We start from the raw sequence: 72,089 nt of genomic DNA on the forward strand, positions 1-72,089 counted from the left end.
GGCGGACTACAACTTCAATTTGTTATGAAATCAGAGAAAACGTGGCATATTTTCCACCATCAATGAAAACCAGACAACTCGTTACAGGGCCACACAGCGAAAGCGCTGCTGCTGCTGCCACAGGAGCTTTTACCATATAAATGAAGTGATCTCAAAGGCCTTTTTTTTTTTTTTTTTTTTTTCCTTTTTTTTCTTTAAGGTGCAATAATGAGCTGTGATCCGGCTTTAAAGAAACACATCCTCTTCCCTTGTGTTACACTCCGTTTAGCTTGGAACAAAAAGTGGCGTTTCGCCGAAAGCTGTGACGGATGCATTGTATAACACGGACTGATTGGGAGAGAGGCCATTTGTTTGTTTAAAAGTACTTGTCCCGAAAAAGGCAAGCGAGGTCTAAATGGGATTTAGCCGGGAAGCCGATGACTGGGAATTCTCTGTTGTATACATATCCATCTCCAGTGTGCTCGGTGGACACGGAGAGCCTTTCCCTCCCTCCCGGGCTGGCATGTCTCTGCACGTTAGCCATGACCCAAAAGGTTTACCTTGTTTCTAATTTCCTCTGTTTATCATATTTCTTTTGTATCAAAGCCTCCGCGTTTCACGAGACCACCGTGGAAGCGGCAATCAAACGTGGACAACGAGACAAAATACTGAGCTTTTACAGACAAAACCTCATGGGGTGTATGAGTGTGAGCATGTGAGCATGTGTGTGTGTGTGTTCATGTGTGTGTGTGTGTGTGTGTGTGTGTGTGTGTGTGTGTGTGTGTGTGTGTGTGTGTGTGTGTGTGTGTGTGTGTGTGTGTGAGAAAGGGATTCCACAATGTGAAGTGCTGACATCTGCTGCAGGAACTTGCAGGGCTGGAATGTGATACTCTCCTTTACACAAAGGGCCTCGGCCCTTGCAGCAGGCACATGAAGACCTCTGTATGCCCCCCCCCCGCCCCACACACACACACACACACACCCGGCCGCCTCCACAGGGGCAACACAAGTATGAAATGACTGTATCACTGCCCCATGCCTTCGTTCCTCAGCCATTAACTTTGATTAAAACCACAAAAACCTCCCTTCGTACCTTGATACTGCAGAGATGGCCGCTCCGCGCTCTCTTTGAGGTGGTGGTTTGGGAGCTATGTAGGACTGGGGGTAAATTGCTGCAGCATTGCATCATACGTCTGGCTCAATGGGTTCAATATGTCTCCAGCTCGCCTTTTGATTGTTGTGTCTGTGCTGCAACGGTCTCACCATACAGCAGGGGGATACACTGCCGGATTTCGCCGACAATAGGATGGGAGGAACCACATGAAACGCAGCTGATGAGGTACAACGCTGCGCCGGAGAGAAAGGAAATTGGGAACAGGAGGGAGTATTGTTCCGAGCGGCGTCTTCGCTTTGATATGACAAATTGAGAAGCCCTGAAACATTTCCTTCCACAGAAACATTCAGGCAGAGCACGAAACAGTGTTAAAAAGTTTTGTTTGGGTAGACTTTTATCTTTCGTGTCTCTGTGGGGCAAATGAATCAATGTTTTCACAGAGTCGTTCCGCAGTTGAAATGAGCTTCCTTTGGCATTTTTCTTATAAGTTATAAGTTTCAGTTTGAATCCTGATGTGAATTTATGGACTATATAACTGCAGATGTAACTGAGCCTCAAACAGTAGTCCAATAATTAGTATGCAAAGAGAAATTGACAAGCACTAATATAATGGAAGCTGGGGTGCACTTAGTAGCCAGTTAAAATTGGTGCATTTATTTATTTTTTTCCCCCTGAAATAGTTTAATGATGCAGAATAATGCTGCAACATTAAAACTTTCTTCTGATGTTAAAGCTCATTTTTCAATTGTGGAGGAAACAGCGTGCAAAGTTATTACAATCTGAGCTCAGATTTACAAACTGTTCCTGGTAACTACTGGAAACATGTGAAACTGTTTGCAACAATAGTGGAACAAAGAAGAAGAAGAAGAAGAAAAAAAAAAAAGGGAAGTGGTGAAAGTGGGTGAAACACCTCATTCGACCAGGCAGCAGCGGAATAGTTAACATCCCGGGGAGTTTCCTCGGCTGGGAAGTTGTACTTTATGTATAGCACCTGTTGTGCTGTCAGTTGCCAGTCTCCCAAAAAACCCAACCCCGGCCGCGCAGCGATATTTTATCTCAGTCTCCCGAGTTATGACTCCAGACCGCGCCAGACAACAGAACTCGTCTCGGTGTTGCGAATGGTTCCTGGGTACACACTGTATCAAGTTGCCGGACTCTCTCGCTTGTGTCTGTGTGTGAGCTTTTGCTGTAATGCGAACAGATCTGCGGGGGATTTATCAGACGGAGTAAAGAACGCACCGTGGACGCGCGCTTTAGCCAAAATGCATCTGTGCGTCTCTAATGACCTCGTTCCGTAGATGATATGCGTGCAAGAGAACGATTTAACAACTAATGCCAGGATTATAATTGCTCAAAAACCAAACTTTGTTCAACTCAGTCTCCAACTTTCCGCAGAACCAACAGGTGCGCACTTGCATTGCGCAGCAGCGGCAGGTTTGGAAGCTCTGGAGAGGATTTTGTTCTTGAGTCATCGAGTTAAAAATTTTCACTTTTCTACACAGAGGACTGATGATTAAGATTATGTGGATTTTACTCTGCGTGTATCCTCTCCAAATGTGTCCAAAGCAGCACTGGTGTCCCGTAAACGACGCGTGCGTGTGGTGATACCAAACCATCCCGTCTACAGCGCTTTGTGATCGCCAACTACCACTCATCCAAATGATCCTTCCATTCTTATTCCTCCTTGCATCGCTTCTCCAACAAAATGGGTCGGAGGCTGAATCAAGTCACGTCAGCAAGTTTCACCTTCCAAGTGTAAAGGAGCAAAACGGTGAGTTTTTAAATGCGTTTCTGTTTTCATTCGGCAAACTTATTTAATTGGACATAAACTTGAGAATTTCTCACTCTCTCACGCACGCACGCACGCACGCACGCGCACACACACACACACACACACACACACACACACATCACAAAAATGCTCAGTCTTACTGAGCTGAAAGCCATTCTTAAAAAAAAAAAAAAAAAAAAAAAAAAAAAATATTGCATGTGGAGTTGGAATGAATGGGGGCATTTCATATAGTTCAAACGGAGTTATCCCGGATAGGAAGTGCAACATTACCTTTAAAGTGTACCCGTGTATGTTTAAGAGGGGAAACCCTCCTGAAATTCCACGTCCCGTGGGAGAAGTTTTCCTTGTGATCATAAAAAGGCTCCATTCATTCAGCAGGAGTCGCTCCGGGCGATGTAATTTGCTTACCCTCTGAACTGACTGCACTGAACTGCACTAATTCATAAAATCCAGTTTGTTTTTCTCAGTGTTTAATGTTACGTCCAAACTGATGTTGATGGTATATCTATCTTCAGTTGGATAATTAAATAATCACCCTGCCGTGATTTGTGCCATTATGAGCTAACAGTCAAGTTCTTTGTTGTTGTATACAGTGTGTGTTGCAGGGAGCACAGAAACATCTTTCTAATCTTAACAAAATCATTAAGATTGTGCATGTTTGTTTTTTTTCTCTGAGCATGCAGGGATTTTGTTTATGCACTGATTCATCGTTCACAGTCATTAAACTTACTTAGAGAGATCATTCTCTGCAATATTACGTTTTTATAGCCTTTTTGTGAATGCAGAACACTGCTAAGAACAGCGAATCCTGAGCCTGGACTCACTGACAGCAGAAATGTAGGCCACAAGGACAGTTTTGCCAAAAGTAGCCCATCCTTAATTGGCAGCTGACCAATCCAGTGCTCAAAGGGCCTCTAAGATAGGAGTCATAAAATGGGAGTTTTTGAATATGAATATGCTCACTGAAAGTACGAAATAATTTGTGCATGCTGTAAAGGGAATCCACTTGTTAAGATTTGTTTTTATTTTATTATTTATGGCTGATAAATCCTTTACTAATACTTTATAAATAAGCTATAAGAAGCCATGACAGTTGCTTGATCTTGTTGCTCTATAATTCACACCTCAGATAAACTATTGAACCACTTACTGGATCCCTGGATGAGTCCTCCCGGTGAGCAGCGAGTGCTGCGCAGGACGGGTTTTCCAAAAAGTAGTCCTTATTAATGGTTTATAACTTATCTCTAAGGCATTAGTTAAGGATACTTATTTCATCTGCAGTAAACAGTGAAATGTTCAGAGAGTTTTTTTTTTTTATACACCAACATGGAGACACAAGATATCTCACATTTCAAAGTACCAACATGGCAGCACCCTGCAGATGTTTGCACTGGTCAAATCTCATTCATTACTCACTCTTCTGTAGCCGGTGAGTTCGTCTGGCCTTGTGTGAGGACATGCAGCGCTGACTTCACTACAGTAACAGTCAGGGCTGAGGAAATCAGAGCCTCCCGCCGGGACCTCCAGGTTTAATCAGGACGGCTGAGAAAGGAAAACAACGGGGAGGAGGAGGGAGGAAGGGAGGGAGGGAGGGCAGGGAAGAGGGAGCGGGAGAGGAGAGAAGGGGGGGGGGGATGTTAAACTGTCAAAGAACTCTTTAAAACTGCGGTCACACGTTGGCTGAGGGCAAAGCTGGGCCGGAGCGTCTGCAACCTTTGACTGGAGCCTCCTAGTGCTCACTGCGCTGCCGTGCTTGATTGCTGATGCTCCGCGGAGACAATTTGATATCGATCTGATGGAGGGGGAAGAGGGGGGGGGGGGGCAGACCCTGTCTGGCATGTTTAGTAGTAGTTGCCTGGAGAGTTACAGTCCCCGGTCATATTGAACTTGGCAAGCGGCTGCCGGTGGCTCCATACGATATCAGAGGCGACCATCTCCCATTGAGAGCCAGAGCTGTGCAGAGTAACCATCTGTCACGACAAATGATTTTAGACTAAACTCTCAAGAAGAAATGGGCATGAACTCTGAAATCTAAATTGTGTGTGTTGTGGTCATAAATATTGCAAACATTTCCGTTCTCCGCCACTGAGAATTAGGTTGCAGTGTTGCACATGTTATTCTCATGTGTTCGCCACATGGCTATAAGATTTCATGCTTTTTGAGAGAAAAAAAAAAAGTAAAAATGAGATCGTCAGTCGTGCAACAAAAATGTTGTGTTGAGTTTTGGATGTGAAATATGGTTGAAGGAAAACGTGTCCAGCCTGACCACAACCACAGCCTCTGGTCATGTCTAAACATTATTCTTTTGTTGTGCTGAAAAATCTTTTTTTTTTTTGTTATGACGCATGACGTTTGTGCTTATTCTCTCATTGTGAGTGGTTAAAGAACAAACAGTCTTAATTTACACAACTATTTCTCCCTAAAACTCCCCCAATTTATTTTAAACAACTCATTTGCATTATTTTGCATTTTATCAACAAAATGCATCTGTAAAACGTTTATTGTCAAAATGTATCATTTGTTTTCCTTGCCTCTACAGCTGATTTTGGTTTTGTTTAGGGAACTCAAAGTACCTGGTTTGGTCTGGGTTAAATATGAAAAAAGTCAATGCTGAGCGAAACACAATATTTTCAATAATATTCAACCAAAAACAACAATCTTTCCAGCCTTAAGACACACTGTAACACCATGTGTTATGCAGGATAAAGACCACAGACTCCAATGTTAAAGTCCTCAGCTTTGTAGGTCTATCTTTCCGGACTGGAACAAATAATGGCAGTGAATGCAATCCAGGCAGCATTCTTCTTCCTCCTCAGGCGATTGGAAAAGGAAATCAGCAGCCATGTTATATTTATAAAGATATTTTATGAGAGACAGCACTGTGATTTGTTACAAAACCACACGTTTCATGGTCCATTGTTCACTTTATAGTGGCAAAGTTCGATCAGTGTTGTTCTCCCACTTACACAAATAGATTTGTATCTAAAGTCACACTTCTCCCTGCCTTAAGCCTATTCCCGAATAGCCTATACACGCTAGTTTACTCGTGCCGTGATGGCCTTTTAGTGTTTTTGAAGTAATGTATTTTGGCAAATGCTGGCCGAGTTGTTGGCACTGCACATCCGGCTGAAGGCGCATCTCCGCTTCCCGATCACACGTCATCTCCGGGGGTGCCTCGTCAAATCCCCCCCCCCCCCCCCCCCCCTTCGAGTTAAGTGCTTTGTCTACTCTTTCCCGTAGAAGGCTATGTTCGTATCCTGTCCCGGCCCACCCGTGCGCACAAACCCACATCTCATCAGAAAAATCCCGCGGCAGATATTTGTAGGAGATGCGGATTACCTGTGATATTCCACATACCCCCTCCTCACCCCACCCACCCCCCTCACCCCCCCCGAGCACCACTGGAAGGAAGGTATGCGCCGCACTAGACCTGCCAATGATCACAGAGGCTGCTGTTCCGCTAAAGATTATGAGATTAGGTGGGGGTGGGGTGGGCGGTGGGCGCGGGAGGGGGGATCGGGGGGGGGGGGGGTAGGACTGAGGTTATAGGGGTCATAGGCCTTTGGGGAACATGTGCCGTGTACCACGTATACATACATGGAGGACAGAGGTGCATTGTGCATTCATTAGATTCTGATGTAGACAAATAAGATGTTTGCGGTGGGGATTTAAAAGCAGGAAAGAGAGTGGGTGGCCCTGCTGGGAATCACGACCGTTCCAGGTGTAACGCGAACTACATCACCCATCCATTCATTCAGAGCTAGCAAAGAAGTATTATTAATGGCACACTTGCAGGCAACAAAGTGGGAGGAGTTATTTTGGTCCGGGGTCGCACAGTCGTTCTGTTACTCAAAGGTACAATCCTGTACACATAAAAACTTGTAAATTACAACTCCGAGGAAGCATTTTGATAAGAAATATCTGATCGTAGAGCTTAAAATGATGCCAACTGTGAGCTGAAGTCAATTATTCTACTTTACAGAAACCAGGAAATGCATTTAGCGGTTTAAACTATATGCTGACGATGACATTTTTCTATTATAAAATCATCCCGTTTCACTTGTTTGATGCTTTTTTGCTAAAGTTGTTTGACACCAATATTTCCTTACAAATTCAGGCACTATCATGTCACTGTGTATCATAATGTTCAGTAGCCTATACTCGTGTAAAGTTAAGAAGCGTCATAATGTTGTTGTTTTTTTTCACTTCTCGGCCAACTGTTACCAAATCTGTCCTGAAAAGACCAAACATAGTGATTTATATAGGTCCAAGCCTCTTCGCCGGGCAGCTACAAATGTGGCCAGCTGGCATTCACATTTCCACAATGTTATTTTAAGTGGTTTCCATAGTGCTCGACTCTGTGTTTTAATTTGAAATTACGATACGGCTCTTAAACTGGTGAAACAAAACTAGCCGGGCTGTGGAATCTCCATTCATTCTTTAATACGGGTCAGATGTTTCCTGAGCCCGCTTCCCTGGGAAAGCTTGTTTCCACTTAGAAGAGCCCGTACTTTGATAGATATGCTTGAATGAATGAATGCAGCACTATGCAGTTAATCATTGTAGTGGGCAGCGCAATAGCGGACGGTATGCTCGGCTGAATTAAAACCATCAAAGAAAATGGATGGCTCGAATGTTCAATGAACTCGGCGGGAAGCGAAGAGGGCAACGAATTACACTGAGTAGATCACTGCTGTCGGATGAGCCCCACATACACTGTATAAAGAGAGGTTTATTGTCTCGGTAAGAGGCTACTGAAGATTTTGTCTTCTTGCTCCTGTTCATTTATGAATGTATCTAAATACAACAGTTCCCGTGGAAACACTTAGCGTAAGCGAGAAAAAGAAAATCCCCAAAGTCTGCACTCTTGTGATTTTTCCACGATAGTAGTAGAAAACGACCGAATACAGGCAGGTCTGTGTCTGCTGGCGGGGAGGAGATTTTCCCCTCAACATCTCACTCCAGAGAAGAGGGGACCCCTGGATAAAAGTGTCTGTGTTTTCCCTGTCAGCACTATTTGAACGTGGAGCGCTGTATTTGGCAAGCAAAGCATGCCACCGCCTGCCTGCTGTTTGTCATTTCGGGCAGCCAGCGCACTGTCTCTCCCACCACCTCACCAAGCCAAAAGGAGTTTTCGAGGGATCTGGGTCACAGGTTGAAGCTCTGCTGAGGGGAGGAACAAAAAAAAAAAAACTCTCCACAGACACCCGCTCTGTCGGGGCCTAGGCTGAATTTTGTTTGTCACGTTTTTTTTTTTGTTGTTGTTGCTTGCAGACAATGTTTTAGCCAGCAAGGGTCTAACGAAGACCAAAACAAGTAATAGGTTGGTCTCCAAAAAAAGAGTGGATGGGCATGACACTTTGAATTTGCAATAACAGATGTGGCCACTTAACAGCTATAAACCAAACAGTGAGGTAATAATTCATTGCCTTATAAAGTGGATTTAACAAGTGTTTCGTCAAGCAGTTTACACATCCAGCTGGAGCATTTGCTTCTTTTTTTTTAAGTTGTATTTCTGAGAATTGGATAATATTTGGTTTCTCTTTAGCCCAGTTTTGGTCTCTACCAACCCCCTGAGGAAATAAATCGATCTCTTTAGCTGTAGATAATGTTTCATGGCCCTTGTTTGTCTAGTTGCTGAGGAGGGACAACGAGTTTATCTGAGTTAAAGTCTTAAAGTTCTGACACGTAAAACTAAAATTGCTGAAAACAAGCTGTAAGATGCTAATCAGCTAATTTTCTTTGGGTGCATCCCTACGAATAACCAATTTTAGGTTAGACACAAATTTGCCAATTGTTAATATGTAGTAAAAGAATTAATAGGTCAACTTTGCAGTGATACTAAAACCAAAATATTATATATAAATAACATTCTTTCGGGTAGACTTGAAAAGTGTAAAACAGTTGGCAGCGATTGATTAATGGGACTCCAATGGCAACAAGTATCGAACAAGTGCAAAGTATCAAACTGTCCAAAAACCTTAACGACTCATGCAGCTTAATCTACCTCTCTATTGTCCATCTTTATGATCAGAGCAATTGGGAAAATACTGATTTCAATTTCAATGATAACAAATCACAAAACGATAACCGTAAACATGAGCTATACCTGACTTATTGTGAAAATTAATTGGTACACTGTCAAGAAAACAAGATTCACAACAGAAATTTGTTGCTCTGTTTTGGGCTCCACCGACCGCTAGTAAAATATCAACATTAACTTCCCATAATAAGTAACCTAGTAAAATAGCGAGCCTACAATTACATAGAATCCAGTATTAGCAACTCATCCATTGCCTCGGATAGTTAGTACAATGTCTACGTCGGTTAGCATATAATAACTCAATTGGCAAATTACATATCAACAATCACAAATCACTTGTAATAATAGGGTGGCAGATATAATGTCCCAATAATGATATTTGGATAGTAAATAAAAGAAATATTTGCTCAGGCTGCGTCCAAAAAAGAACCACTCCTTACACTCACAGGAGGTCTCGCTCGTTCATACGCCCTTAATAAAATAAAGAGGGTTACATGCAGTGATTCAATTCCTGTGTGTAAAAACTTGTGTGTGACACGCAGGTAAAATTTACTTTTTCTTCCTCCTCAAAATGTTCACTCAATAGTTTACGCAAATAGCAAGCAATAAACTAAGACTTCTGACACTTCATTAACCTCATCACCTCACATCATCACGGACAGCTGCAGGTCAGTGATATGTGTCAGATAAAATGCTGTGAGACTATGACAGCAAGCGTTACCACAGCAACAGCATTTCCGGGCTGAAACCGAGCCGGTGGCAGAACATGGAAATTTCCTTGTACATTAAAAGAACATAACCACGGTTTTATTCATGGGAAGGAAACAGATTCAGTTATGAAGTGAGAAAGTTTGAATTCAAAGTAAAAGTCTGGTTAAGAATACCCCCCCCCCCCCCCCCCCCCAAAAAAAAAAAAAAAAAAAAAGTATCTGGAAATGTTATCTTGGTAGCTACTACAGAGGTGCCCTGAAGCCAGGCATTTAACCTGTAACAACTGAGTGGCGAGTATCAGAGATTCAGTCGGTGCACTTGTTGCTCCCAGGTGTGTCTGAAACGGTCTGAATGGAAATCGGAGGGCTGGTGTTGGCAACACTTCCATGCTCAGCAAACACTGCCTGGATAAATAATGTCTGTAAATAGTATCTCTGGTGTGGCACTGTGTTTTTCCTCTTTCAATTTCTTATCGTCCGGAGTGGTTTTATTGTCCTGCTGCCCTCCAATAACAGCCCCACTTTCTGAAATATTACCAGTTGGCAGATAAGGACCGTGACAGGGTTTCACCACCATCTTGGCACAATGTCATTTCAAATGTTTGGGATTTGTCAATGTTTCATTGTAAATGCTTGTTCTGAAAGACGCAATTTATTTGACAGCGTTAAAAAAAAGAAAAGAAGATGAATCACCAAGCAAAATAAATACAGGCAACGTTTCTATCGTGTTTTCTTTTTTTCTTATCAGTGGAATTGAAATTAGTCGAACCAAAAAGCTGCTCGCTTCCTTAGCTGAAGGGCTCGGTGAATGTTATCAGCTGCTTTTGGCACAATGACCGCAAGTAGCTACGGCACGGCTCACTGGCACCGAAGACGGCAGCTCCACATGAAGCGGGCCGCATCAAACAAAGCAATAGGAAAATTAGCAATTATGAGTCAAGTGCACGTCTGCGTGACACACCCAGAGCAGGAAAAAAAAGCACAGTATATACATGTTTAAACTAAGAAACTACTGAGATGCTAACACTGATTCTGACAGACTGAGGGAAGTGTCTGGCTACTGCGTGAAGGGTGGAGCAATAACTGTCAAAAGTCAAAATTACTTGTCAGTGCAAATACCTGTCCTTCACTGCGAGTTAGCATCTTCTTCTTAGCTCCCTTTGTTTGTTCTCACCTGGTTGATTTTTTTTTTTTTTTTTTTTTTTTACTTTCTGCTCACATCGAAATATTATGGGTCAAAAACATGTCTGCAAAGCAAAGTGAGCTACGCTTCTTTTTTTTTTTTTTTTTGCAGCTTTGAGAGGCTGAAGGACTTCAGAGGTCATGAAAGTTAGTTCAAAACACAAAAAGGTGAGACGTTTCCATTCGAAAACAGTACGTTTAGACAGCGGAGTCACCCTCACCGACCGGCCTGTCCTAAAAAAAAAAAAAAAAACGAATGCTGCATCTTATATTTTAATGGTTTTATTAACTTAAAAAGCCTTCATTAACGGGTGCATTTGAGTTAAACTGTGGTAATTAAGAGTGCATTTTACAGAGAAAACCGAACATGCCCGGGCAAGCGAATGCACTTATCTCAGCTTAAAAACAGCTCGGAAAGATCGTTTGATCAACTGCAAACGCTGACAAGAGTCGGTCATAAAACAGATTCTCTCTAAAACAGGACCCTCCATTCACAAATAATTTGGATCGAGTTGAGGCTGTGAGGGTCTGAAACCTCGCCAATATGGCACTGTTTTTACATAGACTTCACTTGTCCTGTGAGTATTGTTTTTTTTTCCTTCGGGCAACCTGGATTCCAGCTGGACCAAAAGAATCTTGGCAGCGAGATGAGTTGACCTTGGTTACTGTCTCTGGTCGGCCCCTCTGCATAACTTGGCAGATGTCATCACCTCCTATCAGAGAGGTATTTCAAAGTTTCCTGTAATAACTCTCCTCTTTCATTCACTGGGCTTCGTGGGCATCACCTTGCAGTTGACCGACAGGCATCTTTATCCAGAGCAAGCGCCGAGGAATCTCGCAGCTGTGTCTTTCATGATAGAATAAGACTTTCTCCGTAACAAATCACAGCGGAATAGTCGTCTATCTATCCGGAATACTGGGCGGGTACTAAAGAACACAGATCAAGAACTAAAGTTGATCGACAACAGCTAGATACTGTTAATGAACCAGTACTTAATGATCTACCTTCTTTAGACTCTACTTTTCTGAATCACCACCGATTATGTCTACATCTTCTGTTGGTTTAGGCTGTCTCAGTTACTTCTGTCTCTTTATGCAATCTTACACCGACTTGATGATGCTGTGGGGGTCTGTCGTAGGACTCCTTGTTCTTGACGTAGTTCTTCATAGCTTTGTTCAGACTGCCAGTCCAAATCCATTTTTTGTCAAAGTTTGGAGAGGAAAATAACGACATGAAATACAGTGCAAACCCATTTGGAAGTGGTTTAAAATGCAATTCCAATCGGGTTTGTACAGATGCGTCTTGGTCCGGATGCTCTGGTGGCTCAGATCTGACTTTTTTTTTTTTGCGTCACTGGCAACACGGATCACGATGGCGAAGTCACTTTTAGCGCTCTCAGAGAATGTCGATTTTGGCGGTGTGGAGGCCAACGACAATCGACGGTGATGTCTGAACACGCCGCATCTCATCTGCTCACTTGCAAATAACAGTGCGGACAGTCTGCCCTAAAGATCTGATCTGTAAAAACAAATCTGATTTGCCTGCGTTGTGAACGAAGCCCATGTCTCTGGCTGTACGTGTGGGTTCATTGTCCCAAAATATCTATTGATTAAACTGATTCGTGATTAGGTTTGATTAAACTTACGAATTCCACACTGAAAATAGTGAATCCACACTGTAAATAGTGAATCCACACTGCCCGATAGCCAGAACCACACTGTTTCAAAGGTCACAGTACGCGGACCCATCACTGTGGCACAAACAAACTAAGCTGGTTTCCCCTTTAGCACGTCTCCCTCCCTCTTCATTATCATTTGAAGGGTTCATCATGTGTGAAACTGAGCTACCGGGTTCATCTGATGCAGCCGAGATATTTCATGGTTGTCAAGCACCATCATTAAGCGTGCTAATTTTAGAAAGCAGAAATGAGAGTTACCGATGTGTGAACAGCCTCATACAGTTCGGGATGCACATTGGACAGCACGGCGCAGAATCGATAGTTTCAGCAGTTAATATGAGAATAAAGAAGATCTGTAGAAGAGCTGCTGCATTTACTGACTTGACCATATTCAAAAGGCTGTGGTTGCAGCATTTATTGAGATAGACTAAATGCCACTTGAAATGGGCCGAGATAAGCCTATAAAAATCCTAATCAATAAAACAAATTTAAAAGCCCTTCCTGTATTCTGTACAGTTATTAGATGAACTTGCAGTGAACTGCTGGGCTGTGCTCAATCTGACGTGATCACGGTAAAGATTTGCAATGTGGTAAAGACAACGACTTGTTTGTCAGGTCAAACGTTGGCACGTTTTTCACTGCCTGTACTGTCAAATGTTGCAGATTGCTGGTGAATTAATTACAAGTAAATAGAAGTAACTTAAAAAGCTCACCTGCACCTTTTCAGTTACCCTACATTATATTTATGGTAACCTTTAACCAGGAAAAGTCTTAATCATCTACATATTTTGTGCTTCATCTACTTCTGCACCAGTCTGACAAAGGAAAAAAGCTCATTCACAGACAACCGAACCACTCTCAAACAGTTTTGCCACTCGGTCTGTAGGCCGTCTCGTAAAGTAAATGACATTTTCAGATGAACATTTTGTGCCGCGTAACCTCGTGTACCTCAGGCTCAGAGTTACCGTGCGACGCCGGGCCGCCTCGGCTCGCTAAAAGCTCATTCGGCTGAACTCGTGTCCATCACAACAGAATAATTTTTATTCTCCACGCCGCTCGTCGTGGAGTTCTGAAGCAGCAACATCACTCAAACGTTCATCCTTCCGAAGTACACGTGGGGGGGGGGGGGGGGGGCATTTTTCTTGTTTTCTATTCCCATTACCTAAAATACTTTACAACAGTAACTCATAACTCATGCAAGGCCCGTGGAAACCAAACCACCGCCGTGTCTTCTTTATGTGCCATTGGAGGAGAGTGAGAAAAGAACCAGGAGCTATTAAATGGAGATGTGAAATATTCCATCTCTAATGCATTTAGGGTTGAGGGTGGGGTGGGGGTGGGAATAATAAAAAAAAATTAAAAAAAAAAACACACCTGTCCCAGTAATCATCGGCGCAGCGCCTTCCCATGCTGGCTGGATTATGTCACCTAGCACATGGTGAGACGTGATATACAACGCTATGCCAGCGGCATACGGAGCCGGTAACCCAATCACACATACTATTTTGAGAATGTATGGCTTTTCCCAAAGCACAAATAGGTTTTCGGTGCCTGCTGGATACGCTCCGCCACGGCGTGCTTACACTCGGATCCCCACGAGAGGGTATCCATTTCTTCAGCCCAACTGGAATGAAAATGCACATTAGCTATTAGGTGTTATGACTGACCGGAATGGTTTTTGCCAACTGTGTGTGTGTGTGTGTCTTGAGTGTTCGTTGCGAAGCTGTGGCTATGCAGCAATCTCCGTTTAATAAAACAAGAATGAAATGACCTCTTGCCCGGCTCCCGTGTAGTGCAGGATTTGATTTGCGGTGCTGGAAAGAGTTTCGTCTTGGAGCTACAACTTCGTGCATTGTCACTCCAGTAGCTACAATTGCTGATGATCTGAGGCTTGAGAAGAAAGAAAAAAAAACGTGTAACAGGATACGTAATATCTTGGCGCTCAGCGTGGCCTTTTCTATTTCATTCACAGTTGTACAATGAATACAATACAGTGAGCGATCTGCCACATTGTTGCAAGCAGGAAGAGCTGAATGTCCTTGTACAAAGTGAAACATAACTTGGCAACACCGAGCGACTTACTGGAAGGGAGCACGTTGTTCATTCAATGGCCTCCCTTCCAGTAAATCCGTCGGACATGCCCAGTTGTTCCTCACATTTGATCCTTTTCGTTACGTGGAATCCAGTCGACTGCCGAAGTGGCGACGGCCTTCCTCACGTCCTCGCGCCGAGTTTCGCCCGCGCCGTACCTCGAGTGCCCCCCCCCCCCCCCCCCCGCCCGCCCCCGCGCACGTCGCCGGTGCTAAACGCCTGTAAACGAATTGTACTCGACGATTAAGAGGGAACGAGATTCAGGCTTGCGGTTAGGCAATTTGGTGCAGAGGAGCAGAAAGAGAAAGGGCTCGCTGCCCAGATGTTTCGCGTGGCTCAGCACATCTTGAGGGATACAGCACGTGACAAAATTCGGTCAAGTGGCGAAAAGGCAGGGGAAGTTTAAAACGGATCTGGAATTACGCACGGCGACGAGACGGCGCGATGAGAAAATGTCCGCGATCTCAGAAGTGGAAGTAAGGTGATATATATGTTAATTGGTCTTGTAGGAAGTGGAGGGCATGTTGTGTTTTACTGCTCGGCTTTATGCGCCGACATCTTGGAGGGAGTGGCGTTTCTCGCAGCAGACATTTTAGCAGGAAAAAAAACAAAAAAAGCACCGGTGTAACTCCTAATCTTGATTGTGGCTGTACTCTATTGAGGTGTGCCAGAAAAGCTGTGCCAAACATGCCAGGATAGACAACTCCCAAGGTTCCAGAAATGTCACAACCTCGCATTTGGACCCCGTGCACAAAACTGATGCTGGTTAGTTGTGCACTCAAACCTTTTGGAGCACCGTTTACAGATACTCAAACGACACAAATCGAGGCAAATAGTTCAACGCTCGGTACAGTTCAGTGTGTAGAATTCAGGAGGATCTATTAGCGGCGACGGGATATGATGTTGAACGTTTTTTTTTCTTTCATTGGTGTATAATCATCTGAAGCTAGGAATCCGTTTGTTTTCATGAACTTTGAATGAGATTTTCATTTCATTTACTGCGTCTGCCGTGTTTCTACAGTGGCCTGGAGGGGACGAACTAAACACTGGCTCCACTGGAAAAGGGTTTTGTTTCACGTCAAGACTTCCCTTCACTCTTAGAATGGGAGAGCGAGGCGAAAGGGTGTCCGGTTCAATCTTGGACCTCGCTGCTCCGCAGACGGCTCCTTTAATACGCGAAGTGACCTGCGACCGTGCGACGTCAGGAAAAAAAAGACAGTGTAGAAAGCGTAGATACGTAGGTTCTTCTACAGACGAATGAGCCGTGCGAAAGAGACCGACCATTTCGCTCCTCGGTCTTCGCGTCTCTCCGAGACGTCAACGCTCCCATTTTCTTCATCGCAGGGAAGGTGGTGCGATGACGGCTCGAAGGACGCCTCCTGAATTTGTAATGCTGAGAGGAAGAGAGACTCTGTAAGCGTAGTATGACGGGTTACCGACCAGTTAGAGAAGGTGCTGAGCCCCCCCCTCCCCCCGACCCCCATCCCATCCCATCCCATCCCAACCCCGCCCCACCCTCCCCTCCCCCTCCTCCTCCTCCTCTCTTTACATCTTACATCTGTTCAGCTGCCTCTAATTAGGACTTTTACAGACGACGGCATTAAAATGGCCCGGAACCACACCAGCTAATGAGACACCAATGACAAGGCAGATCTGTCATGCACAACTCCCGTTTGTCAAAATCTATCTTTCATTTTTTTTTTTTTTTCTGCCTCGACAGCCAAAGTTTGCTCAACACGTTGTCTCCCTTCACACCTGCTGACAGGCTTTATCCCAGATTGGAAGCGGGTCACCGAAGCCGGCATGTTTTTTTGGCGCGGTCGGCGGCGTCGGATGCCCGTGGTGAAGGATTCCCCTCAGGCAGATCGACGGACGTGTTCGAATACACACCGCCGGCGCGGAACAATTATTCCACCGCTCAGTCGCCGTCAGTGTTTTTCTCCCGACGTTGAGCGGAGTCAATTATCACTCCGCTCTGACAAAGCCAGCTTTGTTTATAGATAACAGAACGAGAAGAGCGCTGTTGAAAATGCACGTCGGTTTCCCGGCGACGTGTCTCAATTCGCTTCACGTGCGTCCCCTCGTTTCAACGGCGGTGTTCGAGCGTGACGTAAATGAAACGCTCAAAACGCAGACGGCTACAGATCCAGCCAAAATGATTCGATTGGAGAAAGAATCGAACAAAATGGTGATCCGTCGAAGACCACTGCACGGTAGACGTCATTCGATACAAATACTTTTTAGGTACAAGAAAAAGGTTATTGTGCTGACAAATATGAGCTATTATTTGCTGAGTTTTAGTGTCGCATTGCCAGAACTAGAGAATAATCCGTCTCCACACCAATATCATTCTAGTAAGGGAGGGAAAAAAAAAACAACCAAAAAACCACTGGTTTGTTTGTATGTCTTTAAATCAATCACAATCCTCTTGGGTGGCGCCAAGCAAAGGGGGCCGGGGCAAGGGGGGTGGGGGGCTTGTTTCGGTGGAACGTTTGCTCGTAAGAATGCGAGCACCTGGCATTAAAAGTGGCTAGATATTTGCAAAAAGGCCAAAAATACCAAAAAAAAACAAAAAACAGGCCTGCCTTATTGCATGATCAAAATCTTCGTCAAAACTTATCAGTGTGCTGTTCGCTAGCTCCGACTCTGTTTTTGTTTCCCGTTTCTACGGCGATTTTTGAAAAACTTATCAGCTTTTTCGCCGTGCAGTTCGTTCGCTCATAAGACTGTTTTTGTTTCCCGTTTCTACGGTGATTTGGAAAAACGTAACACAGACGGTGGAAAAAGGAGGACAATGTTGGCTGAAATAGTCGACCACCGACTGGTTTATTCCAACGGTCTACACCCGGAGAGACAGACCGGCTGAGCCTGAATTAATAGACAAGCTATCTATAACTGATCCTGCTTTTCTGGGCTGTGTTTATATAATGTAAATATATATATAATATATAATGATCAAAATGTAATATTCAGAAGTTTACACTTGCCGTAGCTTCAATGTTTTGTCATGAAGTATAAGACTTGCATCAGAGTCACCGCACCCACATATCACATCCTCTGCTTTTCACACAAACATAGACAGAACAAGGGGGTTTGACACGCAACAAGCGAACGGTTTAAGTGCTGACCGACCATGAGGTCCGAGGTTACCCCTGGCAACTGCACGCAGCACCTTCAGCAGTTTTTGTCTGACTTGAAACCACAAGGTTCACAAACCGCGTAACTACAAACAAACCCAGGCGGTTCCGGTTTGCGCACACAACGTGTGAATTGCAACGTGATCCATCTTTTAACATCTTGAGATGAGGGTTCGATACTTATCAACGGTTATTTGTGCAGTATGTAACTACAGATTTGTTGCAGGTCCAGTGAAGAGCAATCGGTTTCTTTCACTTAACAGCAGCTGTGATTTATTAGAAACCAACTCCGTCGTACTTCAAACACACCCAGATTACCAGTTGCTGCTTCGGACACAGCAAGTAATTACGTTCTTCAAGAACCGGCGTGACGTTTCAGTAAGAAATATTCCGCCGGATATTCACTCTCACTGGAGGGAAAGGCATCTGTCCTGTTAACATTTATCTCAGGAGCTAATTGCACGGCTATTGTTCCTTGAATGCAGCTTCAGGAATATTCATTGTTTCCAGAGATAAAAATAAATAAATAAAAGGACTTTAGTGTCTGGCAGACTTTCACTTGTTATTTATGTTTCTGTGATGAGGATCGCAGCAAACGACGCGAGGTTAAGTTCGGAGGCAAACGTTTCGAAGATGATTGAAGGGCTTTTTTTTATGAGCAGTTGGAGAGAGTGAGAGAGGAGTGCTGGGAGGCCTTCTATCAAACGGTGGACAGTTAGAGGCTCAATGACCTGTCTGGATGATTAAACAGGCTAAATGGGTGCCGAGCGCTTAGAGTTTCCATTTATTTGTAATTTTTACAAAAACATTACCCAAACGAGCACACAAACATGAGACCCACTGAGTTTGGTCATATCCCAGTAGTCCTCGGCAGATGTTAATCATTGTCAGATGCTGTGTGCATGTTGTTGAATGCAAAGGTGACTGAAGGTCAAACAAGGGTTACGTGCAGTTCAGGTGCTGAGGGAGAATTAATTAAGTTCCTCCCTGCGCAATTAACAACTAATTGATGAGTTACAAAAACATGTAGAGAACAAACTGATTAACATAACATACCACTGAGCTGAAAGCGGGTGAATCATTATCATATTTTTTTTTTTCCCAATCACAGCTGCTGGTAGTTTAATCACAGGATGTGTTTATATGGAGTGAAATTGTTTGAAATGAGAATCGTCATTGTTTGTTTTGATAATTGCCGTGTGATTGGACTGCCCAGTGACTGGGTCAGCGATCCAGCTAAGGTGAAGGCAGGGCCAGTTTATTTGTATGGCACATTTCAACAACAAGGTAATTCAACGCGCTTCGCATAAAACCATCAAAAGCATCACAACATGAGGAAAAGGACATTTAAAAACTATTAGGAACAGTGATTAAAACATTAAAAACAGTCTTTGAAACATTAAGAAAGCTAAAAATGGGATAAAAGTTACAGTGCAGTTTAAGACGTCCTCAAATCTGGTTCAGTGAAAGGCAGCAAACTGTAGCCTGACTATGAGACTCAAATGTCATATTTCATTCATTTAGCCTGACATGCTACTGTTACGTCAGAAAGGAGGGATATTCCATTGTTTGCAAAATGCCAAATCTATCCTGTTGCCATCATTTAAGTTTTACGCAGAAGCTACCTGAAGCAGTTACTTTCTTTTTTTTTTTTTCTTTTTTTTTTTTTTTTTTTACATCTGCAACATTTTCAGCCGTGTGGGTTTTATTCTGTGGAATATTTTTTCAGGAATGCAGCAACATGTCTCCACTCTTAATCCCACCAAAACTCTGATTAGTCAAATCTCTAACTGATGAGGTAGTTGTTTTGCTGACTTGAAAAAAAAAAAACTGAAATGTAGACAGCAGCCAAGAGCTCTGCAGCAATGAAGACAGCAATTTGATTTAAGAGTCACACTGCCGACACAACGACCAACTTTTGACATGAAGAACAATGGACAAAACTAATTTGTCCCCATTTACTTTCTTTCCCATGCTGTGTTTTATGACATTTGGTATTGTATGGTATCTAATTGGTAGCTTTTTTTTTTATGGATTTAAAAAAAACAGCAGAGGAAGCGAGTTAAATAAGACGATTCATCAAAAGGTTTTGTATTTCAAACAAGTTGTAACTTTGTTTTCCAAAACCGTATCCTCTACGCTCCGGCGTATTTATCCCGCCGTCGTGATTTCAATAAAACTCTTGGAACCCCGGAATGAATGGACTCATAGAGAGCTGCCCTGTGAGTGTGGGAATTAACCTGCAGGCTCTTAAATCACTGCCCTCGCCTGCAGACATTTCCCCTCAGAAACATCAATTTTCCCATTTTTCTAATCCTGAAATTGCTACTCATGTCAACTCTGAAGATCCAGGTACAAACTTGCTTGGTTTAGCAAAGCCAGCCCCTTGGCAAGCTGTCATGCCGGGATGTATGCACAGACATTGTTCCCTGGAGTTTTGGACGACGTGCGTTCTGTTAGGGTATTGATGGTGGAAAGCAGCGTACTGGTAGCTGGAATGTTTCACAAAACAGTTTTGTTTTGTTTTTTAATTTAATTTTTTTTTTTTTTTTTAACCAAGGGGGTCATCAGTTGTAATTCTGTGCTTCCGACCTCTTTACACCGTCTGTGGTAACTGTGGGAGCGGGATATTATAGGAAAAGAGCAGTTGTGCTCAGCAAATCCTCCCTCGGTAAATAGAGGTTGAAAGGAATATACTTTCATTACCCTGGGTTCAGGACTGCAGCCCCTCTTCTCTAGACAGCTGGACCAAAAGGTTACGAAGGCTTGGTCGGGTGGCGGTAATTAGAGATCCGGGGCAACTTGCTTAGAGAAATCGATCCGTATCTGGAGGCAGAGACAGAGACCAAAGGCTTTCATTTTTAAAATTGCCCAAAATGAAAATGTATTTTCACATGTCTCCTCCCTGAATGCTTTGGATTAATCATTCAATCTGCTATAGCTGAAAATCTCATTAGATCTTTGAAGGTTTTCACACAGATTTTCTTGCATTGCTTCAAGCTTCTTAAAGGGTTGTTCAGAGGTTATGTTTGCTATGTAAATTGTATGATTTTTTTTTTTTTTTTTTTTTTTTTTTTTTTTTTTGGGGGGGGGGTCTAGGCAGCTGTTGTGTTTAGACGGCTGTGACTCAGTGGCAGTGATACGCTAAGTTTTTAAGAGCCAGGAAATGTTGTACTCCGAGCATTATGGAGGTTTATGTTGCGTGGATTTTCACGATTTAAGATAAGATTAAAGTAATGGGACAAGGGGAGGAGGACGTGTGAAGAAAAACTCACTCAGTGTGTGACTTTGGCTGTTCTCCAAGTTGCAACCTAAGCTTTACAGAGATCCCAGAGCAGATGTGTGGTCCAACATCAATTTAGAAATCATTAGTCGAAAACATTATTGACCTCCTCCACGCCGCTCATTGCCGATTCCAGTGTTTCTGTCCGGGAGCCAAGAAGCTACAAAGTGGATTGTGATCGGTTTCTGGCCCTCTCAGCTACGTTCAGCGCAAAAGAAAAAAAAGAAACTGGATCTTTGATCAGTCTTAATTGCAGTGTCTGGTTCTGGTATGGCAAAGCTGTCTTCCAATCTGGCTGCCACAGATCAAACTGTAATTTTCTCCAAATATCCAGCTGTCCAGCTCACAGATGTGACTACAAAGCAGCCCGGAGCTGCCGTCCACAGCTGTGAAGAGAGGTTTAAAAAAGACGCGGTTCATCTGTCAACGCCTGGTTTCCAGCCAGAAGGGGAGGTTAGACCGGTCTCCAAGTGTTTGTGAGAAACATGTCACAGTCTTTTTATTTGACTTTTTGGTTCCACACTTATCAGTCAATCCACTTAACAATAATTACCTTTGATATTGATTCTTAGTTTGACAGCTGATAAGGAAATCCAGGTTGATCTGTGGCATCCTTCATTAATGCAAAGCCTGATTGTACAATATTATTGCTCTTTATTCAAGGGTTTGGCAGCTGTTTTGGCTCTTTTTTTTTTTTTTTCTTTTTCCTGCGCAAGAGATCTGTATGTCAATATTGTGATGTCCTTACGTTGCTTAAAATATTTCATTGGTGCAACACTTTCGTCTTTTTTTTTTTTGGCGGTTATGGCTGTTTTTTTTTTTAAGCTCCAAACAAATCAATGTTGATTCTACAAGATATTTTAGAGGGTAACAGCGACAAAAAAAACAACAACTCTGTATTTACTTGAAACTGCCTGTGTTTTTGTCATGAAGTAAAAGGCGAAATACTGACAGTGGGCGGATTTATTCCTCACTTTACGACTGATTTTGGTGCTGATATTGTGTCTAAATCCAGGCTCAGAGGCTCAGACACAGAATTCCTCTGGGACAACACAAATAGACGGCTGGAGTGTAAAGAGCGACACTCAATCTCATTTTGCTCTGGATGCCGAACACAAGTGTGGGCACTAATTAGAGGCTCTGAGAAATCATTGAGGGACGGGGAACCATTGTAATCTGAGGAGAGGCTGTTGTGTGCTGACGAGTTTCAGTCGCCGGGCTGGAAGGGCCCAAAAGCCAGAGGGGTTTTAAGACTTCGGTTTAGCTTTGGTGTGCCTGCCTTTTCCCACAGCACCCCGTGCGCTGGCGCACTACTGCCGTATTCACTATCATTAATGGCCGCCAGCTGTGGACTTTGGAAAACCTTATCACCGTTTGTAATCATTTCTCAGATAACACTGCATTAAGGATATGTTTCATAGAAGTTATGGAAATTAAATCCTGCGCGGGCTCCGGGGCATCTTCTCGTTGTTACGTTTCTGTGCACAAGTTATTTTTGTGGAAAAATGAACTGCAATCTGTTTTGTATTATTATTGTTATCTAGAAACTGTGATCTAATTTCATCCATAAATATGAAATTGATGTTGCTGCTGCAGAGAGACACGAAATGTCTCAGTTTCATTTTCAAACCTCAGTTTACACTATATTTTTTTTCAATCTTAATAGTATACTTCTAATGACAATTAGTATACAAGTACTTAGCACGTGGCTTGTATCATTTACTGAAAATGATACAAAGGATTTGGACCTGTTTTATGACACCAAAAACCAAAAACACAAGTTGAATATCTTCTGCATTATTCCGAGTTACCGTCTGTTTGGGATGATGAAACATAATATATTCCTATAGTTGTGAGATGTAACGTACGTAAACTCTGTTGTACCCTTCTGTGGGAAAGGTGTAGCAGAATATGACATGTACACACACGTACGTGCACCCACACGCACTCAAACACAAACTAGCAGTATCAGGTTGGGCCATCTGATACGACCTGCAGATGTTTTGCTCTGCCTCTGCAGCAGGTGTCAACAGATGTCCTTCCTCTCCACTTGGTCAGGTTGACCTGGTGTGGGGGACGACTGCACCCTCTGAAATGATCTGCCCTGCAAAAGTGTTTCTGAGCAGGTCATCCACCCACCCTCCCCACCATCCTCCCCCACCCCACTCCGCAGCCCCCCTCCTGTAGGTAGAGCCGCCATAAAAATGTAGCATGTCATTGCAGGGATCAATAAAGCATCACATTATTATGTTTCAGTGCCAGGACTGATTACGTTTCTTTTTGACCTTTTTGACCCCTTCACTTAAAATGCTTTCACGGGTCATAATTGTCCACCTGCTGATGGCAGAACTTGATGTTTAAGGGGTTTGCAAAAGCGAAAAAGGAGCTGAACTCCTTTAAACTGCTAGACGAAGTGTGACGTTTTGCAAACTTTTTCCTCTGTTGATGTTATAATCAAAAAGAGGAAACTGCCTTTTTAAGAGCCCCGCTACTGTTTGTCTTAATGGAGATCAGTCTCAGTCCGCTTTCTGTCATTCCCAATATGTCCGACACAACCAAGTGTGGAAGACACCATATTTACATACAAACCTATTTATCTCTTGTTTGAGGCGATATACATTAAAAGGCACATTGTTTTTGACACGTTTTTTAAGGATTGGAATAAAAACTCAAAATCCTATTCTAAAAAAAATAAATTAAAAAAAAAGCATAGGAAACATGTTTTGAATGGATAGTATTTTTTGCTGTGACTGCATCTTGTGTTGTGGAGTCTGTGTGTTGTCTGCTGCAGTTGTGAGTGACAGGACAGTATAGTATTGGTGAGCCCTATAGAGTTTAGGGTCCCAACTGCATTCTGCATGTCCAATAGCTGTGTATCATTTGACATAATATCTTAACATAAGGATGATATTTAAAAACAGATCTACTGAATCAAAAACACACAAACAAAATTCAAAAAAATTGCAGAATATATAGATGATGGATGGATATTTACTTTCCAATATTGGATGTACTGAAACATGGGTGTTGTGATGACAATGATTCCCCTCCAAGCTAGCTAATTATGATTTATAATTGTAGATTTACCATCATTATTCACATTATTAATTGTATTTGTGGAAAACAGTACCCAGGGTTATTTCCCAGCGAGAGGAGGAGGTGAGCAGGTTGAAGTCTATTGTATTGCCAGGGACTCTGCAGCAGGTCATGCAGTATATGCAGCTGTTGATAGACACTGTAATCAATATCATCTGTGAAATTTCTGCCATGGGATGCTCTCTAATCTCTGGGCCAGAGATGTGTGGAGATTAAGCAGCTTTGCTCATTCTACTCGTGCTGTCAGTCAGACTCCGTGCCGGGATCTTTCTCCCAATATTTAATCTATAAGGAGGATATTATCCATACTAACTATGAATATGGTGGATATTGAGGCTGGGATGATGTGCGTATCTCCGTCCATTCAACACTATTATGATACTTGGGTGGCAACTGATACGTATGGCGAGTTCTATTTGTGATTCTGGAAGTATTGAAGTTTAACATTATGATTTACTAAGCTTTGTTTAATTTCTTAAACCTAGAACATTAGGAAAAGTTCATATAATTCATTTTTCGATGATTTCTTAAAACCATGCTAATGAAATATCAGTCATTAGCAATACCACTTAAGAGGTCAGTAGGCTAATGTAATGTCATTTACCTGTTAGTTAAATAAATAACTGTTATGATAAAGCTGAATAAAGTAGGCTACTGATCCTAATACATGAGTGAATCAATTTTGCTCTCCCACCCCTGGTGGATATCCATAATGTACAGTATACACAAGAATGAATAATTGAACCCTCATGATTAAACTCAGTATATGAACATGACCCAGCAACGACAACACATGTCATCGTGTAGAGTACCTGCATCGTCCCATTCACAGTACTAAACACGGTGGCTAAATATTTGAATGTATACTTTGTAATTTATTGAAACGTGTTTCAAATTTTTTACAGGACAAGTGTATATTTTGTCGAGTCATCTTTCTGCCCTCATTTCAGCAACACGTATCGGGACTTAGGGTGTCAAACCTGTTGCACTTCCTCTTCGGCCCAACGCACAGGAGCATACGCCTGGCAGATCAAATAGCTACAGAGGGGTCCCACACAGCCAAATTAATTTTTAATGGTATAAAAGATTCCCATGGCGTGTTTCAGCCTCCCCCTTTTTTTTTTTTTTTTGCCTCACTGTAAACCCAAAAGCAATAAATATCCCAAGCCGGGTCGGGAATTTACTGCACCTGTAGTATCCACTTAATAAGCTGCAGATGCCGGAGTGATTGCACGGAGGCTGAAACACATTCACTAAGAGAAGGAAAATCTTTGTCAGGTACGGTTTCGTCACTTGACGTGCGTTCATTTTGATCAGCAGGTAACGGGGGTGGAGGGGCTGAAATTAAAAACGATTTGGTGTCACAGTGACCCAGCTGTCGATTGCCCGGACAGGAAATAGCTGCCGTGAACTGCTGGGGGAACACTGTGTGGTAGGGGACCAATCTTTAGCCCCCCCAAAAAATTGCAAAAAATTATAATTTGGCCAATTTACTGAGCAAATACAACTCTCCATACTACTTTGAATTGATCTGGGAATTTGTGGTCGGTAGGGAAATAGGTAATTAAAATAGCAAACAGTGACTCCTACTTTTTTTTTAAAGATTCTTATATGACCTCGTGTCAGTCTGAATATTGGTGTGGTCGAGGAAGGCAAAAGTTATGTCTGCAAGTATACTACATGCAATACAAGTACCAGATAAACTCCAAAGCTCGGGATCAATTTAATGAAACACTGCAATGTGCAGAAAGATGAATCCAGTGAGCCTCGCAGAGAATGGATGGTTTTCATTCCGCCTTCTGCTTGTTTATGAGAAACATGCAGCAGTCTGAACAAAGAGACCATTATCATTAGTTAATATTTGCTTAAAGCTATCTAACGTTTAATAAAGCATCTGGGTATGCACGCATGTATGTGTGTGTGTGTGTGGGGGGGGGTGCACAGGCTTTGAATCCACTGTACTGAATGATTGCTGGGCAGCCTTTGTATGTTAAGATATATATACTGCTCTTTTAAATTCTTATAACATTTGTGGTATTATTGTTGTAGGTCAGTGCTTTTGTGCACTAATGAAAGTGTGCACATGTCCATGGTTGTCTCTAAATGTGCATTGCAGTTTTGTTTTTGGCAGGGGAAAGGTTAATGTTTAACAGCATGAATGGTTCACCCACTAACGTGTGAACAAAGCACAATGGCCTCACTGTATAGACTCCTATTTATTCAGAGTCACTTCCTCCCTTAATAGTCAGCTCTACTTTCCTCACAGAGGAAAAGAAAAAAAAAAAAAAAAGAAGTAGGTCAAGGAAAAGTCATGTTTGAGGTAATTCACTCTGGGGGTACGGCGTCTCTGATCATTAGATGACATTGGTTAACCCTAAGAGTGAGGTCATTTCAGAGTCAACGTTACACCCAGGATCCGGCCCGAGAGGTAGCGTGTCTGTGCATTTTTTACAGTGCTCAGAGGATAAATCACGTAGGGAGGGTATCAATAGGAAGGTTGAAAAGGAAGAAGTATGAAAAGACAGTATTGTTTATATATGTATAAAAAAAAAAAAAAAGAAGGCGTTTTTTTTTTTTTTACCTTGGATTCTACCTTGAATCAAATGTTAGTTTTCAGCTGACGTACTTTGACGGAGCTCGCTCTGAAGGACCTCCTGCTTTGATGCAAGTGAACAAAAAGATCCACGACGAAGAATCGCTCGGATGGTTCATTCTTGAGCTTCCTGCACAAAGACCTGAACCAAAGAGGAATGCAAACACATTGTTCCCCCCACCTACTGCAATTACTTGTGATGAGTGTGTGAGGATTAAGCGGGATATTTGCAGACTTTTTGGATTAAGTATGATTTCATCCATGAAGATCTCTGGAATACCTTTTCAGGACCTAATGCTTTCATGACAAGGGCTTTTTTTTTCTTCTTCTTCTTCTTCTTCTTCCCTTTTCTGTTTAACAGTGAGCTCAGATTTTCCTTTCACATTCACCCTTTAATTATAGCCTGAATAAAGAGGCATTCCAGTCAACATTTAATGGATTTAATGGATTGTCCCAGAGAATTATGTTATTATGTATATATATATATTCAATGATATAAGTACATTTTTTTGGCCACTTCTATTAATACCATGTGTATATCTTCCATCAAGTGCATCTGGAGTCATACATTAAAGAATCAAATAGTCTTTTTACATTATTCTTGGTGTACTTTATGAGCCTATACGTACGTTAGAGCGCACAATAATGGGGATGTAATTAAAAACATGTCATTGTGATGGAGGACCGAGCTTTAATAGCATGAAAGCTGTCGGCTCATTTCCTCCTGAGCCAACAAATGGTTTTAAAAACAGTCAATCAAACTTCGCATGTTGCCACTGCTCGCGCCACAGTTTAAAAAGGAGCATTACGCCAGTAGTTACGGTAAAGACATCAAATCTATATATTGACAGCAGAACAAAGAATTCATTGGATTTATTTCAATAGTATCACGCGGTTGTGAAGCGCTCCCTAATTCTTAGCCAGAAAATCCGTCTTTTTCTTTAATGCAGTGCTCGGTGAAATGTCTAGTTTCTGCTGGCGAGGAGTGCATACATGGTTTTGCAAAGAGATTTGATTGTTGCCCCCAAGAAGGTGGCCCTCATTTGCTCAGACAGTTTGCACTTGAGGCCAAACTCTTTGCACGGTTATGAAAGAGCCCGTTCATTGAGAATTCATGCCCGGGCTTTGTTTTTCTTTGCATCTGGCACACTGTCATTCAGTCTGTTCCCACCTGGCTCGCCACCAAACCCAAATGAAAACATCAAAGTGATATCTGCAATGTGAAGTAATAGTTTTGGGGTTTCTTGTTTTTTTTCATCTAGATACACTAACTGATGGACAGCATCAAAGGGGATGCCAGGGGGGAGAAATTCCAAATGTCATCAAATTACATCTTGATTTAACAAACAAAAAAAAAAAAATTACAATCTGCTTTTATTGGATCAGAGAGGATATTTGGACGCTTATCTTTTCACAACAAAACCTAAACACAAAGTGTAAAAGGAACCAAACTGATGTCGTAACAATTTTTGGTATAGACAGGTTCGCCGTTATAAAAAAATAAGTGAATTCTGAAAAGCAAATCTAATCAAATCAAAAATGGACAATAATTGACTTATTTAAAAAATGATGAGCATCTGGTAAAGAAATGCTCGCTTGTTAAACCCCTCCTCTGAACAGTGATCGACCAATCATAGCTTAGCAACCGTAACGAGGCACAGCTGTCCTGTCAAGCTCTGGGTCTCCGTATGTTGAAGCTCTCGAGCACGGGACTGCACAACGAACGATATTCTGCGTGTAGAGTTTTTGGGGCTGCGTGTCGGCAAACACACTCGTCCTCATCCTGAAAGCCTTTTTCTCCTGCAGAGTCTCCGTCTCGCTTGTCCACGTATGAAAGCTAAGCCGGCCTCGGGTCTCGCATTTTACTGCAACACGAGAACAATGCTTTTCCTTTATTTCCATATCTTCGACTCAAGACTGCGAGCTGCTGAGATCGGTGGCCCAAAACGTTCAGCTTCGGCCCGCAGTTAGCCAATACAGCAATATAATAACAATAAGCTGATTCAGCTCGCGAACCGGCTGATTAAATCTGATTAAATGAATCTCTGTCTGAACGTTATTTCAAAGATTGCTCTGGAGTGCTTAATGTTATCATTATAAGTCGCATCTGTGCCATGTCAGAAACGGAAAGCCTGGCAACAACAGCAACAGGGACGTGAGCTCAGTTGTTTTTCAGGTTGTTGCTTTAAATTAACAGAATTGGAGCTGCGAGACGAAGAGACCCAGCCGAGGTTGTTGGTTTTTTTTGTTTTTTTTACTCACTCATTTCCAGTGACCGCTCCTTCAGACATGTTTTTGTTGTCCTTGGAACCATCCTGAGAAAACATCAAGAGTTGCTGTGGAACTGTTATGCTGAACATGAATCACGTCCCCTAAATCAAATTCATGGCAAAATAAAGTACGAGTAATTGAGCTCAAAATGTGTTGCGACCATAAATTTGTCAGAGTTGTATGGAGGGGGGGGTTTGTGGGATGGGGGGGGGGTTACTCATCCGTTAAATGCACTAACAAACTTCAAGCGGCGCACTCCTTCTCCTGAGCACATTAAACCCCTGCTGCTCCCTCTGACGGCTCGATGTATTGGATTGGTTCATGAATACTGAATGCTCATCAGCGCTACGTAAACACATACAGCTTAAACTAATTGACGGCCGGCTGGGGATGGGATAAAGCTACCGGTGTGAAAGTGATCAAAATTTCAACACAGCACGTTGATAATTAACAATATATTGAGCCAGTGTCGATATTTGCGGAATTCTCTCTATTGTAGCGTTGACGAGTGCTTGATTTGAACTCCTAATTCTGCAGGGTTTTGCCGGTTTCTCTATTGTGTTTCAAATCCTTTCACGGTGCATTGCTTTTAAAAGGCAGCTTTCGTTTTTAGGACAGCCAGGAAGGCAGGTTGCTCTCTCAGCCTTTCGACATTTTGTTTATCCATCATGTGAGAAGAGCGGTATCGATGTCAGCTCCACACTCGAGGCGCAGCTTCACGGCAGGTTAAGGCAAGCTGAGGTCAAACGCTTGGAGGTCAGAAAACAGCTAATCTACCTTCACGAAAAGTGCATTCAAAACCGCTCTAAACACCCCGTATGTCTCGGTGTGCCTTTTGGTGTAGTAGTAGCGTCAGTATGTTTTCATGTAATGATTTTAATCGCTTAAAACAGGGAAATGGTATAAATCCTGTTATTTTGAACCGGCCGAAATAAAAAAAACAAAAAAAACAACAACAAAAAAGTGGTCCTTGCAATCAGCGTGGCTTTGGGGTTGTTGTCATTACAATGATGGTGAGGCTCAGGTGGAAGTATGCTGGCAATTTTTCATCTAAAAAGATGACAGGGTCTGATGGAGCCCCCGGGAGGAGCAGAGTGACAAGCGTCGTCACTGTGATTAAACCCTGCTGCTGGTCCCGGTGAGCATCAGTGGGTTTGTGAGAAGAGTGTGGTGAAACCAATCAGACCGTGCTCCCTTCAAAACACTCTGCATTGTGCTAATAATATCAACACAAACTTACGGCCATGCAAATAATGCGATTTTATGATCGTAGACTCGATCAGTTTTGCTTAGTTTTTTTTATAGAATAAAAAAGGCAGAGTCCATCTAGACTTCTTTTTTTTTTTTTTTTAAAGGCTCACCTTTTATGAAAAGGCACCAGGTTAATATTTCATACGACATAATATTGTTTTTGCAAAGTGTTCGACGTGTTTTTGTTTCAAATCATAACGTGAATGGCTTCTCCAAATCAATCCCTCGTCATTAATACATACTGGACCGGCTCCCACGGCTGTGCGATTTCATCTGTACCAATCAAACTGTTGCACAGTCTGTACTAAAAATGCTGTTTGTTTTTTTTTTTTCTGTTTTAGGAGTACAAGATTCCCATCAGGAGAAAGTCATAACAGTATCTGAAGAGGGAATGGTCCACAGCCCAGACTTCCCACACACCTATCCCAGGAATACCGTGTTAGTCTGGAGACTAGTGGCGACCGGCAACATGAGGATCCAGCTCACCTTTGATGAGAAGTTCGGTCTGGAGGACCCTGAAGATGGGATATGCAAGTAAGGCCATTCGTATGAATTAAAAACAAATATTGTTTGCTTTATTTAGAAAGAATATTTCAACTATTAGTGTTGCACTTTTCAAGCTGACTGCTCTAACAGGAAGGAGAATTGAGTTTGGTTTTGTTGTTGTTCTGACCTGAAGCTCACTGATCTGACTGATGGGGCCAACCCCAAAATACAATACACAACAATGTTGTCTAGATTTCATTTTAGAAAATAAAAGTTGCTTATATTGCCTCAAAGGATATTACACTTTGAGGAGGCCTTTCCACATCAGTTAGAAGCAGTGGTGCGCTCTCTCTACTTGCTTGGCCAACTCCCATCAGATGTGGGGCTGTTCCCAGTCGGCATGCCAGACACATGTTTGTCAGAGTTAAAGACGTGTCCTGCCCATGTTGTAGTCCATCTTTAAAGATTTATCGTCAAGAGTGTGGCCATTTGTGAAATTGCCTTTGGGCTGCCGTGGAGGCTCGTGAATATTGAACACCCAGCAGCGGAGTGATTTGTTTGACCGAGGACGCTGTGTTGACGCGGGTCCGGGCCGGCATATTTTACAAGATGTAGTCGATATTTTTAGCTGCTTACGGAACAGTTTGAAAGACATGTGCCAACCCCTCTGAATGGCAACGCATGAACACAAACAAAACACACACACAGGGTACATCCTCTTCTTTATTGAGGAGCCCACTTTCAATTACTGCCTCTGCTGCTATTCAATTTCAACTGATCGATTTCCCCTCTGTGCATTATGATCAGTACCTTGCTGTCAATATATCACGACTGACTGGTTAGCGTGGTGCAGCCCGGTGAGGGGGAAGGTGGAGGAGAGCTGGGGGGGGGGGAGGGTAGCCTCACTCGTCATTCCTGGAGAGCCCCCTGATGGTCGACCAGGTCAATGACAACTGCACTTTCTCCACAGAGCCGACAAGGTACAGATGTTTGATATGGCAGCAGCACCGAGTGAAGATCTATCTTTTGAGACGAACATATTAGGGCAGTTAAAAGAAAACGTGGGCACGAATGAGCGTGCCTCTGTTCCTGGAACTTCTTGCTCCATTGATCAATGAGATGCTTTTGATTCCGGCTCTGATTGAGTCTTGATAAAGATGGATCGCAGCTAATTGAATTGCCTAAAGTGCTGTAATGTGCTGCCTTCTTAGATTCATGCGTCTGTTCCACATGCACGCCGCTTATATCCCGTTCTTTATTGGCTGCTGACTGAAAAACTCAGGAACGGCGTGCGAGCTCAGGTAATTCGAGCCCCCTCCCCCTCCACCTCCCCCGAGCGCACCTGCGATGAGGGGCCGGCTCGCCCTGTTGACGAATGAGGTTAGTGTTGCTGTCAAATCCCCCTGCGAGGGAAAGTGGCTCACTGGGGCAGGTCGCAGATTGACAACTTTTGTGCAGTCCTGCCCTTTTACAAGACTGCACTCGTCAGCGACCTCACAGAGAGGGGCAGGAGACAATAACAACATCGTTTTCAGGGGTCGCGCAAGTCAACACCCCATCTACTGCTCCAGCTGTAGCATTTCTCATCCACCGCCCACACCCCCAAACACAGACACACACGCACGCACGCACGCACACACACACCACACCCCACCACCCTCCCTCCCCATCCAAGACTTCCCAACCCTCCCAGCGAAAAGCCCAACAGGTTTTGATCAGATCCCAAGACACACATTCTTGGCAGGGTTGGCAGGCAGATGAATGCAGCATGCAATCACAAGCAGAGACATACAGCACATTCACAAGGGCTTCGCCCTCTTTACCTCTCTCTTTTTCTCCTCTCTCCCCTCTCTCTCTCTCCCCCCTGTCTCTTCCTCTCTCTTCCTCTCTCTCTCTCTCTTTCACATACATGCACACATCCAGAAGCCAATGGCCTCGTCTGCTGCTTTATCTTTCATGTGTATTTAAAAATTTATTCATAAAAATCCCCCCTTAGACTTTTCATTCCACTGGTCTTAGAGCAAAAAAAAAAAAAAAAAACGAACCATACACGATGCTACTGATAGGCCGCTCTTAGCGTTGTGTCACTGCACAATGTGATGCAAATGAACACGACTGTAATGTCTTGTCCAGTGATTCACAGCGAGGGGCCGGGGATAAAACAAACATCGGTGGTGGGAGGGAGGCGTGTTGGGCTGCGGCGGCGGGCCTGGAGCGAGAAGTCGTCGCTAAGATGAGAGGGAGGCTGCGTAGTGGGGAGGGGAGGGGAGGGGAGGGGAGGGAGAGAGAATGCTCATCTGCTATTCTGTTTGTCTGTGGCACGATGAAAAGCATTCTTACCAAATCCACTGGAGGAGAGGCACATCGGAGAGCGACTGGTCTCTGCCGCTGGTTGGCATGGCAGCAGAGTCGTGCTTGACGGCTCCCGGAGAGGACTGTTCTCAGAAAAGGCGTTTATGTTCTCCATCTTGAGTCTGAAAAGAAAGAAGGGAAAAAAAAAAAAAAAAAAAAAGGTGTTTGTGCTGCTAATCTGCATCATCTCCACAGTAGATATTGTATCTATAAATAATACACGAGGGGAAAACTATGTAGGAGAAAGCTTTGTGAATATTAAACACAGTTTTCCTTGCAGTGCACTGAAAGGTACTCATTTTCTGGTAGTGCTGTGACATACGCGAGATTCCTTTGTCGATCGCGTCCTGCTCGCTGTGACTGTTCATACAGTTTGGTATGTGTGTCAGTGCATTTGTAAATCTGAGAAACCGCTGTTCAACATGGTGATTCTGAACACATGGCGATGTGTAATGATCAGGGCATCGTGCATTATTGATGAGCCATCTGTCAAAGCTCTGGAGCTGTCTGAGCGATGACTTTTAGAAAGCTCCTCTCTTCACTGACCTCCATCTACAACAGCAGAAACAAGCTAAACTGATATTTCATCCTTTTCCAAAACCGTTTCGTGGCAGTGCCGCATCAATTTAAATAAATTAGCGTTTTACCCTTTGTGTTGTCCAACATTTGCACAGTTAAACTGCGATCGTTTTTGCAAAGGAACCGTTTCCGTTTTACCTTTTTCCAGCACGTTTGTTTGTGCAGATAAGAGACCTCCTGTATACATTTCCAAATCAAAAGGTAGCAGGGTCAATACATTTATTGACACACCTCCCACCCCTTCAGTTTATTTAACATCAGAGAAAATCCATTTTTAACATTGCTCATGTCCCCCTTCATGTTGTTTTATTGAAACCAGCTTGAACTGAATCTGTCAAGCCATTTCAAAATGTAAACAATGTTCCCGAAATCCAAATATCCGAATTGGCAGCGCTGAATGAGAGGTTAGCGTGCCTGTTGACGCAAATGGCAAAGTGATTAATCCCAGACTGTGAAGAGCCAGTGAAACAAGGCTGTATTGAAGGCGGCGGCAGCAGCAGCAGCAGCCCCTGGTTACACACAGGTATAAATAATAAAAAAACAAAAAGGCTGAACTCCTGAACTGCCTGTCTTTAAGTGCAGAGGTTGGTCAATGTTTGCATTGGCGCACCGAAAGGAGTCTGGAGCTCAGCCATATGCTTCTGCACTCCATAATGTTTACTATTATGGACTGGCGGGGTGGCCGGCGGAGAGAGACTGTCATGTAATTACAGGGTTGCAAGACAACAAGCAAAAATGGGGCTTTTAGTCTGCGAAAACTGAACTGAAACTAAAATGCACGTCATCGTTTGCGTTGAGTGATTTTCACGACACTTTAAACATGTTCAAATCATTATGTTAAAATTAAATATTATTTCCAAAAATGCTTGAAGTTGTTTGACTTTCACCCATCAGCAGCTGCTGCAGTTTCCCGTGGTTTACATGCGTATAGCCAGAAAAACTCTCTATCTAATTTAAACTCATTTAAATTCACATTTACACAGTGAAAATAGAACAATTTTCAATTGTCGTTGTAATAAAAGATAACAAAAAAATTGTTTTGCAAAGCACTATTATAGATCTACTTTCTGGTCATATTGATGTCTTGAAATCTCTGATGGGAATGTAAATGTAATGATTTACCAAGTCAGTTTTTCACTTAAACCGCTGCAAATTTGTTTCGCAGTCTAAATAAAGAGTCCTGGCTCTTTTTGCACAGTAAACACACAATATAATGTGTGCGGGGTTTAATTAAAAACAATATTTCAATGACAACATGTAGCATTGGTGTAATAGGCCCGTCAAAAGGCTGAATCAGTGGCCATTAATTGCTTAACAGTCAGAACAACTGCTTGCGCTGCACCGTCAACTGACATGAGATTTGTCCTCATTACACCGGCACTTTTCAGTTTATTTTTTACTTCATTTAATCCAAGCGGTTAAATAATAGAGAAACATTTCATCTCTCACGGCTAAGACACTGTAACCTGTTATTAAGGATATATTTATTTTCTTTTGTTTAATGACATTCAACCTTTATTGCCCTGGGGAGCTTTATTGATGATATGAACAATCTCACCTTGAGAAGGACACGGACTGTGGGACAGATGTATAACAAGCAAAAATATAATCAAAAATGAGCTAACATGCACGTTTACAGGTGTAAATTCACCGTGTCAGAGGTCAAACTGAGCCGGTAGCAGCAGGAAGTTGCGATTTTTAAGTAGTGGCCCCGATAACAAATGACATCCGAGAGACCAAACTAATCTTTTCCTTTCTCTTTCTTTGTCTCACTCTCACCAGGTACGACTTTGTGGAAATAGAGGATCCGACTGAGAAGACGATCCTGGGTCGCTGGTGTGGGTCGCAGTCGGTACCGGCCAGTCACATCTCCAAAGGCAATCAGATCAGCATCCGCTTCATCTCTGATGAGTATTTCCCCTCCGAGCCGGGATTCTGCATCCGCTACTCCCTGCTGCCCGTGGTAAGAACAGCATTAACAGTCAGGAGTTGATAAATGAGCGTTTTCAAGTGGCTAAAACATTTGGCGGTCACGGCATTTTCCTCTGCTTCTATCTCCACCCGGGGAGTTCGCAAGGCAGTGAGTAATGCTTCTCCATGTCAGCACGGTGAAAATAATTTGCTTGTTACATAACACGGTGTCTTAATTTGCAATCATCCATTTCTGCTTGTGAGTACCCGGGGTTTTAAACATCGCTGGGGAGAAATTGTGTTTAAGCACTTCACATCTGGCACCTGTGCGGCCATTTATTTTAGTTACGAAGGTACACGCGAGCTGGAGCGCGCACGCACACGCACACACACACACAAAATCCCTGCAAAGACAATCGCACAAAAACAACAAAAACGACTTCAAGCACTTTAAAATTCTGGAATGGCCTCATTTCTGGGGGGGATTTGTATTATTTTGCTGCATTAAATTTAAATTATGAAACTTTTGCGTTCTGTATTATTGTTCTATACAGAACCATAAGGCCTCTGACCCTGTACTTTACCCAGAGATTCAAGTCCGATGAGTCTGGCAGATGAGGTATTGCAGTGTCACTGATGGTGTTGCGTGAGACTGAAATGGAGAAAATAAATGCCTTCACATTCACAAGTGGCTCCTTTGACCCTTTAGGGGGTGGCGGGATTCATTCAAGCCCCTGAAATGAAAGTAGGAATTAAGTGCATTCAGTCCTGTCTGTCTGCTTTTCTGTTGACATTATTACATCATGCGCAGTTCCAAAGGAGTATCGCTTTTGTGTGTGTGTTCACAAAAATACCGACTCCAAATCCAAATCCATCTCTGGCAAAAACACATAATCTCTCTTTCTTTTTGCTCTTTCTCCTCATTTCTCTCTTTCACATTGTCTTCGCCTGCGACGGAGACTATAATCACCGTTTCCATTCACCTTTCAAATCACTGGCAGACGATTTATCAAGTACGATTTAGAGAGAGTGTTTCTAAGCTGAAACTCAAAGAGTGAGGACTCAAGCAACAATTGCAGCAATGAGCTTTGTGACTTGAGCGTGTTCACATACAACAACATGCTGTAACAAAAAAAAAAAAAAAATATATATATATATATATATACAGTATGAGCTAAGTATCACTGGTTGGAGTTGAAGGTTAATTCAAGATTATTTCAAGCTGGCGCATGGTTCTGTTCATGTGGATATTGTGGATCTATAAGTCATGCTAAACAGTCTATGTAAATGAAAATAAATTCAGTGATGGGAGGAGGCGGGGGATGAATGAGGGCGCTCATAGGGAGAATGACAGTTAAAACATATGGGAGTCAAAAAGCAAAACTGACCGTCTCCCATGGTGAAGTCCAATGTTTTGCCAACCCATCCATCCGACCCGACCTCCACGCTACATTGACTTTGTGGCACCACAACCACGTCTCACTTCCCTTCTTTGTTCCTGCCGTGACTGCTACGGCCACAATGACGCAACACTGACGGCCATAATAACCTACTTGCCTGTTGTGTTTCCCGGCGTATTATGCACATCTGCTGTCTAAAAGTGGTGTCAGTAAAAATTACAATAACTTGTACATCTGTGTCATTCCCATCTATGCTCGTCACCGTTTTTGTGGCCAATTTCCCATCACTATTTTCAGTAATATAGCTAGCTCTGAACTATGATTATGTTCCCATTTTATTCTAGCTGTCAAATATCATCACTGAGTATAACAGCAGACGTGTTTCTCGAAGTTTACTGACTCCACCAATAAAATTCTAACAGAACTGTTTTGCATCTAAAGTATTTCTGGTTCCAAATATATATTTGCATAACTATTGTGAAATTAAAAAAAAAAAAAAAATCTGAAAAATTATTCAAACAGACTTCTGTGTCTCTGTACATCCAGCCATCTTTGTCTTTATCCACCCTCTTCCCATTCTTCATTCTCTTTAACTCTCTCTCTGTTGTTGTTCCTTTCCTGATCGCTAGACCATGCACACACACACACACACACACACACACACACACACACACACACACACAATCCCTTCGTACCTGCTCCTTCACTGACAAAAGCCCGGAGACAAATTAAAGAGACGACTGCCATGTTTTAACCTGTCATGTTTCAGTTCTGTTCACTTGCTTTAAGTAAACAGCTCAACTCCTCATTAATCCTTAATGGCCCGCAGCGGCAAATACGCAACTGAGATTACTGATGCTTTGTATTCACTCTGTAACTTTTTTTGTGCTTCAAAAGCTTTTTTTTGTTCTTTTATTCTTCGGGTCACATCATTATTGTATCCTTTCAGCACCCTTAAAACCCCAAAACAATATCGCTGATGGGAGCACGAACTGACATTTTGAAAAGATACCGAGTGTCATGCTGAGAATCAATAAAGTATTTCTCAATAAAACGATAGAATAAATGGAAAAAGTCATTACGTGTACTGTCTCCCCATGGTGACGTCAATAAACGTTGTTGTATGTACTTTGTTTACCATCAATAGACTGCAGCAGATTGTGATGTTAGGGCCACAAGTAAGGTCGTGCTTTTTCTAAAAGAGATGGATTAGTCCAATAAACACTAGTAGAAGGAATTACATGATTCTAAAAGCCCTGCAGTGGAGGGAAGTGTGATCCAATAACCAATTTTTGCTATTGTTTTATTTGTGGAGAATTGCTCGGGCTGGGTATTGTCAAGGCAAGTCAAATTGAGTCGATTTTAGCCCATAATCACAAATTTTCCCCAAAGGACTTTATAATTTGTACAATACACCTCTCGCTATCTTTAGACCTTCTGGTTTTTTTAAGAAAAACTCCTAAATCTTAACTTTATTTTGAAAAATACAGCAAGATGCGTTTTACAAGGGCAACAAAGGCGCAATTTCTAGACCAAGGCTGACCTTCTAACCCCATGAAAAGTTTTAGAGATACACAATTCTTCACAAGACAAATATATAATTTTATAACAAAAAAACAGTTAAAGCTTTAAAAAAAAAAAAGTGTGGCATTGGAAATACCAACACCACATGATAATATTGGGAAGAATTTCTGATGTTTTTCAGCAGAATGAAACTATTCTACTGCGGTGTTCAAATGGCTTACCACAAACTGTTTGACGAAACAAGAGACCGAGTTTTCCTTTCATGGTCAAACTCTAGAAGGTGCGGAAACCATGAGGAGGGAAAAGGAAGCTTTGGCCTCCGCACGTTCAGTCTGTCTTCCCTTTGAACCTTCCTCTGACAGAGGAGGAGCACGCTAGAACAGCGGCACTCTGTTTCCTCTGCGGTCAACCAGTCGCTACTGGAACCTCATGCCACGCAGGGGCCAGCACTTTAAGTTTATATTTAAACAAGCAATAATTCCTCCCCACCACTTCCATGGAATGGAAAGGGGGGAAAAAAAAAAAAAATAAGACCCAGTCTGTAATTCACAGGAAGAGATTTTAGAAAAAAGCGAAAGGGCCGAGGCAAAGAGGTTGTTTAAACACAGAGGAGAAGGAGCCCGTTGAACGCAGCGCGAGGGGTGTTGAGTGGTGGGCGTCGCGGGTTCGAAGGAGCAAACAAAACATACATCATTGTCTCTGTGAGGTCTCATTTCAGAACGAAACTGCACCGCTTTACTTTGGCGTGAAAGATCACTCTACCAGCTTCGTTTGATGATAGTGAGTTTTATCAGTCAAATGTTAAATCGTTTGTTTGTCTGGATCGCGGCAGAAAGAACAATTAAAAAAAAAAAAAAAAATCTATACTATTTGAACTCGGAGACGAGGATTTTAGTCATTACTTCAGCTCCAGAAGTAATGACTAAAATCCTCGTTGCAGCAAGATGCTAATGACCGTTGGCGTGATGAAACTGAGGTCTGTTTTTACACCAACCCCGATTTCACTGTGTGGCGTGTAGTGAGGAGGGAAAAAAATATACTTTTTTTTTCACGCACAACAAACCCCGCTGCTTACTCAAAGTCCTCTTGCGCAAGGAAGTGGTTTGCGACTGCATGTGGAAGGAGGAGATATATATTGTTTTCCAGAGCTCTCCCATGATGCTATTTCAGAATTGTCATCTCAACATAGTTAGCTGAACCTGTCATTTTAGTTCCCAGAAATAAGACGGTGTGGTTGCGCTTCAGAAGAACAAAGAGAGCTGGAAACGAGGAAATCACAGCTTGAAAATGAGGTTATTCTTGAGGGGCGGGAGGGGACTGGGGGGAGGTTCAGAGAGTTTGGTCGTGATAAGAGGTACATTACAAGCTGCTGCACTTTGATTCTGTCAGAATAAAAACGTTTGTTTTTTTTTAACCTTTGCTCTTTGTAAAATATAGATTATTTTTACGACAGCAGTGCACTGCAATCCGGTCCGGCTGGGATCGCTGTCTGTATTTATCATAGCACACTATCATCCTCGAGAGCAATATCCAAAATTGCACATATTTTGGATGATTGGTTTCAGGACAGAAGACTCCACAATGTCTGCACTTAATACTCGCAGTCTCCCAGTGTGCCTTGGGGCAAAAAACCCGATAGTGGATGCCAGTATGGGTTTGAGTTTAATACCCAGAGTTTAAACAAGGGGTCTCCAACCTCTCGCGAGCAACTGGTTGAGTATGTGCGAGCTGGGTATCAATTTTGTAATTATTCGCATAAAAGAAGCGTATTCGGTGACTGGAAACGAGCCTCGCAAAGAATTTCGAGTGCAGTAGTGCCACGCTAACATATACCCACTCAAATCAGGTAACGAGGGTGCTTCTAGAGATCGGTGGAATTGAATTACCGTCACTGCAATTTTGAACCTAACCACTCTACCACCTGAGCAAGACACCCTGGCGACACACAGGTAAAGGCAATTTAATATATATCTTCAGAATGATACTTTAAAAAAAAAGTTCAAAAAAATTTCATCCAGTAAAAAATAACTGCCTAAAAACAATCAAAATCAAATGCAAAAATACATTTTAAATTTGATGTTGTGCTGTATAATTAAAAGCCGAATTTGGAACGGCACAAAGACACCCTCACAATCCCTCTGTTACGACACTGCAACCCCATTGTGGCAAAATGATCTGAGACTTTTCGCTTGTCAAAACTGCGCTGTCCTGTCAGCATCAGCTTTTAGTAAAAGCAAACAAGGAGAGTTTTTTTTAGGTTTTTTTTGCACGGGACTCTGCGTTCGTCAGACACTTAAGCGCAGAGACAACCCACGTACCAAGACCTGAGCTGACCTGATGGCTGAGAGGGGTCACGGTACATCTGTCATCTCAACGTTTTAAGTCAAGTCTGCATCCTGTTTTTGAATGTGCTCCAAAGCCTTTGTTGAAAGTCATTCCACTCACTCTGTTTCACTCCTTTCCGTTTAAATGTGTTTTAAACTGTTTTATTAACTCAAAAATCACAACTCATAAGAGACCTTTGGAATTTGTTGTGGTTACTTTTTAAACACCTTTTTTTTTTTTTTTTTTTTACGAAAATCATGTTCACTCTTACATCATCTAGATTTACAAGAAATCACTCAAAGAGCTCCAATGAGCCTAATTTTAAACCCTTGTGCATTCTTTCTGTGCTTAGTGTTGTTTTTAACTCCATTGCGTCATGTTTGTTCATGCACCAAGTCTTAATGTGTCACACTTGCCACACAGTTAGTGCTCTGAATTGCTCCCAGTCAGAAGTTCTGGTGGTCCACTTAAGGACTTTGTTCCTGAATTTCATAAATGGGAGCTCTCATCTGCTACTTATAGCTTTATTCACACCATCTTGATGCGTCTCTGAAGGATTGCTTGGCTCCTCTATCTGAAGCTGAGCTTGCAGAGCGCTGCTAATTGGGGGAGTGTTGCTCCATCGACATTCACAAGCTGTTAATGGCTTCCAGTCCACGCCGTTAGCCACTGCCAAGGCTCGGCTAATAAGAATCACAGCTTTCTTTCTGTTGTCTGGTGATACGGCTCTGTTCGGCGAAACGTCTGTTTCACTCTTAGTTTCCGCTGCTATATGACGAGTCCCTTTCCCCCATAAATATTCCTCTCACATTTGTGTCTGTTTATCACAGTTGGTGCCAAATAAACCGAAGATATGCTCAGGTTATAAAAGCAACCTCATTAGTATGAGTCAAATCTGTGGCATGGACGCAGCTGTGCGTCAGCTGTATTTTCGCAGCCTGTGGTGCAGCCATGTCAAACCACTGGCATCTTATTCTAAAGTCGATGCCAACGGGAAATTGATTTTGAGTAAACTACATGTACTTATGCTGTCAATAAATCCCACTGATGGTTTTCTGTTTTACACTTTTTATTCAGTGTGAAAATGTCAGTAAACGTGCGGATATGTTTTCATATTTAAGTGCATTGCTGTTGTATCCGGCCCAGCTAAAAGGACTGCTGTGTATCCCTCTTAATCTATGCTGCCTCTACTGGTAGTGAGCTGAAGTACACTATATTCACTGTACATACATGTAGTATATTTTCATGGTGTCTCCAAGGCAACTTTCGGCCGTTGATATCTGTATTTTTGTGGAACAAACACCAATTTCACTCGCCACTTCATTGGTTTTTGTCCAAGTGGTTTTACACTGCTGGGAAATCTCGCATTTTTAGCATAAGTAGAAAACGGTTAATAGAAAACAGCCCACAAATCCGTGCAACATCAGTGTCACGTCCTCTGACAAAAAGCAAAGTTTTATTCCGAGTTCACTGAATTCTAATCTAATTCTCTCTTACAATTCGTCAAAGGAAAGATACAGATTCACCGAATCATTTTTTTTTCTTTTCAGACATTTCTCCCTCCCCAAAAGCTTTAAAATCCCAGCTGCCAGCAGCCCATCGTTTCAATGCTCCACAAGCTTTTTTTTTTTTTTTGTAAGTGTCACAGTGTTGCTTTCTACCTGTCAGTCACATAAGATTAGAGAGACCAGCGAGCTGACATGTCGGACAAACGCAGCGTCACAAGACTGAAAGGTTTAGCGGATTAGCCTCTTCTCTCGTGGGAAGACCGATACCCCGGGTATCAATCTTCTCTGTGACTGCTCGCTGTAGCCTGGAGGGGCGGAGAGTTTGAAACAAATAATACTGTCACCAGCCGCAGCTACGGGGACAAATGTTTGTATGCAAAGTGGGCGAGGGAGGGGACGAAGATGTGATCACGTCTGACAACTTAAAAAATAAAGACAAAAAAAGAAAAGAAGAAAGTCATTTCTTTGCGATTAAGTCATTATTTCAAATTGTGCCTCTCAGGTCGAGAGCATAGAGACATTCTGAATATATTCAGAACCAAATGTACCGTGCTTGAGTTATGAAGACAGCTACATTTTCTCAAGCAGAGCTTTCAGAATATATTCATGTTGGCAGGGAATAGTATACAGTACGCCTTGATTTATGCTTTTTCAGTCTGTAGGATATACTATAAATGTATGCTATGTTGCATTGTTGTTTTTTTGTTGTGCTGGAGGTAATTGTGATTTCTGGACGTTGCCTTTTTGTTTCCTGACCGTTTTTTTTCCTATCCAAAATTATATGTGTAGTTATTTAGAGACCAAAATAAATTTGAATCTTAAAAAGTTCCTGCAGGAAATCTACATGAGGCAGCGATATAACCACCATTTTGTGCTGGCCACAGCAGACCACTTAGCTGCCCAGTGGACTATTTGGGTTAAAATATCAATGCAGCTTGCAGAGGCAAAGGTTTTTTTTTTGTTTTTAACATTCCCAACAGCCAAATGTCTTCCAATTGGTCCGGTGCGGGCGATCCTTCAGGGGTTCTAGTCAGTTTTCGGTGTGGAGACCACTTACCTTAAAAGGCGTTTTCAGTGTGCAGCTCCATCAAAGAGCTGAAGTCTAGAAAAAGAAAAAAGACAACCCTTTATATACAGGTGTATTCTCCTGTTGTAACTTATATTTACTGTATAAATGAATCTCATTCGTTGCTTCTCCTGCAGAGTGTATCAGAGCCAGAGGTCCCTGCGGTTCTCCCATCATCCCTGCAGGGCATCGCGGAGCTGTCAGAGGCCGTGGCGGGCCTGAGCACCGTGGAGGAGGTCATGAAGTACCTGGAGCCGGAGCGGTGGCAGCTGGATATAGACGAGTTGTACAAACCGTCGTGGCACGTGCTGGGGAAATCCTTCATCCACAACAAGAAAGCCAGAGGTAGGGCACTTTTAATTTCTTTGTTGCGATTAATATCCAAGCGAATGTTAAGAAAAGCAATACGGTCGGTTATATTGTCATATGATTAAAATGGTATTAAAAAAATATGATTGAATATAAACCCCTAGCTCCCGAGTGCTATTTATGATGTAGAATTGTGAGAATACTTTTCACCTGAAGTGATTGCGGTTCATTTCCTCCGCGTCGTTGAGGAGGAACCGATCTCAATCTGCTGCGGGAGGAGGTTCGACTGTACAGCTGCACGCCGCGCAACTTCTCCGTGTCCTTGCGTGAGGAGCTGAAAAGGACGGATGCCATTTTCTGGCCCAGCTGTCTCCTGGTGAAACGCTGCGGTGGAAACTGCGCCTGCTGCTCTCACCGCTGCTACGACTGCCAGTGCGTTCCCGCCAGGGTCACAAAGAAATACCACGAGGTAAATATCACGAAATGATGAAACGGTCACGATATTCATACGACCGCAAAAATAACATGAGAGACACTTACTAACATTTAACCGCTTCATTATCCTGAGAAATGTGAAATTTCAGAAGGTAATCAATCTTTCCAGACTTTAAATCACAAAACATTTATTCAATACTTCAATTTTACTACATTTTATTTCCAGCTTACGAAGAGGTCTGTGGCAAATTTGCGGTTCTGCATTGTGTACAGTAATTCAAAATGACTTTTACATCTCGGATTTTGCCAGACATCCAACCATAAAAACCAATAGCAGACTATTAAGCCAATTTACTAACTTCATAGGCCTTTTGGAAAAACTTCAAATTTACCATTAATATTCTTTGATTCTGTGCTCGCTCCTGCCTTTCAAGGAATGTTTTCAATTACACAGAAGTAATAGCATAACATTATGGGTTGGATTGCCTTGACATTTACCATGCACTGCACTTCACTTTAGTGACGTATGAGTTGTTCCGTGGTGCCACAATCAGGTCAAACTTTTACCCTTCATATGCTGTTGCAGCAAAAGCCACCGTGACATTACAATACGAAATACTACAATAACTCGATGCCACTGTCATAATTAGCTTCAGATTAAGCGTGATGATGGTCATCTGTGTGTCTTGGAAACAGATTTAAAAGCTAGAAAAGAAGCATCTACTTATAACAAGGACAATTTCTTCCATTTAGACCCGCAGCGAAAACCTTGAAACCAAACAAAACCAACTGCCTCTTTTTCTTTTATTTTCTTTTTAAAGGAATTGAAAAACAAACTGATGCAATTTCTACACGACCTTCACACTGAGCATGCTGGAAAGGAAATTTCTGATGTTTAGCTGTCAACTCAAGCCTCCTCCTCTTTACACAGGTTCTGCTGCTGAAACATCGAAGTGGTGGAAGGGGCCTGCAGAAGTCCATGACTGATGTGCCCTTGGAGCACCATGAAGAATGTGCCTGTGTGTGTAAAGATGACTGGGACTGACCTCAGACATGTGTAATAGCTGCCAATGGAAGCGCACGGGAACATTAGAAATGAACCTCTGCCACCGTTCTGTATCTCATCCACTTCCACTGGGAGCTAACAAGATTCTCCTTTTATCCTGTTGTCCTTTCACTAATTGGATGAAGCAGAACGGACTGGAATCTAATAGATCTTCTGAATGGATTTGACTGCTGTGGAATACCAATAGTGTGCTCTGAGTGCATTTTAGGGAGACAAAAAGTTCACTGGAGCAGATCTGGACTATTACCCATATGCTTTGAAGACCATTTTCTTCAGCTCCTTGGAGATAAGAACATTGAGGCATTTTTGCCTCTTCCTCCTGAGGTCTTATTTTTTTTTTTAAAGTTCATTCAGTGCGGGCTGATAGTGTCATGGAAAATGGGAGCGTCTTTGCTCGAGTACTTTTTTTTTTTTATGTCTATAAGTGAGCTGACTGCAGCTGCCTTGCTCCCTCGGCTCCTCTATTATTACCATCAAGGCGAAGAAAGGTGCTTTTTTGCGAGCAGTTTCCCTTTGCCCCCCCCCCCCCCCTTTTGTTTTACTACAGATTTAATCTGAAACGCATCACTAATGAGACTGCATTATGTGTAAATATTTCACTTCCATTTCTTTTCTGTACTATGGTGCCTTTTCTACCAAAGATTCTCAAGGAGAAGATACAAGTTGCACATGTAGAATCGGGGTGGGCGTTGTTCATTTAAGTCTTCCATCTGATCCATCTCAGCAATATCAAATCTGCTTGCTTCAGGAATGCCTAGCATCAAGCAATTTTTGCAACATTGTTCGTGTTAAATATTTATTTGTGTAATGAAAGGGAACTTAGGTCCAAGATGCCTTGTTTGTTATATTTGTCGCTGTACAGTAAGTAGTATTAGCCTGCATTTTCATTGTTAGTCATGTTTACATTGCAAATTCTTGTCATGGATGTTTTTCCTTTTCTGTAAGCCAAAGTTATTTATCTCTACTTTTGCAACAACAGTTTGTGTATTTCATAGTATTGAACATCAAAAATAAATTTTTCCATTTCTAAGTGAATGTGCAGTACTCGGGACTGGTAGACGGGAAGCCGGCTGAATAGAGAAGACATCTAAAACACTGTCGAACGATAGCAAATCCGTTTCCAAAGGGCACACCAGAGTCCCAAACCAAAGCTATCCATAACTGTGCATATTAATTTCATCATCTGCAGATATTACAGACATAGTGAGAGTAAATATATGGTTTAAGTGATAACCTATTCATAAAACAGGAGAAACCTAACACATGCTGAATAAAGTGAGTTGAGGGCTCCCATATATGATTTATAACAGTTTAGGATACTTCGTAAATTCCAAAATTCAAATAAAGGTGAAAAATATCGAAGCAACGATTTTACTCAAAAACAATTCTCTCAACTTTAATGATTTTTTTTTTTATACTTTTAAAGGATCAACGTGATCATGTGATAATTTATGTTACCCAGCTGTAAAAAGCAAGAAGATAAAGGGTCCAATTCATTTAATCATTTTCAAATTTGGTGTAATATTCTTTGAGCCAGTCAGTACTTTATTTGAATTAGTCAGACCTTATTAGTGTCGACAGGACGATGTTTTTGGGCGCCAGGTTCGGGTTTTTATTTTGATGTACAACAAGGTATCGTCTACATGGAAAATCCAAAGTGTAGGTACTATTATTATCATCAGTAGCCACTAATCCACTAATATCTCTGTTAATTAAGAAAGTTTTGCACGGCCTGAGTCATACATCCATGCAGTGAATTTGGGTATCGTAATAACTGGCCCCGGGGCAGAAATAAACTCAAACTCTCTGGAAGTGTTAATTAGAGAATGAGGAAAACTTTCATTTTCCACTGTGTTTTACATTTCCGGTGTGATGGTGAAGACGACGGAGTGAGGCAATATGTTGAATTACGTGCGAGTAAAAGAGAAGCGGATGAATGGGAATGATCTGGAGAACATCGCTTGCCATATTTTCCACTGTGTAGTTAGAACTGTGTACATTTTGGTGTTACTTTTTAACCTAATAACAAAGCACTGCTTTTACCGCCTCTCCTTAGCACGTGCATATTTGACTTTATTCCACCTTACCAGACGCTGAGCAGCGTTTGTTCGTTCTCCCCACTCGGCCATCGGGTCACTCAGGAGGAGGTTCTCGTTTGTCCATCTAACACATGCCGTGCCGGCCAATTATTCTGATCTAATGTGCGCTCTGGCAGGCATCTGCGGTGACGCCAGATGCTACTGCAAAAAAAAAAAAAAAACAACACACCGGCTCCCAGTGTGGTTTTCATAATATTAAACAGACTGCCTTCCTTGGTCGGTGCAGTTTTCCTTTGCGGAGGAAACCTCACTGCACTGGCACAAGATGTGACACGGCATGGACAGTTGGTCTGGCTCTTTGGCTGTTTGTGTATGCGTGTGTGTGTGTGTGTGTGTGTGTGTGTGTGTGTGTGTGTGTGTGTGTGTGTGTGGATGTGTCCAACTACAATCCAGCACTTTGACGCTTCCACCTTTCACCCGCATGCCCCCTCTGCTCGCTGCCCGCCTATCGCTGTGAAACCGAAGCAGCCTCAGTCAAGTCTAGACCGCAGCGTCGTGGTGCAATTTAGGTGTCGGTACTTATGGGGAGGAACACAATTTTTGTGTATTTCGTCTCCGAAGAAAAACAAACTCTTAAACTGCATCCAATTTAGATTTTTTTTTTTTTTTTTAAAGTAATAAATTGTGAGTTCGCTTTAAAAAAAAAAAAAAAGGTTACAAAGTACTCCTCTGTGTACTGTGCACACATAGCGGTACAAGATACAACACTAATGGTTAACAGCGCCGCGTATATGAAAAGCTTTTGGATCGGCTCTGACCAGAGAGAGGCTGAGGCACAGTGACGTTCTCTTTCTGCCTCCTCCACAGATAAATCAGACTTTTTCTTTTTATTGAAATCACAGAAGTAACCTCTAATAAATTGCAGGTTTGACCTTCCCTCTGCACATCTGAATAGCTGAAAAGACTAAGCCTCCTAAACCTCCATACAAATCAATGTAAGGACATAATAAATCCATTCCTCAGAGCAGAGCTTTGCTGATGTAAGATTTGTCCATGACATTTTTCTGTCAATGGAAAGTGTGGACAGTGTGTTGATTTTCTTTAATTATTAAAGTGCCTTTACTACTCCTACACCGCTGTGTGAATGCCCCGGTCACTGTATGTTTCCAGACATGAAAAGTATCCGTTTCATAATGAATTTACCATTTCTGCGCTTTATTATTATAATTTATGTATGTACTGCTGGTGGGATAATGGGTTTGTGAAGTCTGGGATAAGAAGGCACGACAGTAATAGTTTTTTTTTTCTCCCCTCCCTACAATCTGTGTTATCCCACAGCTGAAGAGCAAGTAGCAATTTGGTCGTGGTTTTCAAAATAAGTAGGCGCTTTTGATGGTACACTTGGTGTATCGCCTCACTCAGGTGATGCACTTATGCACTTTCTAGCCAAAAGTGAGATGAAAAGATTGATACCTTTTATACAGTTCTTTTATCTGCTTATCAAAATCACAAATTCCAGCCAGAAATAGGTAAGCATAGGTAACTGCAGACAGCTAACTACAGCCAGCGTAGCGCTGTGCAACATCTGTCTGACGGCAACTCTAAAAGCTCACGAATTAACTCACAATTGTGACAAAACCGGAGACCTCGATGATCAATCTTCACTGATTTCTAAAAGAAAAATGGAAAAAGGATGTCCGCTATGGCAGCTCCCTTCGGATTCAAGGCGTCACGTTCGTCAACTTGCTTTCTTTCTGCTTGTTTGGAGAATTGTTTTAAAGTAAACTCGTTCTGTCGCTGCTGTCGGTTCCCAAGAGCTTAAAAACCTTCTGACATTGTCTGAAATCAACCGCCAGCACTCAACCGCCAACGGCAGTAACAACAGGGGTCTTGCAGTTCCCGCTTATCTCCGCCGATTTCACGATTATTACGACATTGCACTGTTGCAAAGTTTGAATCAAATCGAGGGATATTGTGACTTTCTTTAAAAAAAAATGTTTTTTATCTATACCCCATGGTTTCCCTAAAGTAGCTTGGAAATGCTGTTAGCAGCCCCCCCCCCCCCCGGTGAATTTCCCCATTGGGATAAATAAACCATCCATCTTTCCTCCTTTTCTTTTCTTTCTACCCGATAAAAGCATGGGTCACGCCATGCTGCAAGCACACAGTTAGTTGTGCCCGGATGCTAAACCATGTCCACAAGTCATTACAGCAACAAGAAAGACAGAAATGCGAAAGCTTTTCGTTCCCAAAGCGTGACAGATGTCTGGTGAAAAAAAATAATAATTTAAATTTGAAATGTGCCAAAGTATCACTGCAACACACTTTTTTTTTTTTTTTTTCTTTCTTTTTTTTTCCCATTTAAAATGTATCACAATCCTGCAGGAAAAATAAGAACATTTGATCCGGGAGAGAAAGAGTTTCAATCCTGTCCAATTTTCCTTTTGAGTCATTTTATTGTATCGACAACAGGATTCACTACAGGCTTTGCCGGGCCCTCGCATTACTATCCATCCATCTTCTGCAACTGGCAACTGCCTATAAATTTCATCATGCAGCCTGGGAATCGATCTCAACTTGAGGTCATTTATAACTGCGCTGGATCTTTGAGCACTGACTGCTGGGGGAAAATATGGCAGCACCATCCAAGATGACATCTCCAGCATCCCTAATTGGGTCACGGTATATGGATGGAAAGGCCAAATTGACGGGTGCATGTTATGTTTTGATAATCACAGGGTGCTGCAGTTGCGGTTTTCAGGGAAGCGGCTGTTGTTGCTGGGAATGTAAGGTCCTCGACGTTTAGCGTAGTATTCATCATGGGTCAGGAAATCATTCACGAAGTAGCACAACAGAGGAGAGCTCTATGTTAAATATACTGTAGGTTGAATCATTTGACATATGTCTCCCATTTCGGCTTTCATCTGCTCGTTACGTCCGACGTTTAACCGCTCCACCTTACCGCAAGATGAAAGCTTTTTACATTTACCCCAAACTCTATAGTACATTACCCATTAAATATCCTGTCATTAATCAAATACATAAGCATATTGTATAGAAATTTTTACCGAACTGAAAAACCACAGGCTGAGTGTAGTACTGTACATAAATATACTCCAGAACGGTTCCATTTTTAGACGCTCAACTATCGTCATCAAACGTAAATTTCATCTGACTCAGCCAAGTTATCACTTCCTCAATAGTATCCATGTCCCCTTTTTAAATTGCTTCGCAAAAGCCCGCTGACTAAGTGCCTCACTTCATCCCCAAGCATCACTGGGCCACTAATAGTGCGTGAGCCACATTCATGTCATGGCATATCTCCTACAATACACACACACACACACACACACACACACACACACACACACACGCACGCACGCACGCACACACACACACACACACACACACACGGTGGCAGTGTTGCAGATCTAGATCGTCCGTGACTGACTGATGAGCTCTGACAAGCCTCTCACAGCTGACGCTATTATTCACAAGCATCCAACACCGCTGACGGCCTTCAGGGAACTGCATCCTTAATAGAAAGCGAGGTCAAAAGTCACCGCTTCCCGTGTCGTGGAGTGAACTGGCCGTGCGTTTTTGCTGACACCGGAGGCACGATTTGTGGGTCTCTAATGATGAGTTCAAACTTAAGGGAAGGCAGCGCCTTCTTTTCTTTTTTTGTCTATGGTGTTCTATTTTAATACTCCAAAGGACAAAAATGCAAGAATTATTTAAATTTCAAGGGAATGAAAGATCTTATTTAGTTTCTCAACAAACAAAAAAAAAACCCACAATGCTTACGCTCCAAGCCAAAGCAGTCACACAGAACTTAATGCAGGCTACCCCCTCCTCCTGCCCGATTCCCCCTCCCTATGGTAATTAATGTGAAACTGTCAGAACTGAATATGCTTAAACCACAGCAGACATTTGAAATGTCATAGCAGAGAAGGCACACGTGTAATTAACGACACTAGTATGTTTCGTTTTTTCTTTTTTCTTTCTCCATTTAAATGACCCAATTTTCAGCGTCCAAGTTATGGACTGCATGCTTTTCTCACTTGCTTTTGCTTCACTCGGAAATGAAACGCACCCATTGTTAATGTCATTAGTTACACGTGTGAGTTTTCTGATAAGCCAAAACGTCTTATCAGAAAATGTCCTGTTTACAGATTTAAGAGTTGAAAAGAAAGTTGATCAAATGTTAAAAATACACTTTGTACTTTAATTTGCCTGAATTTGTGCAGCTGGCAAAAAGGGAAGTTATCTGACCAGTTCATCTGTCTTACCGCGGTTCCTCACTGACTACTGTTTCGGACGCCCCGCGGGACGCGAACCTGCGTCTAAATCCCAGAAAAAAAAACATGCATAATAAGTGAAACGTATGGCAGGTGAATGATCCAGTTCGTTGTGACAGACGTGTAACTCCAGATGGTCCTACGAGGCGAAGGTCACATCATCTCCAGGGAGTCTCTGTGTAATCATTCACTGGAAGCTTCATGTGGCCGCCATGGGAAGCCGGATCCTCACGGTCCTCCGACACCGACGGATATCCAACCAGACTCTCTCGTACATTTGCTCTGTTGATGCGTCAGGGGGAGTCTATTTTTTTTTTTGAATCTTTTGCGAAAGTACATACGGAGATTATTTGGCTGTTCCAGTATATTTACTGAGTATTCTGCTGGTAAATGAATCACGTTGATGTGACTACAATGGTTGGAATGGCGGCTCGTATAAGCCAACCATTCCTCTATATTGCAGTCGAGCCTCTCCCTTTTTCACTTGCTAGATTGTCTTTGTACTGCCTCTTTGTCAGCTTTCCAGTCATTAATAATACAAGCTTCCCAGACATTCCTCTTACAAGTTTTTTTTTTTTTTTATCCCTCATGTATTGCTTTTTCCCTGTTCCTGTTTTTCTCCTTTTTGCTCGCACCTTACCGGTATCGTACCGACATCCTGTACATGACCTCTGGCATGCCAAGTAAAAACTTTGGTTTTGATCTTTATCCTTTATTAAGAGTTAATTCCTTTTAGGGATTGTCACAGACATGGTATCAAAAGTAAACTACAGTTTTCCAAATTATGTCATTTATTAAAAGGTAAAATTAGTGTAGATTTTGATCATCTATAAGGAAATAAAAACTAGAAGAAAAGAATCAAGACAAATGTGCTCACAATGCACCAAAAAAAACTAATCATAAATACAATCTACAAAGTTCCTAAAGGGAAAAAAAAATTGCCCCAAAGTTAGATCCTTTGGCATGAGAGCAAAGTTGACAATCAATGTTAATCAAGAGAAACTGTTTCTAATTGTGTATCTCTGTGAAAGTGTGGTACTAAAACAACAATAACAACAAAAAGAAAAGGGGGCTTTGACCATCGATGAATTATTTTCTTTTCTACAAGCCCGGACTTGCCCCATCGTCTCACATTGAGTCACGCGCGCAAATGGGCCGAGTCAAACGGTTTACACATCCTGTTTTCTTTTTTCGACACCGTTTCAAACGAGGGTCACGGACCACATGTGTGGCACCAACACAGGTCCCAGTCAGCAGTCCACTAAATGTCCCATTCATGTTGAGCCACTCTTAAAAATCCACTCGACTGATGTGGTCGCTTGGAAAAAGAAAAAAAAGAAAGAAGAAAAAAAAAAACGGACGGGGGTCAGCTTTCCTTCTTGTAACGAAAGGTGTACAAATTTAGGAAACCAGCCTTGGCTGGTGACATGGGGCGTCTTCTCTTTCGCAGACTTTTCCAGTCATTCAGCTTCTGGAGCACCTCAGCGCAACTTCGCTCGTAATTATGCGAGGCGCCGGAGAACACCCGACATCTCAGTGTTAATAGCATCAGCGCGGCTTTACTTAAAATCAGCCAAGCGCACTGCACAAACTAGAAACTCGAGGCTTAAACAGCCTGTTTTATTTAATGAGGCGCACACTTAAGCAGAGCTCTAAATAAATCAGCCTCCTTCTCGTTTCCTCTCTGCAAACAGTGTGGACATGTATTTCAAATCAAGTCCTGAGTGAAGCTTAAAAAAAAAAAAAAAAAAAAAAAAAAATTCCCCATCACATAACCTCATAAACAAAGACCGGCCCGTCTCCTTTTAAGGAAGGAAGAACAATTTTAAACATGCCAACATTTCTGAAACAAGACGGCGGGCAACAAAAACCCCTCCGTCTCTGAAATTAACTCCTTCTGGTTTTACATTTTTGATCTCAGTGTATCCACTTTGGATTTGTTCTTGCTTGCTCACATTTTTCCACACTTCAGTTTATTTTCTGTGGTAGAACTTGTATCCATCAAATGCCCAGCCCTGGTCCGGAGGGGGATGCTTGACTTTGATCACCAGCTGTGTAGCTCTCAGCAGTTGTTGGGGGGGAGAAGCGTTTACAGAAATTGCAGGTGTTGGTACATAAAGTATGCGCAACTGAGATCATTTGAAGTTTGTGAGAGCCTGTGTGTGAAGTCAGCTCCTTTACCTCACACTTTTTCATTCATTGTTCCTCCTACAGACTGTGGGGTTAATCCGTGAAGATGTTTGGCAAATATTTTATCAGAAAAATGTAGTGGAAGGTGTTATAATTGTACTCTTTAATCATTGGCTTCTGTTATCTTTCAGAGCAACTGAAGGGCGTGTGGAATTAAAAGTTGAAATCATTTCCGAAAGCAGTGAAAAGTCCCTCTGGAATTATATTGAAACAAAGCATGATTTGATGCATTAGTTTTCCCTGAATCTGAAATGAAAGTGAAATTCAACATAAGGGATGGTCTAATCTCCAGTAAGTTTTTGTCTCTTTTATGAACTCAGAAATTGTCCATATTTCTTCCTGAGAAATTGCCCTAAAAGTAAGAATTCAGAGCGATGACGTGTCAGATTTGTATCCGTGTTGAGATTCCCCGTATTGGTTGATGATCCTATTGAATGACCTGTTTAATTCAAAATTCAGAGCTACAGGGTGCAGTCAGGGATTCTGAAGGATGACTGTTGACATTTGAACTCGGGCTAACAAATAACCCCTCACCCTCCCTTCAGCGCTCCTTCAGAAGATCCGGCCCCAAAATTCACACCAAGGCATCGACGCCATCAACTGGGCCAAACTTTCCAGCCTCATACAGCCTGGAAGTGAAAGTCTTTCTTTCATAACAAGCAAAACTAACATTGTAATAAAAAAAAAAAAAAAAAAAAAAAAAAAAAAAAAAAAAAAGTTGAACGTGTGACGTGCAAACACACAAACACAACATCCATAACACAGTGGTGTAAAACCTATCGAGAATTAGTTGTTTTGATTGTTGATTATTATTGTTTTGATGTATTCAATTATATTCAATATTTTTGCCCTGTATGTATGTATGTATGCATGTATCCATCCACCCACCCACCCATCAGCCAAGCCAAGCCAAGCCAAGCCAAAGAAGAAGCTCACGTCAGTGTAGCATTACAAATCATGCATCGATCCAAACTTGTGTTATGGTGTCTATAAATCCCTTTCAGAACGTCCCAAGGAGCCAAACAACGCCACGGTGAGTAACCGTAACTGATGTCAAGTAGGTTGTAGGTTAGCAACCCGTCGCTGCAGTTGCTGCTCTGCAGCTGGCACGCAGAGAGGATGAGCACAAAAAGTTATGGGATACTGGGGGAGTGCAAAGTTATATTTCCCCCCGTGCGCTCCAAACTGAGGCAGCAAGGACCTGACCGAGATGTTATGATGTGTTTTGGCTCCCCCGAAAGTTGAAGATCCACCGTCGTTGGGAGCCAACTCGCTCCCCGGGTGTCTGGACGCGCCGTGAACACCGAGGCTGCGCCGGGATTAAATGAAGTCTATAGACGGCTGCACCGGAACACGGCAAACTTCAGGTCAAGTCGCGCTGCGGCTTCGTTTCGACAGGTAAAATACCACGGGCCCTATAGCGCACGTCAGTATGAATAAAGATGTTTTTTTGTCGTCTCATCTCTCTCTGAAAACTTTTACACTGAAATATTGAATGAAGCAGAAAAGCGCGCGTCCACAGTTACTGCAACTCGTGCATCAATTACTGTAACGATTGCATCACATCTTTGTCAGTACTGTAGAGATGATCATTTTCAGCAACTCGATGGCATCCTCTGTTGCAGGTCGATCTCTCATTTCCCACCTTTGAGAACCTTTGGCACAATTTCTTTTGCGATATTTGCATTCAGGATTTCTATGCATGTTGTAATTGAATGATCTTTGATCTCAGAATGACAAAACAGACCCTTCGATCTAAAAAGTTCGCCTCGGTTTCCAGCTCCTGCTTCTCCTCAAGACTATCTGGCATTTAGCGAACTGCACGTTTTTTTTAAAGTTTTTTTTTTTTTTTTTTTTACACTATATTAACTGCTAAAGTTTTTCTAATAAAAAGTCTTTGAAGTCTGCCACAGATAAGATCAAACACTAATATAAAATTGTTACAGAATTATTAAATACAGAATGAATTAAAAAAAAAAAAAGAAAAAAGAAAGAAAGTTCAAAAAAAGAAAATATATATCCACCCACTCTTCTGTCTGAAGAGGCATCAAAGCCTTCTGACTCCCCCCCCCCCAGGTATTTGGCTTAAATAGGTTAAAGTGGCATGACGAGACTTGTGCGTCCGTGATGTGCCATCGCTGTCTGACAAAAGCCGTGGATTTCCAACAAGCAAAAAAAAAACTCTTGGCAAACAGGAGTTTTCTCCGCGAGAGCAAGCTCAGTTTTGAAATTATTCAACCAGTTTGAAGGGCCCGAGGTTAATGAAGGCCACGAAAACAAAACTGGCAAATCTGTTCATGGATTCTGTGGCGACTGCGTTTCCCACTTCCAGTGAGTTAGCGGTTAAATAGATTCTCAAAAGTGCGACGATCGGTAGCCTGGCACTGACGAGGAGTAATTCTTTAAGCTGTGTTTAGGCCTGCAGTAATTTATACTGACTGTTCGGAGAACAAGTACGGACTTCGCTGTACATTTAACTGCGCTCTTGCTCGGCTTGCACACTGTACATGCACGGCAGAACATGAAGTTGACGGGGCGTAGAGGCTGTTTTCATCTGAACCGCACGGTGTGCCAAGTAACTGCAGCTTAAATGAGGCTGTTTTTATTGGCTCCTTAATGCCTGGCTCATGGTGAGTTTAGCTCGAGAAGGCACAGCCCGTGGTGTTAAATAGCTTGTGAGGTCCCGACTCCGCTTTCAACTTTTAACTGTGAAATGGAGCAGTTTGTAATTATTTTTTTGTACCCACAACAATTATTGGTATTCCGTCTAATTGATAAAAGCTTCACCCCCCCACATGTGTTCGGGGGTCTTTACGACACTTGGTGATGCATTAAGAGCTAGTCGCTCATACCCATGAACCCCAGTAATGCTTCTCCTTCGTTTTACTGCGGCGAACGTAATGGGAGTTTTCATTAAAGAAGACCGAGTCTCAGCTCCCTTATTTACAACTTAGTGCATCTGCGGTGAGCGTCTGTATTTAATGAGGAAATAACTTCGGGGTTAGGTAAGTCAGATCCTGTCGCTTTATGTGTAAAAGATGTGAACGAGGCATTTACCAGGCGGCATTTTCACAACACTTGCAGAAAAGTCTTGTAGAAAAAGCTCTTCAAACACACGAAACAACGTTTGCGTTGAACCTAAACGTTTGTATCACTGAATTCTTTTAATTCCACATTTTCGCGAATTGTTTCAGCACTTTCATCTTTGATAGGTTCGCATATTACAGCTAAGGGTAATAAAAATAACTGACCATGTTGATTTGCTTGTATGAAAGATTAAAATAGTGTTCGGTTGCACTCACTCTTATTTTGTTTGTTTGTTTGTTTTTGCTAACTTGTGACGCCTTGATTTTGTACTATCACTTAGCTTTCTCTTAGGTACAGTCTTGCCCTTTGATTGTTTCCATATTCTTTGTAAAAAAAAAAAAAAAAAAAAAATTAAAATATAGAAACCATTATCTAGTCCAGACAGAATAACAACACTGATCTATTCCACCGGGCCCCGTTTTAGTTTCCAACAGCAAGAGAGAAGGTGAAATAAATTCAAATTCTCAGATGCTCCAAAAAAAAAAAAATGAGACAATGGGGCCACAGTTTGTCTTCTGCGGGGGGAATTTCCCACTCTGCTAACTTGAAACACTACGTTGAACAGTGTTCCAGGTAATGGTTTTCTTAAAACAACTTGATAAAAGAAAGTGTCCGACCATCCCAGTGGAGACAGAAGGGGGGAGGGCTCAAACAGAGCTAGGAACACAGTCACACTCACTTTGCATCGCCACTAGTCTTTCCAAGCACCGCTCGGGTCAGAGGAGGGCGGGGGTGGGGGGGTGAAGATCTGTGAAGGACCAATACACTAATCTGATTAAAAACCTTGCGATTATTAATGCTTTTTGATTTTGTGGCGACAGTCGCCGTGTGATTATCCGCCACCCGGATCAGGGAGGTGTCGCACCTTCCCTGCAGCGAATCTACTTTTGTTTGTTTTATGGTTGAAGCATTTTTTTGCATCGAAGGGAGAAACTCGTACGCGATGAAACAACAGACTGATGATAGAGCAGGGTTGATATAAAAATGAACTCCGTGGGAGGAAGCACGCAGGCATTGGTGGTCTGCCACTGCTGGCACCGACTCCGAGTGTTTCCACTGGAGATGCCAAACGGTCGCAGGTTGTGCCAAGAGAACGATGGATCAAGGCGACGGGCCGTGGTATTCCCATGTCTCTGATCACAGAAGGTAGACCCTGCAGGGGAAACCTGGGAAAATCCAGAGAAGGGAACGGGGTTTTTTTTTTTTTTTTCAGATTCGCTCCCTGAGCGGAGCTGTGACTCGCCCCGCGCTGCAAACCTCTGCGGTGCGTTTTCACATTTAGATCAAAGGGGCCCAACCCCAATTCAAAGCATGCAAACACAGAGAAACATCTGCAGCCGAATCTGTGATATTTCCCCGGAGGATTTTCCTCGTGGACATATTAAAACAAACTCCTCCGTGCTGTCAGCCACACCCCTGACCACTGGAGCGCTGACCACTCCGTGTCCACATCTGCGCTGGTATGAAAGGAAAATAACCAAGAATGGCCTTCTTAATCGTGAGAAAATGAGAACAAAGTGTTGTTGTTTTTCCCTTTAGTGCTCTCCTTTTGGTTCAAATCTTGAAATGTAGAAGCGCTTCCATAATATTTATTGCAATGGCAGGATGAGAGATGTCGCTTCTTCCAGTGAGTATATCTTCTTTTTTTTTTTTTTTTTTTTTTTACATACGTTAGGGATGATCTACGCTGTGCTCGCATGTGCCAAAATAGGAGCCAGATACTGAAAATATTGAAACGGTATAACAAACATCTGCAGTTATCTCATCCATCTGGCAGATTTAATTTGACTTCATAGGAAAATGATGATTTCATAATTTAATATGAGACTAAATCATTTTAATGGACATTTTTGGCTCTGTATTACCAACTATTTCATCAACTTCAAAAGACAAAACTCTTTCCCAAACCTGTAAATTCCATAGAAAAAGGCGCCCAAACACAACAGCACACTGTAAACACTGAATCCTGACACTATACATATATATATATATTATATATATCATGACAATATTCCACGCGCAAGTGCAATTCTAATTATTAAAAGGGGCTTCTTTGACAGTGATCGGGCATATCTGCAAAGGACGGGCAGGGATGGTGCAACAGCCTGCTTGTCTGTTCAAAGCCCCGCTCTCGCTTTGTTGGAGATTTGCGTTGCTATGGTAATAAGCATCCTGGCTTGCACACAAGGGGAGACAGCCTCTATAAGCGGAGTTACTGTATGCAAACATCTCCCTCAGGCAGCACATAAATGAGACTGAAAAGCTGCCTGAGGGGGCCTCGTGGTTGAAAGGGGGATCACACTGCCATCATACATGACAGGATTTGCTTGCGAGTGGTTGATATGCTGACGGTAGTAGAGTGGAGGAAAATTATTTCATATCTCTCCCTCGCACGCCCGCGCACACACGTACAACTGTGGATGCTGGCGCGTCCGTGGCTTGCGAAGGCTTGTGCCTGAAACCGCTCCACAGAATCCTTTCATGTTGAGTGGAGGTCATCAGGCACTTTGGATGAAAGTAATCACCAGTTTGTTGTTGTTGTTGTTGTTTTTTTAAAGATACCCTGGCCTTCTGCGCCCCTGCTGACAACATAATGTTTTTCTGTGTTTAAAATGATATGAAAGCTTGCAAACAGGTGAAAAAAAAAAAATATATATATATATATATATATATATATTCATGGATATTTGGGCTAACAAACAGGAGATGCAACTGCATTAATCACTCGCAGTGAAAACTAGAGGACGCATTCCCCGAAGAAAATGCGGTGTGAATACTGGGAAACTAAAAGGAATATTTGAAAAGATACAAAATGAGACAGAAGCAAAAAAAAAAAAAAAAAAAAAAAAAAGGGTATTGAAACCAGAAGAATACGATGCAGGTAGAGACTGGAAGACGGTTTCTACGTGAAAGTCTGAGCTGTAATAACAAAGCAACACAAATACTCAGTCAGTGGTCTCAGGACCTGGAAATGTCTGTCAGACTTGAAAAATAGTTGATCGGTGACATTTTTTTTGGACAGAAGGTGGCCGATTTCTCACCTGGTGCAAACAACATGATCGGTTTCCATCATGGTCACTCTCTTGGTTTTTTTTGTTTTGTCTACCCAAGCTGGTTGCGTTGTTTTGAGCAAACTTGTTAAGAATGGAAAAATCTATGTGGCGGGAGATTAGTTGAACCTTTCACAGACATAGTCAACTTTTGTCCCGAGACGTTAGGAGTATTGGTCGGTGCCACCTCAGATTTTGTTTCGGGAGGTAGGGATTAGTCAAGCCTGTTTTGGTGAACTTTTGTTTGGTTTTCTAAGTGTCGAGCTGAAGATAAACTGCGTTCAATTGCACTTCTATTCTGACTTATTCAAGATCTTTTGCTGCTCTGTTATCGCCTCCGTTTCGTCTAATTTTCACCCGAAGGAGCACGACGGAACGGCAGCACTGTATAATGACGTAAAATACATGTAGACAACGTCAGGAAAGCCTCATTTATCTGTAACAAATAATCTCAAAGGCTTTTTGAAGATTCTTAAGGTATTGTCACGTGACTTAAAAAGACATCGAGTCAAATGAGAAGAAGATCATATCCCCTGTCTGTATTCAGGAATGGTCTATCCAGCCATTCACCACTAAATGAGGCAAGTTAGACTTTTTCTCGAACTCGAATGCTTCAGTCTGTGATTTGGTCAAGGAATATCGAGGCTTCGATAACATCAGAGTCTACAAGACATATGAATGGCTCTTTATTCGGATTAATGTTGACTAACCCATTATATAGTTACATGGTTTTGAAAAACATATGAATAAGTATTAGGCGAAGGACGATGGGTTGAGTGCCATATAGAGTGTGAAATAAGTGTGAAAGATTGAAAAGAGCCTTGGCGTGACTGTTGCCAGCAATTACACCAATGAACCTTTTCTCATGATTTTACATTTCACTTGTAATACACAATATGATGTTTATGGATCTCGCATACATTTCATGCTTCCATATAAGTTTTATGGAAGCAAGTCAAATAAAACAGTCCACTGCTAAGGGGGTTGTGTGAATGCCAGTTTGGCAGAGAGGAACTCCCAGCCCGGTGATTTCAAAAGAGTGGGAAATATGTTTGCGCTTGCAGCTTTGGTCTGAGACTATATAAGTGGTTACCAGGCAACCGCACTGAGAGCTGCTGGAACTGGAGTCTCCTCAACTAAAACTTCCTGCACAGCAGGATTCAACAGGAAGCCATCCAAACACGAGTCAGACATTTAATTTAAACGACTAACATGAACATGGTGTTAGTTTGGATCTTTAAGACAGATAAATACTTCCAGCCAGTTACATGATGCTATTACAGTGTAATAGCATGAACTATTTACACTGCATATCGACCTGCCTTACACTGTATGCAAGACTTTTACATACAAATGAACAGCCTTTACTCAAGACCTTGCAGATTGTGTTCACATGATGCTGATTAAACCTATCGCTACCTTCAAATAAAAAAATCTTTGTGTATTACGCAGAAGACTGTTTTTACTTCTGCCGTCTCAGGTGGCAATCCAGGACCGACCGGATGAATTCATACCAGCCATCCTCGAAGGGTAGAGTAAGTGCCAGCCGAGCTAAGTAACTTCTAGTTCAGTCCTATTCAAAGAAGTCAATTACTCGTCTCTTCCAGATTTTCCAAATGCAAATTTTTCCGTTTTAAGGCAGTAACCGTAGCAACGGAATAGGCTGCAGCAGATGTTGTGACTTCGCACATTCACTTTAATCAAATCTAATTTAAAGTGCAGAACCGCCAGGCTAACGGGCCACAACACTTTTTTTTACAATGACAAAGAACACAAGTGAGCAAAACTATTAAACAACCACATCAAAACATCAAAGTTCAAATGACAAGAGCAAAAAAAGAGTGGAGAAGAGCTCCATGCACTGATGTAATTTTGGGCAATAAAGATTAGCGTGTAAAAAAAAAAAAATCCTGCTTCTATCAAATATTCTTGTCACAATAGTTTGATAACCACATTTTGATCGGTATATCTGAATTTGTTTTCTTCCCATAATCAATATCGGCCCCAAAAATCCAGTATCGGTCGAGCTCTACTTTTTTTTTTGTCTTTAAATCTCATTCGCAGTTCTTACAATCACTGTAGGACGGCCAACACTCACAAGGTAGTAGTAGCCGGTGCATATATAACCAATACGCGATGTGGAGGCTCTCTCCAACAACTGATCTGACTTTGCTCAAAGCAGCACTGTGGTTTTATTTGTATCTGATCTTGGACGTACAACAAAAAAAAACTAAGCATTATCTTTCCCACATCAAGTAAAGACTAAACTTCCAGTCCAACCACAAATCAATGCAGCCCTAATTTTGCCAAAATGGCCAAAAATGTTTACATTAACAATCATGATGCCAGATGAGGATTCCACCAATGTGAAAATTTCAGGAACTGGATAGTTTCTGCATCAGATGTGAATAAAATAATTATTTAAATGGGTGGTTGAGGCGAGAGGTATTCCATCAGCTATGCATATATTTCTGCTTGATGTGACTCTTTGTCAGATCTATGACAGATAGCCCCCAAATTATTTCGGACCCCGTCGGTGACTTCCAATTTGTCCCTAATTTATTAGAGTACTTTTCCTTTTGATATGAGGCCATAGCTCAGATATAATGACATCATTCTTCATTTTTTCTTTCTCGAGCACTTGGCTCTGACATTACACACCGTCGTGCCTGTGGGCGAGTGTTGAGACCTGGAAAATCTGCCCATTAAAATGCTTAGAGATGTTTCAGGCCTCGTTAAAGACCCGCTGTCTGGTCAGGACATGAATTCCACCCACACCTTCTCGTCTGTGTTTTCCTCTCTTGCTCTTTGTAATCATGCTCTCTCAGAGGTTTCAATATGAAAGTGGACTGATGGTTTTAAGGTGCTCAGGATGTTACATCACTTCTCTGTGCCTCCTCTTGACTCCTTAAGTGACACAAGTTTCTCGTTCAGTTTTCCTGCCTTCTATTTCATCCATTTCTCGCTGCCTTTATTCCATTACCCTCACAATTTTCTTTGAACTTTTTTCTCTTTAAAATAATCCAATTTCTGCATTTTAATTCTTTATGTTGAATTGATGTGAATGAAGTCCATTTCACAGGCTTTGCGTTGACTTTTTGGGGTAGGCGATAAGGCCTTATAATAACAGGGTATTTCAGCCATAACAATATTCTAGATGATACAAGAAACTACTGACACATATTTTATCATTCATTTCAAGAACATAAAATTTGCAACAAAACAAATAATATAGTTTTATATGTCAGCATTAACAGTTTGCCTTCAAATAATTAATTGAAAACTAACATACTCCTCCACCACAAAGCTGTTTTCCGCCACGCTTGTTGTGGCTGTATGCAAGTTACCCACATGACACGCGTCATAAAGTCAGAATATTGCCACTTTATACCGATATTATTGTGAACAACACACCCCCGACAGCAATGTCCCCAAACTTTCAGAAAATAAAATGTTACAAGAACTAAAACCAGGTTTGGAAAATATTGCTTTTCAATTAGTCAAGCTAACATTTCGGTAAGATAGTTAGATAACTGACTGTCTAATCATAAATGGCATGTAAAAACCGTCATTATTGCATAAACAAGGTTACAGTGGATACGGAAAGTATTCGGACCCCTTTAAATTTTTCACTCTTTGTTTCATTGCAGCCATTTGCTAAAATCAAAAAAGTTCATTTGATTTCTCATTAATGTACACTCAGCACCCCATCATGACAGAAAAAAAAAATGTAGAAATTTGTGCAAATTTATTAAAAAAGAAAAACTGAAATATCACATGGTCTTAAGTATTCAGACCCTTTGCTGTGACACTCATATTTAACTCACATGTTGTCCGTTTCTTCTGATGCTCCTTGAGATGGTTCTACTCCTTCATTGGAGTCCAGCTGTGTTTAATTAAACTGATTGGACTTAATTAGGAAAGGCACACACCTGTCTATATAAGACCTTACAGCTCACAGTGCATGTCAGAGCAAATGAGAATCATGAGGTCGAAGGAACTGTCCAAGGAGCTCAGAGACAGAATTGTGGCAAGGCACAGATCTGGCCAAGGTTACAAAATAATTTCTGCAGCACTCAAGGTTCCTAAGAGCACAGTGGCCTCCATAATCCTTAAATGGAAGAAGTTTGGGACGACCAGAACTCTTCCTAGACCTGGCCGTCCAGCCAAACTGAGCAATCGTGGGAGAAGAGCCTTGGTGAGAGAGGTAAAGAAGAACCCAAAGATCACTGTGGCTGAGCTCCAGAGATGCAGTAGGGAGATGGGAGAAAGTTCCACAAAGTCAACTGTCACTGCAGCCCTCCACCAGTCGGGGCTTTATGGCAGAGTGGCCCGACGGAAGCCTCTCCTCAGTGCAAGACATATGAAAGTCCGCATAGTTTGCCAAAAAACACATGAAGGACTCCCAGACTATGAGAAATAAGATTCTCTGGTCTGATGAGACCAAGATTGAACTTTTTGGCGTTAATTCTAAGCAGTATGTGTGGAGAAAACCAGGCACTGCTCATCACCTGCCCAATACAATCCCAACAGTGAAACATGGTGGTGGCAGCATCATGCTATGGGGGTGTTTTTCAGCTGCAGGGACAGGACGACTGGTTGCAATTGAAGGAAAGATGAATGCGGCCAAGTACAGAGATATCCTGGAAGAAAACCTCTTCCAGAGTGCTCTGGACCTCAGACTGGGCCGAAGGTTCACCTTCCAACAAGACAATGACCCTAAGCACCCAGCTAAAATAACAAAGGAGTGGCTTCGGAACAACTCTGTGACCATTCTTGACTGGCCCAGCCAGAGCCCTGACCTAAACCCAATTGAGCATCTCTGGAGAGACCTGAAAATGGCTGTCCACCAACGTTCACCATCCAACCTGACGGAACTGGAGAGGATCTGCAAGGAAGAATGGCAGAGGATCCCCAAATCCAGGTGTGAAAAGCTTGTTGCATCATTCCCAAGAAGACTCATGGCTGTACTAGCTCAAAAGGGTGCTTCTACTCAATACTGAGCAAAGGGTCTGAATACTTATGACCATGTGGTATTTCAGTTTTTCTTTTTTAATAAATTTGCACAAATTTCTACATTTCTGTTTTTTTCTGTCATGATGGGGTGCTGAGTGTACATTAATGAGAAATAAAATTAACTTTTTTGATTTTAGCAAATGGCTGCAATGAAACAAAGAGTGAAAAATTTAAAGGGGTCTGAATACTTTCCGTACCCACTGTATATTGGACATCTAATTTGTCTCAACAAGAGTGTGTCTCCTTGTATCCTCTCTCCTTTTTCCTCACGTATTTAGTGAAGGGGACTAAAATGCGAGAAAAAGATGTCAGTCTGGGGAAACACGGATGCAATTAAGGGAAATATTATATATTTACCCAAAGACTGCAAGCTGCCATGCAAGGCTTTAATGCTCCTCATGCACCAGCAAGCACATTTTTGGGATGGATGATTTACGATCATTACCGCTAATGGAAAAAAAATGTATCATTAAAATTGCGTTGCCAGAAAATGATCCCATAAATTAGTTTACTCTCTCTATGGTGGGCATTCTAGAACAAATTTAGACCTTTTGTGCACAACAAAAATGAAGCTCCTCCATCTGTGTCGGTGGCTGGAGTCGCACCCGTGCGGGGCAGAAACTATTATAGAGACGTTACAAGGCCATTTCCACAAAGGCGGGACCACGAGTGGCCAATTCGACAATTAGAGCATCCTTTTCTTCCATGTCTTCCCCTTTGGCTCTCCTCGAGCTATCGCCAGCTCACAACTGAAATATCAAGCTCGAGCGCGAAAAAAAACGCTCTGCTGTCGACCCAGCTGGATGCAAACAGGCAAAAAAAAAAAAAAAAAACCACACAGGGGTTAAGGGTAGGAGAACGAGTGTGTCATTTGTCTTTGTCAGCACACCACAGAGCTTGTTTACTCTCTTAACCCAAGTCATTACTACTGCAGACTCTGGAGAATAATTGCTGTATGTCTGGATGCATCTGGGTTGCAGCGTGCATTTAAAATTGGCCATTTCTGGAACTAAATTACACATTTCTCTTAATTTTAAGCACAGTCTCTTTCTTATTTATTTTAGTTTTTGTTGTTATTTGGAAGTACAAAATCGTTAAACTTATGCTACAGTGTGCTTACAGTATGTTTAGCTACAGTGCCAGTGGAGAAGATAGTATGACCTTAGCGGTGTGGGGGAGATCAGGGTGGCAAATAGACCGTGTTTAAATTCAGCACTGGGCCAAGAGGTCAATGGAAAACATGCAAAGTAATTTTACTTGACTAAACATATTATAGACATAACTGTAGACATCACAAAATATAAAAAGAGAGTATTAAAATATTAGACAGCATGTCCACAGTGCACAGATACATTGTGGGAAACATGCACATACACTTTCTGGCAAATACCTCCATGTTTGTTTACTCTCTTCAAAAAGCCAAGTACAAAAACGACCGTTTGTTGTTTTGAGCTGGACTCTTTCTTGTCATTGAGCAGTTGCCAGGCAACCAGCAGAGACTCTAATAGGGCACTGTCCCTCGCCAAAACATCATCTGTCGAATAATTCAGCGTAAAATGAATTGTTGTTTTTAAACTTTGGTGTTTTTCTGAAGATTAAAATGGCTATAACGTCTATCTTAATGAGTTTTAGAGGTGCTGAGAGGCATATTTGTTAGTATTGGACTGAGCCAGGCAAGTTATTTTCTCATAGTTTCCACAGCTTTTTTTTTTTTTTTTTTTTTTTTTTTTTTTCTGTGGCAGGCCAAGCAGCTGGCAGGAGACTGACATTTAACCGACAGATACAAAATGGGAGTAAGTCTTGATCTACAGGCCAGTTATGTCCAAAGGTTCACCGCCAGATGATTTGAAACTTGCAAGTGCAACTCGCCAGAAACATCACGAAACCTTGAAAGTTTACACCCAAATGAACGAGACCAGACAGTGTGACATCTCCAGAGCAACGACTCTTTGTAATTTCCTTTTTAACCCACGGCTTTTCAGGCTCTTTTGTAGCTGGATACAACTTGTACCGACTTAAAACATGCACGAGGGTAATAGTGAGTTACTTGGCATGGTTGCATTTTTTTTGGAGTGATGAAACGGCAAGAACATCACAAGCACGGGATGGTCGAGAATATAGAGCCACCCGTGGGTGCTTCAACAGAATACCCCAGGGGCTAATGCAAATTTAAGCCATTTTGTCAAATTCTCCTTCTTTTCTTTCCGGAGCAATTCACACTGCTGTAACTTTTCCCTGCAATGTTCTGAAACAGTTTCATCTCGTCGCCAGACTTTGGTCTAAACTGGGCTTGATGCCCTCTTTAAATCTGAATAGTTTGTCTTACAGGTCTGTATTAATCAAAAGTATCCAGGCAAACTCGACGACCCGTTTAAGACCCAAACCATTTGCAGTGACCAAAACATTACAAAAATATGGTTATGTGACGCTGTCTACACAATGTGGAAGCCGAGACCCACCGAAAGTTAAGAAGTAAGAGAAAGTTTAAATAAATTATGCAAGTCTGTAGTTCAAAAACTTCAACAACCGTTGAAGATATATCCCACAGTAAAAGATTTAAAATGCATATCACAACTCGAACTTAATTCGTATTATTTTCATTCATATATTCAAGTGTCCAAAGAAGGGACAATGAGAATCGTTTTACTGCCAAAGCATTGATCAAGCAGTGAAACAAAACCAATTAGAACTCACTCTGACACTGAGCACACCAGCTTCTGTCTAGCTTTGCGAAGGGGTGTTTCAAAGAATAATAGAAGATGAACCTTGTTTTTCCTCGTCTTCCCTTCCCATCTGGGCCCCGTGACACTCGGTGATAAATAATAGAACTCAAATGGAGCCTGAGGCTGCCGAGAACACAGCAGCTCCCCCAAAAATCAAGGTCTCAGATCAAAGGATTAGCTGTGGAAATCTATGCACCGGGCAAAATAATGACCGTGCGCTCTGGATGTGCGTGTATGTGTGTGTGTGTGTGTGCGTGTGTGTGTGTGCGTGCGCGTGCGCGTGTGCGTGCGCGTGTGTGTGTGGGTGGGTGATTATCTCCGAACGGTACAAGTGAGAGATAGACAGAACCGTATTAAGATGGCAAATGGTAGGTGTACCTGTGGCACTAATTGAGTCACGATGGATTATGTTGTGATGTTTTTTGTCAGCCTGTGATCATATTTCACTTAAATGAGATACAGGCTGATGATTTCCGTGCATGCCATCCACGTACGACCGGGGTGGAGTCATGCGATGATAGTGGCGGGGAGGACTATCGAGGGACATTCATTTATCTTTTCCACCTGCCTCGTTGTTTTTCTTTTCCAAAGCGTTTTTAATTTGTTCAATTTCTTATAGTTCCTGGAAATCCATGCCCCGTGTAAAAAATTTTTTTTTTTTAAAAACATTCTGCCATTAGAGATAAATAACATAACTGCTGCATTGTTTCTGGAATATATTATTACTAGTCATATATTTTTTTTTATCCTTTTTTAAACACAGGAATGCTAAAACTAGACTAAGATTAGAAAGGTAGTCATGCCAAAACAATTAATGTCTTAACATGATAGAATTAACTTAAACTTAGCAGAATAAATATTGATATTAATACTTGTCGAGGGTGGCTTGTGCGCATGCAAATGGGGTAGACACAACCTTAACAAAATTGTCACTATGCCCCGTTTTATTGAATCACAGACTCTCAGTGCGCATTCAGAGCCGCATTTCTTGTATGAAAGGTGCTATACGAATAATGTTTATTATTATTATTATTTACTCCCTTTATCTAAACTTATGTACTGAAAAGTCAAAGGCAAACGCCACCGACAAAGCTCGAAAACCCACACTGCCGAGCAGTTGAATTGTAGCGCTAATGCAAGCAACAGCCCAGCAGGCGATTCTCTCACTGCGCAGGAGAAACCTTGAGACAACAACAACAACAACAACAACAACACCCCGTGTAAACAATTATGCAAGGAGATGCAACATTAACGAAAGCTTTGACGCTTTTGAAACTCCACGTTCACCCGCTCGTCGCCCCATAGGCCCGATTTACAAGGAGCGTTTTTGAACTCCCCCTGTTAAGCCGCCCATGTGGATCGCTCTCTCTCTCTCTCCGGTGCCGAGCTGTGCGCCGTCTCGCAGCGTACGCCACCATTTCTAAGTGAAAGAGCAGACCTGGCGCCGCAGCAGGCTTACAGCCCGTGGAAAACAAGGGAAACAAGGTCCTGATCAACACGGACGACACCGATGATCTCGTGCAATACTTTTCAGAAGGTTAATGCAAACTGTATGAGAGAGAGAGAGAGAGAGAGAGACAGAGAGAGGAGTCAAAACCACCCAGCAATTCCAGGGCAGGCCCGACATCCATCACCAGTCTGGTATGATGACATGAAGGCGGCAGCACGGTTCCTGGAGAGGACAACCACCGCGGCTGGCAGTTTACTCGCAACCCATTTTCTGACAGATAATTTCCACTTTGTCAGTATATTGCAGTTTAGGGATTCAGAGTTCCACTTTAAGTAGGAGGGTTTTTCTTTTTAACTTAAGAGATTTCACGTCTGGCCAGGTGCGCTTGCCAATGTACAGGCCACACTGAGTCATCCGTGTGCTGACATACAAATAGGATGAGCGGAGAAAACCGGCAGATGGGAGGGTTTTCAGATGGTGACTCGTGGTTCTGAATGGCAACCGTGAGCAGTCTGCTGTAAGCCTCCGTGGTGTCAAATCTCCGGTTTATTTGAAAGCAAATCCATTAAATACTTATTTAAGCCTGAAAACTACTGCAGAACAAACAACAGACTTTTTTTTTTTTGCATAAAGAGGTATGTGGAAATTGAATCTGAATCGTATAACTGTATTGTTCTTAATGAAAAATAATCCAGAGCTGAGGACTGAAACATCTTTGTCACCGCCAGCGTTGATTGCAGGTTCAGGCTGGATAATGAAGCAGACCGAAATGCTAATTCAGAATGAATGTCAGCCAAACTGAAAGTGAAGTTGAGACAAAAGTGCCCGAAAAATATTCCTGGAACATTCCTTTTGTAGTGTCGGCTTCAAAAGAGTACGTGGGTTCCACAAACTCCACGAAATGATGATTCAGAGGGCCGCGCATCGCTGCCGAGCACGGGAAACATCAAACATGCACGTGTGATCAAATCGATATCAAGTGCGACATCAGTCGCTCTTTTTAAGAACCAGTTCGATTGAAAGTCAACCGGGATCGGTTCAACTCTTCAAATGGATTCTCCGCTGCTTCTAAACATTGCTCAAAAACCACAAACCCGAGCTCCTGCAACGTGAATGTGAAAAATCTCAGGGAGATAATTTAGACTAAAGTTTGTGTTCTGATGTTTCTATGTCATTATTTTCATTAAAAGACGTGTAATTAAAATCCTGTTAAGAATAATTGCCGAAGCAGATTTATGAGCAGGTCTCTGTTCTGCAAATATGAAGGCCCCGTTCTGATGTGCACTGGAAGCAGAACAATGTTTCCTGCATAAATCACATTTCCAGTTGTAGCTTGTGTAACAGTGATTCCTTGCCTGGATACTTTACCAAGACGTGGTACTAAAAATAGTCACTTGGCTGACTGTAATGATACCATCATACACTGCAATTAAGATTAATTTGGAGAAATTACAAAGCAGTATAACTCACCGTTACTGACATGAAACACATGCGTAGGCCAAGATGTGTTTGAACCAAGTACAATAAACACCAAAATGTGTGTGAGTCCAGGATGCGGTATTAGGTTGCATGTTACTTGTTGATATGTCCCATGTCAGGCTGTGTCTAATATTGTTTTCAGTCTAACTTTTAGATTAAAAAAAAAAACCCACCAAAGCTGCAGTATTTAAATCCCCCGAACTCATATCTACAGCCCCATAGGAAATATTCACTTAATCTTTCAGTGTCATTTGGCAAGGGGATGGTTTGTTTGGAATTAATAAACAAGGAGCTCTGAAAAAATGATCCGAGACAAGATGTAATTACAAATGTTTTTTTTCTCCCAAATCAAGAGGGAGGCATGTTTAGAATTTTTGCTCACGCAAAAAAATGTCATTATGAGTCTCCACTCTTTCTTCTGACAGTTTACAACTAGTTTGTTTTTTTTGACATATTTTCTCATTTATTGAAGAAATATTGGTTTTTGTACATTTCACCACCGGAGTAGAAGAATAATCTTTGGATATTGACACATGTTTTTATGTTCACAAAGTCCACATGAGCACAAATTGTTTCAGTTGTCACGTTTAATAAATATACAGGAAATTATCTTTGGCAACAAGTAGTGCTAAAACAAATATACTCAGTTGTCATTACGTATTCAACTTTATTTATATAGCGCCAAATCACAACACGGGTTATTTCATGGCACTTAACACATTAAAGTCCTTACAGCAAGACTTTACAATATTATACAGAGGAACCCAACAATTTAACAATTCCCACATAAGCCAGGAGGGAAAAAAACCCAACTCCTCTTTAAGGGAGAAAAACCTCCAACAGAGGGAAGGAAAAACTCCCTCTTAACAGGAAGAAACCTCCGACAGAACCGGGCTCAGAGGTGGACGGAGCCATCTGCCTCGACCGGTTGGGGTGAGAGGAGAGCAGAGAGAGAAAAGGACAGCATAGAGATAGAAGAGAAGAACTGTTGGTGGAGACGACAAGCGCAGGGCAGAGACATGCAGCTCCATGACGGGACATCTGCAAAAGAAAGAAGAGAAACTACGCGAGCGAGGGAACTGAATGGAGACGACAGACAATGAGAAAAAGCTATGCTGACTATGCCTGACTAAAACTGGTGCAGTTTGCCACAACAATCCTGCAATAAATCCTTTCAGAAGGTTATAATGTTTTGGTTTTTTTTAAATGTTAAAATGGTTTTATAGGAGTATTGATTCAAATGTATGATTTTCAGATCTGGACTCTTTGGATGACTTTTAAAAGAGCAGCACAAAATCTTGTAATTTTGGTGTTTTTACTCTTTATACTCATCATAAGTTGATATTTTATGTCTATGTATTGTGAATCCAAGGATCTGGACTATGCTATATAAATAAACTGACTTACTTACCTAATATCTGCAAGCTTAACCAAAACTGGCACTGGTGGGAAAGATCAGAGGCCATTCACATCTGGTGTTCACCACATATACGAGCACCTGCTATCACGTGACCCGAGTTCCATACATACGCAAGTCAAAAGATGACTCAGCTGAGTGAGGACTAAAAGATGCAT

General features: G+C 42.1%; 1 protein-coding gene across 2 annotated transcripts; it reads left to right on the forward strand.

The window, feature by feature from the left end:
* The first annotated feature begins 1,972 nt into the window (after positions 1-1,972).
* Positions 1,973-46,217, forward strand: pdgfc (platelet derived growth factor c). Of its 2 annotated transcripts, none has more exons than XM_069171769.1 (6): positions 1,973-2,864; positions 30,563-30,755; positions 35,421-35,601; positions 43,510-43,717; positions 43,930-44,150; positions 45,048-46,217. In XM_069171769.1, exons 1-6 carry the CDS (start codon positions 2,753-2,755, stop codon positions 45,159-45,161), a joined length of 1,029 nt encoding a protein of 342 aa, XP_069027870.1. In that variant the 5' UTR covers positions 1,973-2,752; the 3' UTR covers positions 45,162-46,217. The 2 variants fall into 2 exon arrangements, with proteins under 2 accessions (XP_069027870.1, XP_069027871.1); XM_069171770.1 differs by having other exon boundaries at positions 43,933-44,150.
* The last annotated feature ends 25,872 nt before the right edge of the window (positions 46,218-72,089 follow it).

The sequence above is a fragment of the Embiotoca jacksoni genome, unplaced genomic scaffold (assembly GCF_022577435.1).
Source record: "Embiotoca jacksoni isolate LCO1_2020_lvr unplaced genomic scaffold, fEmbJac1.0.p SCAF_5, whole genome shotgun sequence".
Taxonomy (NCBI): Eukaryota; Metazoa; Chordata; class Actinopteri; family Embiotocidae; genus Embiotoca; species Embiotoca jacksoni.

Coding starts and splice junctions, on each gene's coding strand:
- pdgfc (XM_069171769.1), top strand. CDS start 2,753: ATGATCCTTCCATTCTTATTCCTCCTTGCATCGCTTCTCCAACAAAAT. Junction 30,756..35,420: donor CCTGAAGATGGGATATGCAA/GTAAGGCCATTC, acceptor CACTCTCACCAG/GTACGACTTTGTGGAAATAG. Junction 44,151..45,047: donor TCACAAAGAAATACCACGAG/GTAAATATCACG, acceptor CTCTTTACACAG/GTTCTGCTGCTGAAACATCG.